Source organism: Hakea prostrata, chromosome 1, assembly GCF_041222555.1.
Source record: "Hakea prostrata isolate BN-2017 chromosome 1, UWA_Hpros_2, whole genome shotgun sequence".
NCBI lineage: Eukaryota > Viridiplantae > Streptophyta > Magnoliopsida > Proteales > Proteaceae > Hakea > Hakea prostrata.
The window spans coordinates 51,371,667-51,443,755 of record NC_142600.1 but is presented as its reverse complement, the minus strand read 5'-3'; the positions used below and the strand labels follow the sequence as shown (position 1 = coordinate 51,443,755).

At 39.5% G+C, this 72,089-nt stretch overlaps 4 protein-coding genes and 1 non-coding gene across 5 annotated transcripts; 3 read left to right on the top strand and 2 right to left on the bottom strand.

Moving 5' to 3' along the window:
• The first annotated feature begins 1,344 nt into the window (after nt 1-1,344).
• Nucleotides 1,345-1,451, top strand: LOC149029114 (small nucleolar RNA R71). The gene has a single exon (XR_016171317.1). It is a non-coding gene; the product is annotated as a small nucleolar RNA R71 (small nucleolar RNA).
• A 2,974-nt stretch (nt 1,452-4,425) lies between these two features.
• Nucleotides 4,426-5,022, top strand: LOC149029113 (uncharacterized). Its single transcript, XM_089142105.1, has one exon. The coding sequence runs from the start codon at nt 4,426-4,428 to the stop codon at nt 5,020-5,022; it is 597 nt and encodes a 198-aa protein (XP_088998231.1).
• Nucleotides 5,023-5,956: 934 nt separating this feature from the next.
• On the top strand, nt 5,957-7,944 carry LOC149029112 (uncharacterized). The gene is made up of 2 exons (XM_089142093.1): nt 5,957-6,787; nt 7,750-7,944. Exons 1-2 carry the CDS (start codon nt 5,957-5,959, stop codon nt 7,942-7,944), a joined length of 1,026 nt encoding a protein of 341 aa, XP_088998219.1.
• Nucleotides 7,945-18,012: 10,068 nt separating this feature from the next.
• LOC149029110 (Ribosomal L18p/L5e family protein) lies at nt 18,013-60,722 on the bottom strand. The gene is made up of 2 exons (XM_089140428.1): nt 60,442-60,722; nt 18,013-18,742 (listed from the first exon to the last, which is right to left on the bottom strand). Exons 1-2 carry the CDS (start codon nt 60,598-60,600, stop codon nt 18,344-18,346), a joined length of 558 nt encoding a protein of 185 aa, XP_088996554.1. The 5' UTR covers nt 60,601-60,722; the 3' UTR covers nt 18,013-18,343.
• LOC149029111 (uncharacterized) lies at nt 33,923-38,001 on the bottom strand. Its single transcript, XM_089140416.1, has 3 exons — nt 35,361-38,001; nt 35,095-35,225; nt 33,923-35,006 (listed from the first exon to the last, which is right to left on the bottom strand). Exons 1-3 carry the CDS (start codon nt 35,668-35,670, stop codon nt 34,944-34,946), a joined length of 504 nt encoding a protein of 167 aa, XP_088996542.1. The 5' UTR covers nt 35,671-38,001; the 3' UTR covers nt 33,923-34,943.
• Nucleotides 60,723-72,089: the final 11,367 nt, after the last annotated feature.

Below are 72,089 nucleotides of genomic sequence, written 5' to 3'. Positions count from 1 at the left end.
GTCCACGCTTATGAGGAGACAATTATTAAGATAGAAGAAACCCTTGCTTAGTGCCCCATTGCCCTTGATTTTTGTTAGGGCCTGTTTGGTTACATGAATCCAGAGATTTCAAATCTATGGATTCATGAATCTGAGAATTATACCCGTTTGGTTGTAAAAATCTCTAGATTCATGAAATCTAGAGATTCACCTTTTTACACTAAAAATGTGAATCTGTAGATTTATGGGTAAGGGGTGAAATCCAGAGATTTCAAAAAAGCTATACATTTGCACATTCACAAAAATCACGTCAATCAAATAGTTTTTTTAGGATGAATCCACAGATTTCATTCCACAACCAAACATCTAATTTTATAAATTATAACTCCATAGATTTGAAATTTATAGATTTGAAATCTCTAGATATTTGAAATCTCCAAACTCATGTAACCAAACAGGCCCTTAAACATTTGGGATATGTAATTAACTTTCTTAAGTTACTCTTTAAACATGGGATTGTAACTTAACTTGATTTTACTACTTTTTCGCTGCCTTTGAGAGAGTGACTTTCACTCATTTTCTCATTCTTATGATTACACTTATACACTTGGTATCATTTATTTCCGCACTCTGATTATTTGATCTTATCTTATTCATGATATCTGTTATTTATTGCTTTTACCTTGATTATCATTGTTCATGATTGTGTTATCGCGTATGTGGGAGGCATGGTCCCTCGATGCTTGATCCTTGGACTGTGGATCACATTCCCGGGTATGCCAGATAGGGTACCGGCTTGGTGGATGTGACATATTTGATTAGAGGGATTGGGCATTGAGTTTTGCCATGAAAAATTGGGGTGGTTTCGCCATTTTGGGTTGTAGGTATTGGAATATGAATCATTGCCCAATTTAGAGACTCTTGGACCAAATGTGAATGCTCCTTAACAAACTCAGGGTATTGTGTAGCCAAATAGCAATCACTGACATGATGGGATAGGCTAGAACATAAAGCACATGCTTCAATCTGATTAGGTGGAGAGGAACTTGTAGGAGGTGGAGATGGGGTTTGTTGTCCTAATGACAGGAGATAATCCAATTTCTTATATAGCAAGTCAACCTTAGCACTCATCTCAACAGTAGGATTGATCTCATAGAGACTGCTCCTTTTTGGTTGCCCGATGGATGGAATCTCAGTCCTGGCTACTGAAACATGGTGTTGAGAGTTTTCACTAAGGGTCTCAAAAAGTTCCCATGCCTCATTCTCATTCTTGTGCATGAAAGTCCCACCACAAGAAGAATCAACCATTTGCCTATGTCGGTCTCTAAGGCCATCATAAAAGCATTGAACCAAATGCCTTTAGGAATAGCATGGTGGGGGCACTTTCTAAGTAATTCTTTTAGTCTTTCCCAAGCCTCATGAAATTGTTCTCCTTCTTGTTGGTAGAAACTCGTTATCGCTCTCCTAATGCTATTGGTACAACCAATGGGGAAGAACTTTTTAAGGAACTCCTGTTGCATCTTTGCCCAAGTAGAAATTTTAACATTGTCCAAAAAATGAAGCCAATGCTTAGCTTTATCTTTAAGGGAGAATGGGAAAAGAAGTAACCTTAAAGCATCAACTGAGAGGTTTTGAATTTTAACTGTGAATGACACCTCTAAAAACTCATTTAAGTGCTTATAAGGCTGTTCATTGGCAAGTCCATAGAAAGATGGTAGCATTTGAATCACACTAGATTTGATTTCATATTGAGCCACCTCTATGTCAGGCAACTTAATACAAGAAACTGGAGTATATGTCGTAGGAATGAAATGCTTACTCAAGGGCCTCATTGGAGGCTCATAGTTTACCATGGTTTTTTTCCTTCTAAGGTTGGCCAAGGTCTCTTCTAACTCTAAGTCAAGTGGGGTCAACTCAGGGTTTAGGAATCGACGACCATGCATACACGAAAAAAAAAAAAAAAAAAAAAAAAACTACAACAAAAGAGAGAGTTTAGGACGTACCTGAAGCGCAATCCATGTGATCTTTCGAACAAAGAGTACACATGTGGGATCAGAGGGATGAGGATTTTTAAAAAGTTAACCTAAACAACCCAATCTAATGCAAATATTACAATTAAAATGTCCTAAACACAATTATATCTATGAAATAAAAGATAACAACCTAAACTAATTATCTAATTGCTACTCTTACAGTTATCTACAAAACAAAAGAAAAAGAGATTAGTTAAATAAACTAAGAAAAAATTAAAAAGACTAAAATTACTCTAAAAATTATGCCTAATTGACAAAAATCAATCCTAACAACCGTGCTTTGGTTCCCCGGCAACAGCGCCAATTTTGATCGTGTCGCTAACCAATCAAAAATAAAATCCTATACTAATCTAGCTAGCAGAAAGTACGGGATCGAACTATGGGGAACTAAAAGGCTAAGTTACTAAGATTGAATTCAACAAAACTAAATTTAAACTAAATCTATTAATTAATGCACAAACTTTAACTATGAATACATGAAGATCTTTGTGATTTCGAATCCCCAATGCTTTTCCCTAACCAATATAACTCTACACTTCAAAGCAAATTAAGGATGGTCTTCCTAGATATGCCCTATCTTCGCAAGACTGTCTTTCGCCGAAGCTTGGCATGCTTAGTTTGCTGAGCTATAGAACATCTTTGGCTAGACTCAAACACAATCAACTAGAAGATATAGAACAATCAAATTAATGAAATAAGCATGATTCATCTATATCCCAAATAAAAGGAACTAGCTACTCATTATCACAAAGTTCATAAGAAAAATAAATATGAAACATAGAGAGAGAGAGAGAGAGAGAGAGAGAGAGAGAGATGTGGTCTTCTTCTTGAGCAATGAGAGAGATGAGAGCCAAGATCCGTGTTCGCCGTCTTCTCCTCTTCTTTGTGGCTAGCTTCTCTTTTATGTCTCCTGCACAATGAATCCCCCCTCTTTACCCATCGATTTGACCTTTATTAGTTCGAATTTTGGAAAACTCAAAACTAGAAAGTTTTAGATATTTTTGATATAATTCCACATCATCTTGAATCATCACAATCTGAGATAATACGAGAGAGATATGCCCAAAATACTTAAGGTAGGTATGTTTACCCGATTTTCAGATTTATTACCAATATTGTTCCTTAGACCTCCACTTGTTTCCAATTTGGCTAAGATCTCACTTTTCATGATTTCTTCGGCAGCAAGATTGAATGCCATGATTTAAATTCACTAATATCAATATATTTGCCAACTTTACTCCATATTATCTCTAATAACCAAAATCACCTTTTTCCTAAAAAATACAAAAAAATAATCAATTAGCTCTCTTTTAATTAACTAAGTATGGGAAATTAAATCAAATAAATAATGATAAATGCATGCTTATCAGCTAGCAGGAAATTCGGATGCACTGAAGTGCCGGTCGTTTCCTTCATCCCTAAAAGGTCCTGCAATGACTTGGTTCTTTAGTCTACAACCAAATTCGATTGGAAAATTTAGAGATCTAACAAAAATCTTTCTGTCAAGATTTCAAAGTAGTATGAAGAGCAGAAAAGTAGTAGATAACTTGGCGGCAATTCATCAAAAGCAAGGTGAGTCAGTACGAAATTACATGAAAAGATTCAATCAGGAATCGATTCAGATCAAAAACCTCAATGAAGCAGTAGCTTATAACGCAATGTTTAAAGGAATGAATGATGATCATCTACTGGAGTTCTTAATTATTAACAAGCTAGCAAATATTGTAGAGTTGACATCACGATGTAACCAATACGCAAATATGAAAGATATTTTGTAGGCAAGAAAAGAAACTGATGGTGAGAGCAGCAAGAGAAAAGAAAGTATCTGGGATACTGGATCTCATCAGACGGATCGAAGAAGCAACATGAATTATCCAAAAAATGACCGCCAGATTAGAAGAGATATTCCATGGCCATTTCCAAAAAACTATACACCTTTGAACTCTAGAAGATCAGAAATCTTGATGCAAATCTAGAACCAAAGATTCGTGAAATGGCCAGCACCAATGATTGCGAAGGCAGAAGAGTGGAATCCAAACAAGTATTACATATTCCACAGAGACCATGGCCATGACACGGATGATTGCAGAGTCCTGAAGAATGAAATTGAATGATTGATCAGTTAGGGGTGACTAGATCGGTATGTTCAAAAGAGAAACGGAGGACAACAGAGGAATGCTGCTGATCAACCTCAGAGATGGAACAATAGAAGACCAGAAAGAGAGGATCAGGCAAGGAAAGATTTTCAGCTTGATTCTCCAGTTGAAAATCTTAGAGACTAGGAAAATCAAAGTGTTCAACAAAAAGACTCTCCGGTAATGACTATACTGGGAGTCTAGATCTGAATTCAATTTCAAAATCGAGAGCTCATGCCAAGTTTGTCCATTATGTTGTTCCAAAAAGAATAAAAAAGATGAAGGAAATAGTTTTCACAGAGGAGGAAATGACTGGGATCCAGGAACCACACGTTGATGCTATTGTGGTTATCATTGAGGTGGCAAACCGAGATGTTCATAGAGTCTTGATAGACACGGGATCTTCAGTAGACATCATGTCTTATGAAGCTTTCTTGCGCCTAAAGCTGGATTTTGTGAAGGTGAAGCCATGCGGGACCAGGTTATTTGGGTTTTCTGGAGAATCAACTCCCGTGGAAGGGATTGTTGAATTAATGGTGACGTTGGGATCTCATCCACAAACAATAACCACAGTGACAAAATTCCTGCTGATAAGGAATCTATCAGTGTATAATGTAATTCTGGGAAGACCAACCTTGAATTCAGTTGGTGTTGTTGTCTCAACAAGGCACTTAAAGATGAAATTTCCAACAGAGGCAGGCGTTCAAGACTGTAGATCTGACCAGAAATTTTCTAGACAATGCTATACGATGTTTTTGAAGGACTCAAAGTCTCAAGGTAAAGCTCTAGCCTTAAATGTTGAAATTATGGATAATAGAGATGAAGAGAAAATTCAAAGAGGAGAACCAGTAGAAAAATTGGAGAAAATTTGTTAAAACTCAAAAATCCTGAGAAGGGGACCATGGTTGGAGCTGATCAAATAGATCAGGATAAAACACTACTGAAAGAGTTCCTTCAGAAGAATGCAGATGTATTCACCTGGTCAGCCCAAGATATCCTAGGGCTGAGCAGGGAAGTTGCAGAACATTGCCTCTAGATTGATAATATTGTCAAACCAATGAAGCAAAGAAGACAAAATTTCTCATCAGAAAAGCAAGAAGCAATTAAAGTTAAAGTTGAAAAGCTCAGGAAATCAGAATTCATAGAGCAGATCAAATGTCCAAAGTGGCTAGCAAATGTGGTTATGGTAAAGAAGCATAACAGTAAATGGAGAATGTGCGTAGATTATACTGATCTAAACAAAGCCTACCCAAAAGATTGTTATCCATTGCCACGAATTGATCAGTTGATCGATGCCAACTCAGGTCAGCAAATGTTAAGTTTCATGGATGCATATTTTGGTTACAATCAGATTCTTATGAAAAAAGATGATCAACCTCATACAGCATTCATGACCAATTAAGAAAGCTATTGTTATAAAGTCATGCCCTTCGGTCTAAAAAATGCTGGAGCAACGTATCAAAAGGAAATGAACAAGTTATTTGTTTATCAAATCAGACGTAATATGGAAGTGTATGTGGATGATCTCTTGGTGAAAAGTCAAGTTAAGGCTGATCACCTCTCTAATTTGGAAGAATACTTTAATGTTCTGAGGAGAAATGGGATGAGACTTAATCTTGAAAAGTGCACGTTTGGGGTCTCATCAGGAAAGTTCTTAGGGTACATGGTTACCTAAAGAGGCATTGAAGCGAACCTAGAAAAAATCAAAGCTATCCTAGACATGTCGCCTCCAAGCAACATGAAAGAAATTCAAAGTCTGACAGGGAAGATAGTAGCCCTGAGTAGATTTATATCTCGGTTTGGAGATAAATGTGTGCCTTTCTTCAAAGCGCTGAAAATCTGAATGCACTGAATGAATTCAGATGGTCAGAAGATTGTCAAACTTCATTCGAAGAGCTAAAAAGAAGGTTGACCAGTCTGCCTGTGTTATCTCGACCAATTTTAGGAGAAGCTCTGCAGATATATTTATCTTCTTCAAAAGCAGCAGTAAGCACCGTATTAATTCGAGAAGAAGGTATTATTCCAAATCCAATTTATTTCGTAAGTCATACAATGCTAGACGCAGAGACTAGATCTCCTGAATTTGAAAAGCAAGCTCTGGCTTTGATAGTGGCGTCCAGGAAACTTAGACCTTACTTTCAAGCTCATTCTATTATTGTCTTAACTAATTGGCCGTTAAAGAAAATCCTTCATAAACCTGATCTTGTTGGAAGGATGGTGTCTTGGGTGGTAGAATTGACAGAACATGATATTGATTACAAGCCTAGAACCATGATAAAAGCACAGGTCCTTGCAAACTTTGTTGCTAAGAGTGTCTCACCACCCATGGATCGAGGAAATCCCAGTGAAATCCCTGGTAGATGGATTCTCCATGTTGATGGCTCAAGTCACTCTCAAGGGTCTGGAGCAGGTCTAATCCTACAAAGTCCAGTTGGCTTTGTAATTCAAAGTGCCCTTCATTTTGGGTTTCATGCTTCCAATAATGGAGCAGAATATGAAGCTCTCATTACAGGACTTCGTTTGGCAAAATTTTATTATGTACAAGATGTTGAAGTTAAGAGTGATTCTGAGCTGGTGGTCAGTCAAGTAACAGGGGTATATGAGGCGAAGGATACCAGAATGATTAGCTATCTCAAAAAGGTTCTTGAATGTAAATCATGGTTTTGCATTTTCTAATAATAAGAATTCCAAGAAGTCAAAATATGATGGCAGACTCTTTGGCAAAGTTGGCTTCAACGAAATTCGCCTCTTTACCACAAGCAGTATACATTGAAGAACTAAGCACTCCAAGCATACTCGAGTTAGAAATAATGGAGATTGATGCAGAAATGTCTTGGATGAATCCCATAATAGAATACCTTAAAGACGACATTCTGCCGATTGGTAAAGAGAAGGCTAAAACCTGAATGGAAATCGGCAAAGTTTATTTTGAAAAATGGGTTACTTTATAAAAGAACAGTTTATGGGCCACTTCTGAAATGTCTAGGTCCATCAGATGCACAATATGCACTAGCGGAGGTTCACGAAGGGATTTGTGGAAGTCATCTAGGAGGAAGAGCTTTAGCCTATAAAGTTTCGAGGCCAGGATTCTATTGGCCACGAATGCAATCTAAGGCAATAGACTATGTGAGGATATGCCATCAATGCCAGATCCACGCTCCAATCCAAAAGCAACCTACATATAAATTAACTTCAACTTTGAATCCCATCTCGTTTGCAATGTGGGTAATGGATATCCTTGGTCCATTTCTTGCTGCATCTGGAGGAAGAAAATATGTAGTGGCATCAATTGACTACTTTACAAAGTGGGTGGAAGTAGAGGCTTTGGCAACCACTACCACGAGCCAAATGGAGAAATTCTTCAGGAACAAAGTCATTTTCAAATTTGGCTTACCTAAGGTTATACTGATACACAATTTGATAATGAGAAATTCAAGGAATTCTGCGCTCATTACCACATTGAATACAAGAATTCCTCTGTTGCCTATCCTTAGTGTAATGGACAAATCGAAATAACTAATAGAACTCTGCTACAAGGAATCAAGAGAAGGTTGGATGAGGCAAACAATTTATGGGTGGATGAGTTGCCTTATGTACTCTAGGCATACCGAACCACTATCAGAACTCCAATAGGAGAGACACCCTTCAAATTGGCTTATAGTTCAGAAGCTTTAGCCCCTGTGCAAGTAATGGCTGGATCTGAAAGATCAAAAGAATTTGATCCAACGGCAAATGAAGAAGGATTGAGAGCGAATCTGGAATTCTTGGATGAGGTTTGGGAGAATGCATTATATTGAAATATAGAATACCAAAGAAGACCAGCAGCATATTACACTGCCTGCATCAGGCCTAGGTTCTTCAGGGTTGGTGATCTAGTTTTAAGAAAGAAATCAGTATCGGATCCTAGAAATTGCATAAAGCTATCTGTGAATTGGGAAGGACCATATGTGGTGATTAAAGTTGTTAGTTCGAACACATATTGGCTAAAGGATTTTCATGAGAACTGTCTAAGGCGACCATGGAATGTAATCCATCTAAAAAAATATTACCAATAGTAAATGCAAAGGTTCTTGTTGTTTTTGAAGACTCATTCTCATCAATTATTATTTCTAAAGGTTTCTCTTCGCCACGTAAAAGGTTCTTCATCAGCTAAGCCTTCCGAGGCTGATCACGCTTTTCGAAGCTGATCAAGGACTTTCTATAAGTCAGGCTTTCCGTAAGCAAAGCCTTCCGAGGCTAATCATGCTTTTCGAAGCTGATCATGGATCATGCCTTCAGAGGCTGATCAAGGACTTTCTGTAAGTCAAGCTTTCCGTAAGCTAAGCCTTCCGAGGCTAATCACGCTTTTCGAAGCTGATCATGGATCATGCCTTCAGAGGCTGATCAAGGACTTCCGTAAGCTAAGCCTTTTGAGGTTGATCATGCTTTCCGAAGCTGATCATGGATCATGCCTTCAGCAGCTAGTCAAGGACTTTTCGTAAGTCAAGCTTTCCGTAAGCTATGCCTTCCGAGGCTGATCATGCTTTCCGAAGCTAATCATGGATTTCTTACAAGTCAAGATACGTAAAGGTTTCTAATCAATCACTAAAGCTCTTGTCAGCAACTTTCTAAAAAAGCTTCGGATCAGTTATTAAAATTATGGTCAATCATTATCTCAGAAGGTTTCTTAAAAGTTCTCTGGAAAATTTTTCCTCTCTAAGCAGGAGGATTAGTATCATCTTTTCTGGTGGAATGTTCATTATCAAAACTATTGTCTTCATCCGGGATGGAAGTTTCTTCTTTTGAAGAGTCCTCATCTTCAAATTCTTCTGAAGAGCTATCGGATTCAGGGTGCTTCAGGCTCCGAAGATCAAAAAATCTCCTACTTGGGAGAAAGCGAGAAGGAATCACTTTGAAATCAAATTTGGGGTAAATCTTGAGAACTTCACCCCAAACTTCATTATGCAAACCTTTAGCACATTCTTGCAGAATCCTAGGAAGGTTGGATTATATTTTGCCTGATCAATGGCAGGAGTAACAGCATTGAAGGCAAGTTGATAATCATCTTGCATTCTCTTCTTCTTAGGTTCAAACTGTTTCTTTTCTTCTTCAAAAGCTTGTGCCATGGTTGCCTTTTCCTGGGAGATCTCATCCAAACTAATCTTGAAGTTATTCTTTTCAATTTCCAAGTCAAATCTCTCCTGTGAAAGGGAATCAACAACTTGTTGCAACTGTTTCATTCGTCAGTTCTTTGAAGTCTCACCAGTGACTCATCTCTTTCTTTTTCAACACTTTTAGACCAAGCAATGGCCCTCTCCAATTTCTGCTAAGCTTCCTGTCTTTCATATTTGGCAAGCTTGGCTCTTTCCAGAGCATCATTTTTTAACATCTTCATTTGCAGGAGATCCTCTTTGTGCTTCATCACAGAGGCTTTCAAACTTGAATTCTCTTCCTACAATTCAGCATAGAGATCAGAACACAAGGCAAAATCATCTTGTAAACCATCAATCTCAGAATACAATTCTTTTTCCCTTTACTATGTAGCTTCTAGTTTTCTCTCTGAATATCTCAAGCTACTTTTGAGTTCTTGTACCTCATCAATCAATTAAAAATATCTGTTGATTAGATCCTAGTTCTCTAGGGAAAGAATCTTTTCTCTTTCTAGAACTTCTGAAAAAAGCATTGAAGATAGCACCAAAACATCTGTAAATAGGATCAAGAGATTTAGCAAAGCAGAGATTAAAGGAGAAAGTTCAATCTTCGATTCAGTATAAAAGGGAGATTCATTTCTTACCCTCAGGCATGAGAATAAAGCCCGAAGTCACTCATTGCAGCTGTTTCTCTTTTATCTTGAGGGATTTTGCCTTTACTTCCCCACTTATGAGCGACTTGCCAGTTCCAATTGGCAGTGTGATTTTTGTTTAAACCCAAAGAGGGATTAAAGCGATCACCATAATAAGCAACGCTCTGAGTATCTTCGAGATGACCAGGATCGACTGGATGAGGGGTAGCAACTTTAGCTATCTCATGGAGATTGGGCATTAAAGCGGCATCATTAGAAGCAACTTAAAAGTCAACTACTTCAGCCGATATATTTTCTTGGCTTCTGGATTCAGCAGGGGGATCAACCTGCATATTAAAAACTGAGGGAGCAATATCTGGAAAATTATCTAGATTGACGCCTAGAGCAGGGTCTCCAATGACATCTGGAACAACATCTGGGATAACATTATCTAAGATAGGAATGGGTGGAATAACATCCAAAATAGGTGGGTGCAGCATTAGGAACATTATCAATAGGAGCAATATTCTCTTTAGGAATATTCTCCTCAGGAACATTCTTCTCAGGGGTTCTTTCAAAAGGGGGGTCAAAGTCATTTTCATCAAATAGCTGATCAGCTACCTATCCAATAATCTCACCTGTAGCACGAGTGACGATCTCTTCAGCCATTTTCTTCAATTGATCAAGAAATAGTCATAAAATTGGGTGCTTTGCTCAAGGGGTTGATCCCCAACTCAAACCTAACCCTATACAATATGTGGGGGAGTTCTTACCTCAATTCCGTACATCTTCATACACACCTTGACTCCGACTGGTGATCCACTTTAAGCAAGTTCTTCATCAGCAAAATCCAGATCCATGGACTCATGGTATGGATCATGGTCTTAAATCCGGCTATTCCATAACTTATTCTAGCTGGACATTCGGGTTATCGGACCTGTAATACGGATCCCAGTTTAGAATTACGGGGGTTGTTACAGGCACACCTTTGGTCAGTTGCCTTGGTCGATTGGGTCGACCAAGGGGATCAACCAAAGCTACTGTGTACGGACGGACAATAAGGCCATTAGAATAGAAATCCAATTAATCACCTAATAGGCTTGATCCGCAGATTCTCACGGAAAGGCTACAATGAATGGGGATTCATTCTAAAGGTAAAAAAAATAGTAGATCATGCATAGAAAACAACCTAGGAATAGATCTAACATGGATTAGAATCAAATAACAACAGTGAGAGAAAATCATGGTCTCATGCTAGATCAAAACAATGAAATCACACCTTATTGTCTAAGGAAAGAGTAGAGTGAATGGGAACATTCACTCTAAGACTATGAGGATCAGAGACTAGGTCATTACAGTAGTGCAAGACCTTCTTCACAATCAAAACAAGTAGTAGAAACAGTAGAGAAAGTAAATCAATGAAGTATTGGATTGAATACTAACCTTGTAGAAGAAGATCAATGGAGGAACTTTGCTTGGATGCTTGGAATCAACCTTGGGCTTGAAGAGGAGGCTCTAGGGTTCTTCTCACTTTCTCCAAAAGTTAAGAAGCAAAGTGTTTAGGTTTAGTCCGAAGTTACATTCAAATAGGACTTCAAAACCTTAAACTTCCAAAAATAAACAATTATGTCCAAGGCTTGCTTTGGTCGACTTCTTTGGTCAATTGGGTCAACCAAAGGGGTTTCCCCCTTGCAAGTTGTTGAATTTTGGTATCCTAAATCCAAAACCACCACTTGGGTCCTCAACTAACTTTAAGGAAAGGTCTTACCTAACTTCATAGGACCTTCCGAAGGTGTCCACATTGTACTCAAGGTCCATCTTCCAAGTCCATTATCATTTACATTACATCTTCCAAAATCTAACAAGGTTTCCAAGATGGGATCTTCATTATCAATCTCCATTGGTTCTAGGTCAGAGCCAATAGGTTCAACAGAGAGGGTCCACAGCCGTCTTCTACCTTGACTTCGAGTCTTCGAACCTACAAAATAGATTTCCGGATTAGGGTTGGTGCGGGATTTCACATCTCCAACACCGTGATCCGTCGAGAACTTTATTTTCATGTGTCTGGGTGACACAAAAGCTCCTAACTTGGCCAAAGTTGGTCTTCTGAGGATCACATTGTACACGGTAGCTCCCAAGTGATCAAGAAATTTACCCAAACCGTGGTTTCCTTTGGGTATGTCCCGACAGTCAAATCTCGGTGTACCGTTCCTTCTCTACTGCCTGAGGATCCCGCAAATCCGTATAAGTGCATCAAACTTGGCTATAAGTCCTCTTCTTTTTTTAACTTTTGGTAGGCTTCAAAAGAGTGAAGATTGACAGATGATCCTGTATCGACAAGTACCCAGTGAACCTTCCGATGACCAATCTCAACTTTTATCATGATTTCATCATCATAAAGGGTATAGATTCCTATTTCATCTTCCTCAAAAAAGGTGATTGTTTCCTGTGAACCAAGTCTTTTTCCTTTTCTTGATAGCTTCTGCCAATCCCATGAATTTAGATGTCGCCTTCAATCTCCTAGGAGACTCGGCTTTGATCCCCTAAAAATCGTAAGATTGGGGATTGGTTTGCCTTGACTATCTCTTTTCCTTTTTTGTGTTGGAAGTCTCAAGCATGCGATCCCTGCTTCTCGGTCATTCTCTCCTCTTTTCTCCAGCAGTTCTTCTCTCTCAATCACCTTCCTTATGCCTCACATAACTGGCAATATGCCCCTCAGATATTAATCTATCGATACTTGCTTTTAGATGCCTACAATCATCGGTGTAATGCCGATAATCCTTGTGGAACTTGCAGTATTTGTTCATGTTCCTCTCTGCGGGCTTAGATACCATCTTGGCAGTCATCTTAAAATATCCCAATCCTTGATTTGCATCAAAATTTTGGACCATCGGGCATTCAACATTGTGTATTCTATTTGATTAGGAGATCATTGCCTCCAATTGGGTTGTCCCTTATTTCCTCAATCATTGTTTGGTCCCTTCGAACCTTGCCCTTTCTCATGAGCCTTTTGTTCTTTACTTGCTATCATTGCTTCTCCTTGTTGTGCATCAAGGATTTATGTCACCTTTGCTTGCTTCTGGCACCTCTGGACTAGTTCAACATACAAGGTCGGCATATCCTGTAACAACACCTCCAAGAGGCGCCTATGAGAAGTTCCTGTAAAATTAGCCGTTTTTGCGACTTGTTCGTTGATATTCTCGATCTCCATCGTCGCCTTGTTGAACCTTTGCAAGTAATCCCGAATAGACCATTCTTTACTTGTTTTATAGTGAATAGAGTATCCTCCTGTCTTTTATGTTTGTATGCCACTCTAAAACCAATCGATGAACTTCTGGGCTAATTCGTCTGATCCGGCAGTCCCCCCTGATGGTAAGTTCAAGAACCACTTTTGCGTTGTTCCCATAAGAGAAGATCTGAACACCCTGTATAAGTCTTGTCGAACTTTCTGGCTACCACCATTATTTGCTGGTAATAACTTATATGCGCCACCTAATACCCACATTTGTTGAACAAAGAAAAGGTCGAGAGTTTAAAACTGTGGGGAAACTCATACCTGACGATCGCATCCACGAACAGGTTTTTCCTGATGATCTAGTAAATGTCATCTGTCTTCTTTCCCTTCGTGAGTTGTCCCAACTTCTGGTTTATATGTCACATCCACCCAGCCGGTACCCTACCTGGCATACCCGAGTGTGTGATCCACAGCCCTGAAGACCAAGTATCGAGTAATCAACCTCCCACATAGACAATAACATAATCATGAACAATAATAATCAATGTGCAAAAGATAAACCAAAGATCCAAATAAGGAAAGAATAAACCATATATATAATCAGAGTACGAAAGATAATCAGAGTGTCTAAATCAATAAGTAAAGTGAGGCGGAATCCCACTCTACAACCAGCGGAATAGTAGTTCTAAAAGAAAAGGAACATAATGAAATCTAATCCCAATAGCAGGTACAATAGGTAACTAAATTGTTCTCAATCTTATAGACAACATCTCTATAAGTATAAATCTCAAAAATGGCACAAGGGCACTTCCACTCTATGGTCGAGCTAAGCATTGTACACAGCATAACCACCCGCGAAATCTTCAGTGTAATTGTTGTAACTGCAATCACCTTCCTGGAGATATGCCTCTTCTCCTTGCACTTCTTCATACGAGAAGTCATGATACTCAAAACCTATAGAGTAGTCTAACAAAACATTGTACAAAAGGAATGAGTTTCAAAGAAACTCAGTAAGGCAGTTAATCCATATCAACATATATAGTAGGATTTCAAAGCAAAGTAAAATGCTACATGATATGAAACACATGATGTAATATGATTCTAACTCTATGTATGCTGGTCTCTATTGGCAGACATGCTTTAAGTCGTAACACCGTACTTCTTTAGGAAGGTCTCATCACACAACGCCTTTTGGTAGTGGGTCCGGCATCCCTCGGGACATTCCATGGCTGGGGGTATAGGTCACCACTCTCTCACATCACCATTGGCCTAAGTACCGGCGCATGTCAGGGTCAAAGCCTAGCCAAATGCAAGTCTCCTACTCAGTTACATCAAGTCAGATCCAGATACGTCCATTCCTCGCCCCTGGCGATCCTTTCCAGCATCCTTCACACTAGAGTCATCATAGTCCCTGACTACGGACTCATCAACCCTATAGGTCATCCACATATGGTAAACGGGAAGCTCCACGTCCTCTCATGGGTTGGTTACCGGTCTTAAGCGCCCGTGAGCCTAAGTCTAACCATATGCAACCCTACCGATAAATGGTCCCCACAATGTGATTCTTGTCCTCTCACGGATTGGTTACCGGTCTTGAGCGCCCACGAATCCCCATTGTTACCACGGGTCGTTCGGTCTTAATACCCCTCCGATTAGGGTCTGACATAACGGGACATCCTAGCCAAACACTACTAGACAACCCTAAATATGTCATCCAACAGTTTAGGAAGGTGTCCAAGGGCATCTTCGGAAACATCCCATAATATTCCCGTAGTAGTCCAAGGACAGAAATGTCAAAAGGATACCTCCCCTTTCCAAACCATACTTAAGCATACACAAGCATCAATCCATAACATCACATATATGGTAACTTCACATATGGAAAGAAATCAATAATAACATTCAACTTGTATAAAACTGGTAAGTAAATCATACATGAGTCAATTTAATATAAACAAGTAATGCTACTAATATCAAGACAGTACAACAGTAGTATAACATTGTAAGAATCTAATTAAAGAAATAAACTAACAAGATTCAAATATAGAAACTAAGATATACAATTTATGTTGTTAAGGAAGTAACCATCCTTACCTTTTATAACTCGCAAAGGAATCTTAAGATTTCAAGTAAGATCTTGACAAACTTGAGAAGAATGTCCTAAACAAGTGTATACAACATATTAGGAAAGATCCCTAAAAGGAAAGATATCAAAACATCCAAAACAGACCAAATCTGGAGTTGTTGTACTCATTGGTCGATTGGATTGGTCTACTGTCCCAGTCGACCAACAGAGACAGTGGCCTTCAAAATCAAAGTTTTGAGAATAAAGAACCAAATTGGTGGTTCAAAAGGGTACCAAACAAAGGGTAAACTACTATGATAGCATCCTAGTATATAGAGGACTTCAAAACACTAATCGAATCAAGTCTTCAAGTTACAAATTAGGAAACAAAAGTTACCATAATTAGATCAAATCATAGTTCTTGAAGAATTCAAAGTATAAATCATAGACAAGAACAATAGGATGATGGATCATTGATTTTGATAAAGAAATCATGAAAGGCATGCATATATCTTCAAGAAAATAGATCTAAGACTAAAGAACATGGATCTAAATAAGGAAACAAAACTTACCATAGATGTATCAGTCATGATTCTTGAAGAAAGCATGGTATGATAAAGGAGAAACAACTAGAGATTGATAGATCATGGATCATGTAAAGAAAACACAGTGATTGACTACTAATATGATCAATAAAATAGATCTGAGAAGATCAGAATTTAAATCAAAGATGAACGAAGACAAGATCATGATTTAGATCATGATTCCTTCAAAAGCTTGCAATGATCATGATTAAGAACATTGCTTTAGCCATTAATCCTTAGGAAGATCATGAGAGATAAGTACAGAGATGTTTGCAACAGAGAATGCAGCATCTTCTCTACTGTCTTATCCCAAAAAGGAAAGAAAACAAAGATGAAGAAGAAGAAGAGAGTGTAGACATACCTTTTTGTGTAAGAACACGAGTTTTGACGAAGATCCGTCAAGATAAACACCAAGAACGCAAGGGAGATGACTTGCAGAGGTCTTTGGTTCGTTCCAAAGAGTTTGGAGGCAGAAAATACGAAGTAGACTTGAGATTGGACTTAAATAGAGCAAGCAAGACCTAATTAGCAAAGACAGAACCCATTGATCGATTGGATTGGTCGACTGGTCCAGTCAACTAATCAGAACAGCAAATCCAAAACAGGGAATTGAAGGCTCAGATCAAATCCAAACATAAAGGGGTTTTGCACACCCACCAAGTGACTTACCTAGTAGGTAGAAATGCCTTCGAACCATGACAGAGAGCACTCCAAGTCCATCAACTAATCCGATCTTCATCAGGATTCAGTTTCCATAAATAGAACACTGTCATCAACACTCATGGATTCAAAGCCAGTCACCAAGTCTTCCACTGGGATGGCCCATAGCTGACTTCTCGCTTTACTTCGGGTTGTCGGACCCACAAACAATAGGGTTTCCGGGTCAAGGTTAGGGCTGGGTTTCACATTATATCAGCCAACTCCCGATCAATCTGGACAGCCCTAACGTTGGGTGTTCAAACATTTTTTCGTCAAAGTGATGCAATGTGTTGGAATGCGTTCAGACACCTCTTTTGAACCATGTTAGAGTCCCCATTCGACTGCTTTGTGATCAATCTTGCAGACCGACCTCACCCCGACTAGGAAGTTCCCCCGTTCTTCGCACTCCCAAGCGTTGGCCCTCTACATCTTCTCTTTCGTTACACCTTGGGTTTATATCTTGTGGCTGCCAAAAAATTTGCCCCTAGTGAACCTCTTCTCACAAGGGAAGCCCTCCTCCTGGTTCCTCCAGCTTGCCTTCTTGCTTCTTCCTGATTAAAAGGATTAGGGTTTCTTGGGGGGCCCAGGCGCCTTGCCATCGTTCTCAGGAGCACTTGCATCTCGAGGAACTAATCCTGCATTTGGTTCATTTCTTGTTGGTTCCGATTCATTTGTTTTTGGATGGCAGGATGATTTGTATCTCTCGATGTTGATCATCCAAGCGCCCACCACCGTTTACTTCTTCTTCTTCTTGCTGCTCGATCTCTTGTAACGAGTCTCCGTCCGAGGGAATCGGATCCTCACCCTGAGGTGGTGGACGAATTTGATTCTGATTATGATTTCTCTGAAATGTCAATCTTTGTTTCTACCATGACTTTTCTGAATCATTTCCCACAAACTGTGCCAAATGATGCAACTAAAAAATCGTTCAAGTGTCAGAGGCCTAGAAACAAACATCAGACGAGGGCTGACTTTGCGGTCGGGAAGCCACCTCCGATTGTTAAGTCAATAAATGCATCACCAAAGAATCCTGGCAAATTGCAGAGCTTAATTGAAAGATGGAATGGAGGGAAACAAGTCAGTTACCTCCTCTTTGTGTTATTTCTCTACTTGTATATGATTTACCTTTTACTTCCAACCGTTCGATTCACGAATCTCCTTTGTAACAGCACAATCGTAGGGTTTTGATTCCCTCAATTTGAGTTAGTTTCTATTTCCTTTCTTGGCACAATTAGCCATCCCGAATTTGGCCGGATCATGTTTCTTTCCACAACAGTTTAGTTCCTTCAATCCCAAATTTCCAAGAATTCTCTGGGTTATCCTCTAGTTTTGATTCATTCGATATGAACCATTTGTCTTTGGCTTCAACCCAACTGATTCGCCAACCCTAGTTCAATCCGGTTGGTTTACTATTATTATTTTTCCTTATCAGTTAGATCCGTAACCTAACAGCTAATGCCTAAAGCTAAACTCCTGTACTAGCTAATCCTTTGAATTTTCATCAGAAAAAAAATTTGGTAAATCTTTTCCAGTCTATAGTGAATGAAGACAATTTTCCCTTAATTCTTCTGGTCCGCAAGGTACAAAAAAAACGGCTTCATGCAAAGGTTCCTAGTTCCTGCAACATTCAGAAAAACAAGCCATGCGGTGACTGCTAATTGGCACATAACATAAACAGGTTCATCTGTTTAGAAGAATTATAGTGATTCTTCATTTATCTTTCCACTTTGTTATGAGTCTTATGACAAACATGCTACAACAGTTTTTAAGGGAAAACAGAAACTCTACAAATGGATGGTGTGGCGGCGTGAACAATTGAAATCCTGAGCTCTGACCAATGACCACAGAGAAGTTAATCTACAAAAATAATCCCATTCTCCTTGATAGTATCGAGAACAATGCCCAATTTACCTTCAATTCTTTCATTTTTCTTGGGCTCATAAGACATTGCGAAAACGTCAGCTTCCATGGATCTCTCAGCAATCAGTCTCCCGACTATTCTACAAGCATTGTGATCAACCAGGGATGGCAAAGTGTTCCTCAAATCCTTAGCATTTGTACTGGCAACAGAGATTACTTTACTAGTACCTCGGTGAACCACCTTTGCATGGATATATCTCTTAGAGAAGAAAACATTCAGTAAGAAGGGCCTCATGAACATATCTGTCCTTTGTTTCCATGATTTCCGGTTGGGTCTCTTCAGGGTTTCACCTCGAGATCTGCGGGTCCAAGCGCCCTGAATAACTCCACCCTGCAAACGGATACATGACAACAGTCAGATGAATTCTTTTCTTCCTGGACTCAACAATCACAGCAAAATTGGGGGGGGGGGGGGGGGAAGAAGGAAAGAAAAGAAAGAAACAGAGCACGAAACCAACAGTGTACCAAGATTAGCCCATGAAAGTATGGCAATGAAAAACCCACACACCAAAAAGTATGTTATTCCGAAAATTGACACATTATGCCAGAAGTGCTTAGGCAGCCCTGTGTACCAAACCATCTCAAGGAGTTTAGCACCCTTTTGCCATCATCCACTAGGTGTCTTTCTATCAAATACCTGAGCACTCAAATATACCATAGCACACTCCGAAGTTGTGGTACACCGACCTCACAATGTCACAGGATGCCACACTAAATTCAGTATTTCTTTTGCATGTATAAAACAAAAGCAATTAATCAGCATGATATGTTTCAACCTGGACATTGACCAAGACTTAACCTAATCAGATGAATTGCGACTCAGTAACTAATGGTCCAGCGCCCTCAGCCACTTGCAAGCACAATCTTGACAATAGGAATAAAGAAAGAATAGGTACTGAAAAGGCAGTATTTCACCTCCCCCAGCGCTTCTTGTCTACAAAGGAGACTACCAAGATCTCCTCCACCCAAAACCAATATACTGGCACAAAACATAGCAAGCCAAGAAAAAAAAAAAAAAAACCATACATACAGATCTCTTCAAAGGAGAGCGAAGAAGAAGAAAACCTGTTCGGCACGATTTTTGGGATGTTCCAGGTTTTCCCATTAAAATTCCCTACTACTTTCTTTTCCTTTTTAGGGAAAGCAGTCAGATTTCTTTCACAGGCCAAAGCATACCTCAAGTGGTACTCATTATAATATGTAGCATGAGGGGTAACCTGTCTTTCTAGTAAGTGTTTTTACTTCAACAGTTCACTTTACTTAGGCCGCAAGTAAGATTACATTGGAATGATTCTCAAGACATCTTTCCTTATTTGGTTTCAGATAATGTATATTCCCAATTTTGAAATATTCTGGGAGATCATCCCGCCCCTATAAATAAAGTAACTTGGCGAGAGCTGGAGCATCTTGTGCAACTCTCCCTCTTCCCAATTCTCTTCACTTCTTCCTTCTCTCTTGCTTTCTCTTCTTCGCTTTTTCTACTGTTGGCTGGTTATAGAATTCAGACTTCCAACAGTACTTGATGTCTCAAACATTTTCTCTCGTATCCATGTGGCATGGCATGTAAGTCAGTCTTCCAATATACAGAGCTGTTTCAGTACAGTATTAAGCCTCCCTTTAAAGAGCTTAGACACTATTTTTAATTCAACAAAGATCAACTTGTGCTACACGACATTGTTGATGACATTTGCAACCACAACAGTCAACACAGACACCAGACTCAAAAGTCAAGGCCATAACAAATAATTGACACAACACCCAGACGAGGAATCAAAAATTATCATACAAACGCACAGTTATACGAAAGGAAGAATATCTGATACTACTTAGATGTGGTTTGCAAGTCAATATAAAAAGATGTCAACAAGGAAATACCCCAGAACAATGCAGCAGCAGAGAAGTGAGAGAGGGAACAAAAAAAAAAAATGAATGGACATTAAAGTTCCGGTTTCAACTTTTGAGATGATTCCTCGTGTCCTTATTTATTCCATTCTCCCTTCCTAAACATCAGAAAGCATAACAAAACCATCAATGATAACAACAGTTAAAAGGTAAAGGGCTACACCCCACCTTCCTGCCTTATCCATCATGTAAACATCATGTAAAGAGAATATCAAAAATAAACATAGAAGGTGATAACTAAATGAGAGAGCAACTAGCAACTGCTATTTGATATGGTCTTGCTAGGTTTTTTCCTTGCAAGTAGAAGATGAAGACTGCAACAATGGAGTAAGACTGACAAAGTAAAGTTTAGCTTACCTCTGTTTTCTCAAATACAAAGGACCTACTATTAATCATAGCCTCGAAATTTTCAATATGTCAATAGAAGCAAATAGTCTCTGAGGTATGCATCTCTCTTCATAGAAAATGTAGGAACATCAACGATCTTTCACCCCAGAAGTGTCAATTTAGTACTACAACAACAACAACAACAATAAGCCTTGTCCCAACTAAATGGGAGTTGGCTACATGGATTCTTGCCTTCCAATTAGTTCTGTTCGAGGGCATGCTAAATACTAGGCCTAAGCTATGCATATCCTTTCTCACCACTTCTCTTAAGGTTATCTTAGGTATACCCCTAGCTCTTCTAGTTCCTTCAATCTGGATTATATCACTTCTCCGTACAGGGGCATTTATAGGTCTCCGTTGAACGTGGCCATGCCACCTCAAATGACTTTCTCGAAGCTTATCACTTATGGGAGCAACTCCCAAACCAACTCTAATATGATCATTCCTTATCTTATCCATCCTAGTTTTGCCACTCATCCATCTTAGCATCCTCATTTTTGTCACACTGAGTTTATCTATATGATACTTTTTAACAGCCCAACACTCTGCACCGTACATCAAAGCTGGTCGAACAACGGTCCTATAAAATTTTCCTTTAAGCTTTAATAGAATACGCAGATCACACAAGACCCCGGACGCACCTCTCCACTTCATCCACCCTATTTTAATTCTTTGGAAACATCATCCTCTAAATCACCTCTTTTACTTATGATTGAACCTAGGTAATTAAAACAATCACTCTAAGGAATCTCCTTATCATCAAGTATCACCAGCTCATCGTCTACTCGATCATGACTAAAGTTACAAACTAGATATTTTGTCTTCGTTCTACTTAGTTTAAAGCCTTTTGATTCCAAAGCTACTCTCCATGATTCTTATTTACTATTAATCCCCACTCGAGTCTCATCAATCAACACAATATCATCAGCAAAAAGCATACACCAAGGGACCTCATCTTGAATGTCTTTGGTTAATTCATCCATTACAAGTGCAAATAGATATGGGCTTAAAGTTGATCCTTGATGTAGCCCAACTGTAATTGGGAATTCATTACTTTGTCCCCCCACTGTTCTTACACTTGTCACTGAACCATCATACATATCCTTAACTAAATCTACATATTTACTTGCAACACTTCTTTTTTGTAGTACTTACCAAATTAACGCTCTAGGGACCTATCATAAGCTTTTTCTAGGTCAATAAATATTATATGAAGGTCATTCCTACATTCTTTATACATTTCCATAAGTTTCCTAATTAGGTAAATAGCCTCCGTTGTAGATCTTCCCGACATAAACCCAAACTGGTTCTCCGTAATTGTAGTTAAGTGTCTCAAACGGGTTTCAATTATTCTCTCCCATAATTTCTTAGTATGGCTCATTAATTTAATTCCCCTATAGTTATTACAACTTTGAATATCTCCTTTATTTTTGTAAATTGGAACCACGACACTTCTCCTCCATTCATTTGGCATTTTCCCTGTGCTCATAATCTTATTAAACAACTTAGTCAACCAAACTAGTCCATGGGTTCCTAAGCTCTTTCATACTTCTATTGGGATTTCATTAGGACCTTGTGTCTTGCCGAGTTTCATCCTGCTTAGTGCTTCTTTTACTTCGGACATCGAAATTCTACGTATATAAGTTTGAAAGTTGGTGCCTTGATGAAAGGTGTGATCTTTCGAATCATAAGTGCTTGAAGTATGCTCATTTAGTAGAGTAGATAAATAGATTTTCCATGTTTTCTTAATGTCTTCATCACATACTAATACTTTACCATCTCCATTTTTAATACATCTAACACGGTCAAGATCTCTACTCTTCCTATCCCTCATCTTAACTATTTTATAAATAAATTTTTCCCCTTCCTTTGTGCCCAACTTAAGGTATAACTCTTCATACTTCTTTTCCCTTGCTTTTCCCACAATTTTCTTAGCTTCATTTCTATCCAACCCATACCTTTGAAGATCCTCAACATCCTTAGTTTGCCATGTCTTAAAACTAGCTTTCTTATTTCTAATGGCAGCTTGAACCACACTATCCCACCACCAAGTCTCTCTATAAGAATGAAGCTTTCCTTTTGATTCACCTAGGACATCTTTAGCCACCTTCTTGATACACATAGTCAACTCATTCCACATCGCATTAGTATCCCCCTTAAAATCCCACTTTCCTTGTTTGACTACTTCATTAACGAAGGATTTCGAGCACTCTCCTTTCAAGTTCCACCATCTTATCTTGGAATAGTTAATCTTGGACCTTTTATGAGTTATTGGGGTTAAGCACATATCCAAGACCACAAGTCTATGTTGTGCAATTAAGTTTTCCCCCAGTATCACCTTGCAATCCTTGCACAACAATCTATCAGTCCTTCTAGTTAGGAAGAAATCTATTTGGCTTCTATGATGTCCACTTTTGAAGGTAATTAAATATTCATCTCTCTTTTTGAACTAAGTATTTATAATAGATAGATCAAAAGCAATAGCAAAATCTAAAATTGAAATCCCTTCCTCATTCCTCTCTCCAAAACCATATCCTCCATGTACAATCTCATAGCCTCTTTGATCTTTTCCAATGTCCATTTAGATCACCTCCTATGATAATCTTTTCTCCTTGACGAATTCCTTGCATTAATCCATCCATATTTTCCCAAAATTCTAGCTTCAGACTTTCATCCAATCCTACTTAATGTGCATATGCACAAATTATATTTACGAACTCTTTCTCCATTAAAAGCTTGATAACAATAATCCTATCACCCACTCTTTTAACATCCACCACATCATTTTTAAATCTTTATCCACTATTATATCTACTCCATTTTTATTTGTTTTATCCCCAGTATACCAAAGTTTAAAGTCATCCAACTCTTTAGCTTTTTTACCCTTCCATCTAGTCTCTGAATGCAAGCTATATTAATCATTCTTTTCCTCATAACATCTATCAATTCTAAGCTCTTACCTATTAAAGATCCTATATTCCAAGATGCCAATCTAATCCTACGTTTTTGGACTTGCTTCTTTTCCCGCACTTGTCCACTGCACAGGAACCCTTGCCTACTTATCACTGCATCCGGGCGCCAATGCGACGTATCGCTTACAGGGGACGCTCTAGCTAACCCTTGCCCACTTATCACTACACCCAGGCCATAGTGTAGCGCATCGCTTCTTTTGTCGGGGAACGCCCTAGCATAGCTTTTATCATATAAAGTCGAATCCATGAAAAGGGTTTGGCTAAATTTTTTCCGGTGCCGGCTGCCGACCTGACACACCAACCCTCCTCCTTTACCCGAGCTCGACACACCAACCCTCCTTAAATTTAGTACTCCAGATATAAAATTATGTTCAAGTATGATTAGGCACAAATGAATCTGAAATGTAACAATCCATGTCTAGGGGTTAAGTAAGACATTTTGGCATGGTTTGCCCAACTTGGCCTTTTGTCATTTTCCCAAATCAGTGCCTTGGGCTTGACTGGAACTACAAACCTCCATTTAATGTATTATTTTTTTTCTTTTCCTAGTTAAAATGCATCGATCCACATGCCCTAGGATACCCCGAATGGATGATGTAGCCTCAATTGAATGACGGCCAGCAATCAAGATACAAGGCAAAACCAACTTAAAAGTTCAAATTAGGGTTTATATGAGTATTGCTTCGGTTAGGGTTTAAGGTTTTAATTTTGGTGGACTTTTGGGCTAGATAGGCATTAATGGGACTAAGAATGCAAAGGTAAAAGTTTGGTTAAGTTTTAATAAAAGAGGGGAATATTCCTCACAGGAGGTTTCAAAGTAAATTGCCTAAGAACATTTTTGGGGATTTATGGTTCTCAGTTTAGTCTGCAACTTCGGTTGAACCTAGGTGCTAATGCCTTAAGGCTACAACTTGGATTGAGTAGGGTTCTCAGTTGATTTCCAATTGTCGAAATTCAAAAGTCTGGAAAAGTTAGGAAGTACGGTAGAAGCTTTTAGAGTTTGGCTGGATGGAATAAGAAATTGAGTGTTAGTGATGGTGAGGGGTGGATGTGGCCGTGATTTTGATGGAATTCTAATGGCTGGTTCGGGAGATATGGGGGATTTTTGGTTAAAGAAGGGATAAAATGGAGATAGGGGTTTCAAATAGAAATTAAAGGGAAAGAGGGATGGGGAATGCTAGCTGCCACTTACATGGATGGAGCAGCCTTGACTTTTAACTGGTGAAGAGCTGGATTGGTTTAGTAAAGATTGATTACCAAAGGCTAACATGAGTCCTGCTTGACTTCCACAAAGAACCTTCAAACAACACTTTGGGATTGATTTGCCAAGAACCGAGAATACCATTTTAACCAAGAACAGTAAAGAGAACAAGAGACTAGGTGGTAAAGCTGAAATTTTTCATATGGCATAATCAAGGTGTCTTATTCAACCGCATTTTTCTTTTTTTGGGTTGAAAGCCCCGGCGGGGGAGGCAGGGTGGGGTGGCTATTATAGCCATACTGATGTCTGAGCAAAGATAGGACTGGATAACAAGAAAGACAACTCAAACGTAACTTGGGTTTTATAGTTAAACCCTTGTAAGGACTCCTCATCAAATCCAATAAGGAGTAATTAACATGCATCAGCCTCAAGGACTATATAAATAACATGCATCAGCCTTAATAAGGACTAAATAAATAACATGTATCGACTTTGATAAGGTGTCACGATTACCTGTGAATTAAGCTGAGAATTGGGGATCTGAGAAATAGAGGGAGAGACGGAGAAGAAGAGGGAATAAGAGAGTAAGAATTTAATGATCTCGATGCCTTTTCATTCTGCCAGAATGCATTATATAGCACTGGTCTTATAGATCTTTACATCTGTCCATAATTCTCTATGTTATGCCATGTATAAGATATACTACAATTAAGTAGAATAATCCTGAAGGTAAGTGGGCTGCTTATGGACCCTTGTAGGTCGTAATGGGCTTAGCCCAATATCCTGAATATTCATGACATTATCCTCGCCTGGAAAACAGCAATATTCCCACGTGCTCCCATTGAATAAGGAGTTGGGAAACAGGAATATTTCCACGCTGCAAACGACGCCAAGCAAGTATGGCCAAAGGGCGGAGCTGTGGAGCGGGAAGAGCAGGGAGCATTGCTGGCGTTCCGGCATGTCCAACACAAGTTTGAGCAAGGATATATGAAAAACGGGATGGAAGCGAGATTCCGCAGGGAGTTTCAGCTCATAAGCAACACGCCCAATCCATCGGAGAACAGGGTAGGGACCATAGTACCATTGGAAAAGTTTCTGGTTAATACGGTGGGCGATGGTCTATTGCCGATAGGGCTGAAGACGTACACAAACCAAGTCCCTAGGTTGAAACTCTCTGTCAATGCGCCTACAATCTGCTTGAGTCTTGATGTGATCTTAGGCACGTTGTAAGTTTTCTTTGAGCAATCGGAGCATACTCATCCCGATCTTGGAGGATAGCATCCACCACAGCATTGGGAGAAGCATTGGGGATGTACCTGACGATCGGCGGCGGCGGACGACCATATAAAGCCTCAAAGGAGGTACTGTCCAGGGAGGGATGTGCCGTATTGTAGGAGTATTCCGCCCACACCAGGAATTTTGGCCACAACTGAGGTGCGTCACTGACAAAGCACCGGAGGTAAGATTCGAGGCAGCGGTTAAGGGCATCTGTCTGGCCATCGCTTTGGGGATGATACGTCGAACTCATCGCCAACGAAGTGCCCTGTAAGCGGAAAAATTCTTTCCAAAAATTGCTGCGAAAAATGGGGTCGCGATCGCTAACAATAGAGAATGGTAGGCCATGCAGTTTAATCACGTCAAGCATTAACACTTCGGCAACCTTATTACTAGTAAAGTGTGTCGGCAAAGGGGAAAAATGGGCATATTTGATTAAGCGATCGACCACCACCAAAATCACTGTCTTCCCTGTGGCCGGTGGGAGTCCGGTGATAAAATCCATGTAGACTTCTTCCCATACTCTCTGGAACGGGCAACGGCTGAAGTAGGCCTGCCGATGACTTTTGCATTGTTTTGACTTGTTGGCAGATCTGGCAACGGGCAACATAAGCTTTGGTATCCTTGCGCATACCCTTCCAATATAGATTGGCCGCGAGGCATTTGAAGGTGCGCAGTGAACCGGCATGACCCCCATGTGGTGTGGCATGAAATTCAGAGAGGAACTGTAAGCGCAAGCGTGAAGTGGAGAGCACAATCCTATGGAGGTAATAAAAAATTCCATCTTTGAACGTATACCCATTGTAGCGTTCTAGAGAGGTGCTCATTTGCTAACAAATGGCTTGCAATTCAGGTGAAGAACTCACTTCGGCCTTTATCTGCTCAATGAATTTTGGGACCACAATGGTGTAAGCTAGAAACTCTAGGGAAGGCGCGCGCGACAAGGCGTCGGCAGCAGCATTACTTTTGCCGGGGCGATATGATATCTCAAATGTGTACCCAAGCAACTTCGAGAGCCATGCTTGCTGTTCCAGTGTATGAATAAGCTGTGTGGTAAGTTCCTTCAGGCTCTGATGGTCTGTCTGAATATAAAATTTGTGACCAAGAAGATATTGGTGCCATTTACGGACTGCTTGTATGACAGACAGCATCTCACGAGCATAAGTAGATTCAGTTTGGGCGCATGTGGATAATTTCTTGCTGAAGGACACAATGGGATGCCCTTGCTGAGAGAGGATCATGTCGATGCCAGTGCCTGAAGCATCAATTTTAATAGTAAATGGCAAGTTGAAATTTGGAAGTGCCAAGATGGGGGCTCGCGTGAGTAATTCCTTAAGCTGCAAAAAGGCTTGATGGGCCTCTGGAGTCCATGAGTATTGTACCTTTTTGAGCAGATTGGTTAATGGGCTAGCCACTGTAGCATATCCACGAACGAATTTACGGTAGTACCCTGAAAGTCCAAGGGAAGTGTGTAATAGCCTCTATTTTGCCTTTATCCACTTCAAGCCCATGGGCTGAAATTACATGGCCCAAGTAAGATATGGTAGGTTGCCTAAATACACATTTGGTCCGTTTATCATATAATTTGTGGGTTTGCAGTGTACTTAAAACTTGTTGTAGATGATACAAATGATCTGCTCAAGTATTACTGTAGACCAATAAATCATCAAAAAAGATTGGCACAAATTTACGTAAATATGGTCAAAAAACCCCGTTCATCATTGCTTGAAATGTAGCCGGGGCGTCTGTGAGTCCAAAAGGCATTACAAGAAACTCATAGTGCCCCTCATGGGTTCAGAATGCCATTTTTGATGTATCTTCAAGCCGAACACAAACTTGGTGATATCCGAACCAGAGGTCCAATTTAGAGAAAACCTGAGCCCCATGCGATTCATCAAAAAGTTCATCTATCGTGGGGATAGGGAACCGATCCGGAACAGTTACTGCATTTAGGGCGCGATAATCTACACAAAATCACCACGTGCCATCTTTCTTCTTAACTAGGAGAACGGGGGACGAATAAAGGCTGTTACTTGGTTGGATAACCCCAATGGTTAACATCTGTAGCACTTGGGTTTCAATTTCATTTTTCTGAAAATGTGGGTACCTATATGGTCTCACAATTACTGGTGCAGCCCCTAGTTGCAAATAAATGGCATGTCATTGTCTCGAAATGGTGGCAGCCCCTTAGGTTCATCGAACACATGGGAATGGGCTGACAGCAAGGCCTGTAGATCCGGGCCCATAGGAACAGAAGTGAGGCCCATGTCTTCTTCCAATTCAAATTTAAAATACCAAGCTCTTGTATGGGCTGCTATCATACGTTTAAGCCCATTATAAGTAACTTCTTATGGAGTTGGTCATAGATCTCCCTGTAGTCTAATAGGTTGGCCCAAATGCTTGAACTCAATAGTTAAGCGTTTATAATCAAATGGAACAGGCCCCAATTGGGCCATCCATTGAACCCTGAGAATCAAATCAGCCCCAAAAATTGGTAAAACATAAGCATCTACCTCAAAAGAATAATTCTGAATTTTCAAAGGTAAGTGTCTTACCAACCCTTCACAGGTGAGTCGTCCTCCACTACCGACGATCACCGTGGTGTGTGGTACTGTCTCAGTGGCGCATCCCAATCGTTGTGCGACGCGGCTTTGAATAAAACTGTGAGCAGCACCCCCATCGACAAGGATTTGTACTGGTTGCCCTTTAATATAACCAATGAATCAAATAGTTGTCGGCATCGGGATACCATTCATGGAATGATAAGAGAGTTCCTCAACTATTCCACCCATATCATTTGCAGAGATATCTACGAGATCATCCCCAATCCCTTGGGAAGGGTCCCCTTCATCATCAAACTGCAACAATAGGAGTTGTTTCACCTTCACCTATGACCCGGAGCGAAACGCTCATCACAATTAAAACAGAGACCCTGTTCTCTTCGCTTTTGCATTTCGAACAGAGAAAGGCGTTTAATGGGTAAGGTGTTGTGTGTGGGTCGTGGTGGAGATGTAACAGTGGTGGTCTGGTGGAAATTGGAATTGGTTTCGGATAGGAACGTCTTGGTTCATTACCGCTGGGTTCTGCCAATTTGGATTCATACAATTTGGCTAAATCCATAGCTTCGTGTAAATCTGCTGGTCTAAATGCGAACACCTCTTTACGGATATCATAACGTAATCCCGAAATGAAGCAACTCACTAAAGCCGCCGGTGGTAATCCCACAACTCGGTTAGAGAGAGCTTCGAAACGACTCTGAAATTCTACCACTGTGGTAATCTGGGTAAGCTTGAACAGTGTTGCTTGATGGTCTTCGTATGCTGAAGGCCCGAATCGCTTCTCTAAGGCACGCGTAAATGCTTCCCAACTAGGCAATTGGCGATCCTTATACATCCATTGAAACCAATCGAGAGCCAAATCGTCCATATAAAACGCTGATATCTGCAATCGTTGTTCATCCTGTATGGTATGGAAGTCAAAGAATCTTTCAGCCCAGAAGATCCAATTTGATGGGTTTCGTCCATCAAAACGTGGAAATTCCAGCTTCATTGGTGCGCATAGGGGTGTCAATTTATAGCCCGAACCGTTAAAACCGAACTACACCGGCCCGTTATAGCCCGAACCAAACCTTAATGGACAGTAATTGGGCTGAGGGTTGTGGAGCCCACACCAACCCGAAACCGAACCGCAACCCGTTACAACCCGTTTTGTAATTTTACATTAAATAGTATTTGAATCATTATATTACCATTAGGTAGTTGGTATAGACACTTAAAATAATTAAGCATGAATTCAAAGATCAAATGGTCATTTAACTACTTAATATCTAGGTTCTTGATTTCTATAGAATGGGTGGGTTTCTTTTAATGGAAATTGACCAATAGCAACTTTGCTTTCCATATAATTTTCATTTTTGTTGTAGGATGCTCAATTGTTATTTCTTGTTCTTTTTCTTATACACAATAAACTGTTAGCCTAAACCGTTAGTTAGCCCGAACCCAAACCGCACCAAACCGAAACCGGCCCGAAACCGTTATTTTGCTAATGGGCCGTGTTTGGGCTAGGTGTTTTTCAGCCCGAAACTGCCCCAAACCGCACCGTTGACACCCCTAGGTGCACAGTTCTGATTTGATTTTTGGGATGCAGATTCGGTTGGGTTCGAGTTACCTAAGAAGGCAAAGATCTCTGTCAACGTAGATGCTTGCGGTGTTTGGGACATCTAACCACTGAGAGTCATAATTTGTGTGACCAGCAGTGACATCGTAGTCTTTTGCTCCATCACCGTTGCCTGTAACTGACTCATCGAATCCTTTTGCTCAACGACAGCAGCCTGCAACGTATTCAGAATCTCTCCATGTTCAGACGAAACCGTGCTCAATTGCTTCAATGACTCATCCAACATACGCCCAGTGGGTTCCCTCAGCCATCCGGCAGGTCGGACCAATGTCATGGTTACCTGTAAAATTAAGCTGAGAATTGGGGATCTGAGAAATAGAGGGAGAGACGGCGAAGAAGAGGGAATAAGAGAGTAAGAGTTTAATGATCTCGATGCCTTTTCATTCTGCCAGAATGCATTATATAGCACTGGTCTTATAGATCTTTACATCTGTCCATAATTCTCTATGTTATGTTGTGTATAAGATATACTACAATTAAGTAGAATAATCCTGAAGGTAAGTGGGCTGCTTATGGACCCTTGTAGGTCGTAATAGGCTTAGCCCAATATCCTGAATATTCATGACATAAGGACTGAAATGTCCTATCATTGCTGGGCATAATTATTAGCCTAAGCCAAAATTACTAACTAGAGGAGAAAGAAAAAAATACCACTGATGTGCTGCTGGGCAGAAAGCCTAGGGGCTTCACTTCAGTTTTTAACTGCTGAAGACCAAACCTGTGAGACCTAATCAAGGGAATGGACCTGCATCAATGGCATAATGTCCAAAACATATTCTCTATCTCCTTATGACATGCAAGTCATATCCTAATATGAGGAACTTTTATGTACAGAATTAAGTTTCCCTTCAATAGCTTAGATATTTAATTCGACAAAATCAACTTATGCTGCATGACATCATTGATAAAGTTAGGCAAAACTCAACAATCACATATACTCAAAAAACATTACATAGGAAAAGGCTAGAATCCAATCATCAATATTACCAAAACCACGATGGAAAGTACAACCTATATTGGTCAATATGATACAACACTCGATACAGGATGATACATCTCTTAAAATCACCTGACCAATACAATACTCGATACCAAAACTTTAAACCTTGATCGAGGGAGATAACTTGGATGTGATAGATCTACTACAGCACCAAGGAAGTAACTTGGATGTGATAGATCTACTACAGCACCAAGGAAGTAAACCTTCATGGAAGATCAAACCTGTAATTTAGGACATCCGTGTCTTTGGCTCCCTTATTTAGCTCAACAACGTTCACACACATTTTGAGAGAGGTCAACAATGTGGCCGATCATCTAGCATCCCTTGTCGCAAAATCTCAAGCAGTGTTATTTTCTGTTGGTTCTTCCCTCTTTTTTTGTGTTGGGCAATTTTAGTAGATAAAATAGGTTGTACTTTCCATCATCATTTTAAATTTAAATACTCCATCATGAATATTATTTTGGTTCACCTCCTCTCCCACCCAAGCCCTCCCCCACCCTTCCCCTGTTTTGCCCAAGGTCTAGGACCCCCCCCCCCTCACAGGCCCCCTCAGTCCCCTCCCCCTGCCCCACCTTTCCCCTAAACCCACGACTCCCTTACCCCCCACTTCTCCCCTGTGGCAGCTTCAAAACCCCATCCCCTGTAGTTTCCTTTTCCCCAGCCCCTTTAGTCCTCTTATCGTCTCCCTAGGATCGCACCTACCCCTAGGTCATAGTTCTATTATTCCTTCACCAATTACACCTAGTTTCCCTAGTTCAGAAAAATTCCTGCACTTCATTTTCTTCCTCTAAATTTTCTGCAAATTATTTTCCAACTGCTAAAAACCTAAACCTACTTCAATTCAGACCATATAGTACATTCCAGACCATCAAACACAGGTTCTGAAATTAAAGAACAGCAAGTGCAGCCCCTCTCCCACCCTAGCTGAAACAACCCCCACCCCCCCAGGGGGAACCCAAGTTTTCCAGTTTTTTGATAAAATTCAAAGCTCTATTAAGTATTATACTAAGGTTTCTAGAGCTACAGACATGGTAGGAGATCTCGCTCTCGAGCGAGATCTCGCCACTAAAAAAACTGAGATCTCGACCAAGATGGCGAGATCTCGGTCGAAATATGCCAAAAAATTGGCGGTAGTCTCGGTGGCCATCTCGGTGGGTTTTAGGGCTCTGGTTGGGCTAAAACTTGGTGTTTAGCCTATTTAAGGCCTTTTGAACACATTGGTGGCCTTAGATTTGTGAGAAAATAACCCTAACTATGTCTCCTAAGTCGACCCTATGTGTAAAACCGAAATTCTATGAAATGCAAGGTTAGAGTCTTAGAGAATAGAGTTAGAGTCTTAGAGAGTCAGAGACAACATGTAATGTAAAGATATCAAGTAATTCAAGACTTAAGTTAATGAGTTATTATTTATCAACTATTAATTATCAAATACGAATATACAAATACAATAACATTACACATCAAGTATTCAAGTCAACAAGTGATCAAAGTTCAAACTTCAAACTATCAAAGATTCAAAGTAATAAATTGTTACATGTCTACAAAATTTTACAACCATAAGAATTAAGAAGATTACAACTTACAACTTACAACTTACAACTTACAAGACTAAGAGTATCACTCAACATTCCGCATCAATTGATTCTGAACGGTGGCCACATATGACTCCCAAGTCAATTGATCACTGAAGTATGTTACATATCGGTTTATATGACCAGTATATGTCTGCATGTCAGAATACTGGAGGAATAGCACTCTGGGATAATCGTCAATCATGGGTGGGTGAAAGAGCCATTGTTGTTGTTGTTGTTCATATAGTTGTTGAGTATTTGGGTACGGATTTCTAAACCACTCATTTAACAACCCACCTTCACTCTCATATGTGTACTCTTCAGGTGAAGGCTCTTAAGGAATAGTATGACCTCCATAAGAAGAATACCCACTGTAATCTGACCCGGTGCTGTGATCCCCGTATTGGTACCCCGATGATAGGCTCTGCTGTTGTGAATCACTCTGATCTAGGCTTATGCTTCAATTCAAGATCATGCATGCTCGCATCATCATTCTGTTGCCCCTGCCCCTAGTTTGATATGCTCTTCCTACTCCTACTATAAGTCCAAGAGATAGGGGAACTGTGGCTCACATGTGTCGGATGACTCGGACCTGGTGGAGGTGAGTTAGGTGACTCCCTTTGTTGACGCTGACTTCCACCAGAAACACGACCAGCCTGACTGCCTCCATGACTCGAACTCGATGGCTGACTTGGGCCACTTGGCCGTCTGGTATCATCGGCATCATCTGAATCCCCACTACTAGTTGTCACCTCAGTTGTTTTAAGTCGACCAGGTGGTTCCACAAATGGTACAGCTGATCTTTCTGATGCCGCTACAGCAGCCTGACCCTCATCAGAAGATAGGTGCTCAGCCACAACATCTGGGCCCATAGCAACAGCAATGGTAGGATCAGGTTGCCCTTCTAGCCCATCCAGCACTGGGCCACCTTGATCCCTAACCCACTGATATATGACATCATCTTCCTCAGTGGCGGAGCCACGTTGGGACCGGAGGGGGCCATGCCCCCCCCCCCCCGGATTTTTTGAAATTGTAATTATCCATTGTTTTTTTCCTTATTTCTCTATCTTTAAATGTGAAATACCACTATTTGGCCCCCCTCCAAAAATTAAAAATAAAATTTAAGATAAAGATGATGGGTACAAATGTCTTTCATAATCTTTATCTAATGGTTATCATTAAATCCCTAGTTTTAAGGAATAAAATGTTAAATTCTAATTAAAAACTAACTCACGATCCATGAATTTCTCCTTGTATATTCTCTCCTATTTTCATTTCTATTTATTCGCTCATGAATCCCCTCTTTTATTCCTATTTTTTCTCTTTTTTTGTCTCACACGTCTCACAAAATATAGAAGTAATTATCAAATTTTGGAATTTTCCTAAATCTTCTTCACATTAGGTATTCACTCTCTCTTTCTCAAATTATTCTTTTCTCTCTCTTACACTCACAAATTTTCTATTAATTTACCTAATTTTTAATGTAGACTCCACATTAAAATATAATAATATATTATGAGATGGAACCTACATTGGGTCCCACATTGGCCCACATACATTCGACCCCCCCCCCAATGTTCAATCCTGGCTCCGCCCCTGATCTTCCTCATCTTCTGCGGGGGGCTCGTGGAATATATCAGTCAACTCAATCGGTTCACGACTGTCGTCATCTATATCATCTTGTATGTGCCCTACTCTCAATCTCATGTTGTAATGCACATACACTAAGTCCTCGAGCCTCTTACTCCCCAATCTGTTCCGTACCTTACTATAGATGAGCGAGAAGGTGCTCCAATTCCTCTCGCAACCAGAGGATGAGCAAGTCTGTGAGAGTACTTTAATTGCTATGTTCCTGAGATTTGGCGCACTAGTTCCATATAGAAACCACCAATCAGCTGCATAACCAAAAATAAGAATGCATTAGGCAAGTAAATCTTTATATTTATATAACTTATCAGTTATCATTAATAGAGTTATAGTCTATAGACTTATAGACTTAATGACTTATAGTCTTATAGAGTAGTGAACTATTTACCAGGATCAGTTTTTTACCTAGTTGCAACTGCAGAAGGCTTTCCAAAACTCCCAGAGGCATCCCTGAACTCCCTGATCTATACACCAATTCTTCAATTATTGTATTATGTATATGCTTAATGCACTAATGCAAGAAGTTGAAGAAACAATTGAATAAGTTCTCACCTCTCCATTAATTGTCCCTTGCATTACGGGATTTGACACAAGCTTCTCCACCACCTCTTGCACCGCAGTCATCAACTTTACATCAAGCCCCAGATCATTCTTGTAATGGTACTTTGGGTTGAGGTAGTAAGCTTGCATTGTGGAAATAAAAAATTTGGTTAGTGACTTAGTGATTTGGTTGTTTACTTGTTTATAAATTATAAGTTATAACAAATAAAGAATGTAAATTAAAGTATACAAAACTTAAAGACTTAAAAGTGACTCACCAGCCAAGTGCAAAGGATGCATCAAGTGCGTCTCCCATCTATTATCGATGATCCTCTCGTAGGATTTGAAGGTGCTAGGGGCAGCAGCTCTAACCAACTCTTTCATTTGCTGGAGGGCAGCATATATGCGGGGCATTGTGGGCTTCTTCTCCGAATCCACCATCCTTAAAACAAACACAATAGGCTCTATAATGCCCAGTGTCCTACTCAGTTGCCTCCAAAAGGAATCATCAGCAATGGTTTGTTGGGCTAGTACTGCATCAGGATGGCTAGATCCACGCCAACCAAACCACTCCTCACTTGCAAACATGTGCCGAAGACCCACCACTTTCTTCTGGAAACTTTTCAAAGCTACATAGTTGGTGGCGAATCTAGTCAATCCAGGTCTGACTAGATCATCTTCAGCATATAACCATGGTTATAAATAAAATTACTTACCCTTCTATCCCTCTCAACCACAGTATTAATTGACTTTCTTTTCCCCAAGTCCTTCAACATAAGATCAATCGAATGAGCAGCACATAGTGTCCAAAAGAGGTGGATCCTGCTGCTCTTCTTCCTCATCAACATTTCACCAGCTTTTTTGAAGTTAGCACCATTATCTGTGACAATTTGGACAATTCTTTGGCCCTACCTCGAGGACCACCTCCCTAAGAAGCTTGTAAAGGTAGTCAGCATCTTTGATCTTATCTGAGGCATCCACTAACTTAAGGAAGGATGTCTTTCCATTGCAGCTCACCATGAAATTAATGATGGACTGTCTAGTAGGACCAGTCCATCCATCAGCCATCACAGTAACACCATATGTACTCCATTTTTCCTTTAATGAACCAATGTATTCATCCACCTCCTGCTTTACCTTGGGTAAATATTTATTCATTACTTCCCAAGCTGTTGGGCCTTTAACCCCTACACCTGCCCTAGAAACTGCATTGATCATCCCCTGATAGTATGGTGTTTTGGCTACATTGGCTGCAATGTTTTTATAGAGCATGAATATGCTGATTGATAACCTAGCTTCCTCCTCCCTACTGCCTTCTCTACCTCCAGCAAACATATATGGAATGCTTCTTTAATAGATGTCTTGTTGCTTGAAGAGGAAAGGGTCTTAGTCAAATGCAATCATATTGTCTAGTCTTCCTCCTCCTTTCGGTCCTCTCAGTTCCTTGAAAACTATGTCTAGGTGGCATGGATGCCCCTGACCCCGAACCACCTGCTTCCCTTGTCTGTTCATATTGCCTCACACTCTCAGCATGTAAGGATTGTCTGCTAGCTTCCATTGCAGCCTTCATCTGTCTCCATTCGGCTCGTGACTCAACACTCATAACCCTCCTCCTCAAATCATCATCGCTTGACTCCTCATCAACATCAAGAGTAGGTCTAGATAGCACTGTATCATCAAATTCCCTTTGCTTTTGTGCCATCTCGTCCTTTTTTTGTTTCCCTCCCCTTAAAGTTGCTGCAATTGCTTTTTGCACTTCATAAGGAACCCTGGGACACTTGGCAACATCTTTATAACCACCAGCCAAATGTTGCTTTAATCTGGTTGAACCACCAGAATTCAAAATCTTGAGGCAATACTTGCATCGGGATTTCTTCTTGTTAGCAGTCAGTGGATCCCCATGTTGCCAAGCAATGTCTTGAGCATGGTAAAAAATTCGAGGGAAACTCAAGTTTCGACCGGGTGAAAATGGGAAACTTAGGTGGAAACTTGGGAAGTTTCGAGGAAATCGAGGACTTTTCCGTACAAGTTTCGACAGGTTTTAGAGAGTATTTTGGGATGGGATCCTTTATTTAAGCTAATTAGAGTATAAAGAATATATTTGTTGTATTTTGCTAAAAAAATCAATGTAGATATGTTATTCAATGTACATAACATCAATATAGAGTTGTCCAAAAAGTACATTATAAATTTAACTACTTAAGCACATAACATTCAATATATAATTTCTAACTTCAAAATAGTTGACAATAAAAGGAAAATACAACTTAGTGTGAAGAGGAGTGCCAAGAGTGGATTCATCCTGTGAGCTGAGTAGTACTATGCTTGTAACATACTCTCCTCCAACCAACGAACATAGACATCCCATGACATTTTATGCATATGGTTGTCAAGTTAATCGACAACTGTAACTTTATGAGTCTAGTCATCAATATGCTTAAGATAACCAACCTGAGGGAATACGCACTTTGAATAGGGAAGTCCTGATGGAGGGGTACTTGTCATGGGTATTTGGGGAAACATGAAATAAACAAAAAAATTGAAAATTTGGAAAAACTACAAAATTTACAGGAAAAAGTCTCAAGTTTCCACAAAATTTCCTAGGTTTCCACGAAATTTCCTAAGTTCCACGAAATTTCCCAAGTTTTTCACGAAATTTCCAAAGTTTCCCACAGAATTTGGGAATTTTTTTTTTCTCATGAACCAGCTGGTCTAACTGGGTTGAACCAAGTTTCGACAGGTTTCGAGGTTTTAACAAGTTTTGACAAAATTTCGACAATTTCGATTGAAACTGAGGACTATTTTTCGGTCCTCATGAGTTTCGTTTTGCATTTTCCAAAATGAGAAATTTCGGTGGAAATTTCACAAGTTTCGATGAAATTTTGTTCTATGCTTTGTTCTAAGATAACATATATACAATGCTCAATAAGACATGTTTGTATTTTTAAAATAAACTACATAACATAAGCATCATTTAAATATATATATATATATATATATTTAAAAATAATTTTTTAACAAAATATTATTTTTCATAATTATTTTATTTAATTATTTAAAAATAATAATAATAAATAAATACAGCAAGCATGATAATCAAAATATTAATACATGAGATTGTAGCCCTCTAAATGTAGTTTAACATAAATAATAATCACATTCATATCATAAGTATTTATTTATAATCTTTAATTTTAATTTTTTAGATAATATATTTTTTAAATACGAAAATTCAAAAAAAAAATTTAATAACAGAAAATTACATTTTTTTTCCATGAAAGTGTAGATCAAAGCTTGATCATCAACATATATTTATATCACACTCATACAATCATTGTAGAACCTTGTATTTGAAAAAAGTCAAATTTGGGGGAAAATCTTACATTTCTTGAAGATCCCTTGAAATAGGCTTGAATCACTACAAATATGCTTGAATTTGTTGTTGTAGATGAGTTGATGATGTTGCTATGTTGAATCCCGGCCAAATTCCGGCCAAAAATCGAGTTTTCCGGCCAAAATTATGCTTCCAGCGAGATAGAGTTGCGAGACAGGCTCGAGAGATGCGAGATATGCCTCTCTCGAGCGAGACTTAAAGCCCCTAAAGCATGCATTTTTGTCCCGTTAGCGAGATCTCGGCCAAAGATCTCGTCTCGCCTCTCACAAAAGGCGAAATATCTCGCGAGATCACCAGGGCAGCCCTTAGTTTTAGGAAAATTCCACTACTACCCCAAACCATAAAACTGGTCTACATCACCTTGTTATAGGGGAGCAAGAGGAATCGAAGGATTGCTTATGCAAAATCCAATGGCCACCATGCATGAACTCAATCCCTGTTCCAAGAGTTAGTATGTTGATTAATAAAGAATGCTACATTAGACAAAGCATGGGAGGGAGAGGGAATGGTGATTGAAGCATAGGCATGTCAAAATTCCATCTATCAAGCCAAGGGTGGACAGTGGACTGATTCACCATCTCCCACCTGCATGAAAATTCCTTGTTTCATGAAGTCTCTAGCTGCACTGATGGATTTCCAGCCACAAGATGAAGATGTGATGCTTTCCCTCGGAGGAAATCAGATCTATTGAAATATTTAGCTTTCATAAGCCTTTCCCTAAAGTGATTGATTGAGATTGAAGAGCTCCCAAGCCTTCCAAGTCAGAAGAACAAGGTTTGTTACTTTCATATTTTTCAAGTTGAGTCTCCAAATCTCTAAGGCTGCAGATGGTTTTCCAATTATTTGTGTGGACTAAAGATTTTCCCCTTTGGACCAAAAGAAACTTCTATATGCAGCATCTAAATCCTTTTACTTTGAAGAGTGAAGCTTAAAACAAGACATGAAGTGGGGCAGCATGGCTGAAAAGATAGTTTGAATAAGGATTGCTTTATCTGCTGAACTGAGATGCTTTGCCTTCCATCCTTGTGATCTTGTATTGACTCCCTGTATTAAGGATTCAGTGTTTCTCTTTTGTGTTGCCACTGATTAATGGAATGCCAAGATATATAACCATCTCTAATGTTGGTAACATAGAGTTGAGTTAAGAGCTATCCCTTCAATGGTCCCTTGTTACTAGGACTATAATGTGCTCTGATTTTTTGCAAGAATAGTTGTTGTCCTAAAAAAGTGCAAATCTCCATAGAACCTCTTGAAAGATAACAGTTCTTTATGAGTGGCTTGGCCAAAAAGAATAAGGTCATTTGCAAATGCCAGGTATTTCCCCTACCCTAGATAATTTGATTCCTTTAAGATGCTTCAAAGCTTCCACACATAGTACAAAGATGTAGAAGATAGAGGATTCCCTTGCCTTAGGCCTCTTCCAAGTTTAAACCTGTTTAAGGGTCTCATTTAAGAGGATAGAATAGAGTGATTGACTGATTGTAATACAAAACATGATCCACTTGACCCATCTTTGAGGGAAACCACAGCTTTTAAGAGCCAACTCAATGAAATACCATTCCAATCTATCATATGCCTTATACCACTACTTAACAGGCATCAAACCTGTCTTTGCTTTTCTGTGTTGATTCACCTTATGCATCACTCATTCAAAATGTTATCCTGAATGTGCAACCCCTAGATGAACCCGCTTTGATTAAAAGAGATGAGTTTAGGCATGAGGGATCTCAGTCTACTTACCAAGATTTTGGAGATGATCTTGTAGCCTACATTGCACAACCTAATGGGTCTACAGTCACCCACAATATTTGGAATGTCTATTTTAGGGATAAGAGCAAGGAAAGTATGATTGATTGATCCAATGAATGTATCCGAGTTAAAGAAGGCATGCACAAAGCTTAATGTTCTTATTAAAAATTTCATATGAATTGTGGTCAGGAACAAATTTCAATCGAAGCTGAAGTTTGTACCCAGGGAAAATGCAAGATTTCCAGGTCAATTTCGGTCGAAACCAATGACATTTTTCTAAATTTCGACCCTAGGTTTTGGGACTTCTATGACCCCATTTCATTTGATTTCTTGCCTCCTACCTCTATTTAAAGCATAATAAACACAATAGAACTAGCATTTTGCCCAAAAAAAACCACTGAAAATTTATCATTCAAGTATACTAACAAATGAATGGTTCCAACAAGTACAAACACTATCTGACCAATAGTGGAGGCTTCTGTAGCAAGTTTTTCAAACCCAAGAATGTTTGCAGTAGGAGTGCACAATATTAGGTCTGTTGCCATGGTCATGGTGCAGTGCAGTGGTGAATTCTGAATTCCATATCCTCAAACTGAGGAATAAAACGATGCTCAGAATCTGCTTCTTGTTCTCCATGACATTGTAGAGGATATCTCCTTCATCATCTAGATACCTTGGAATATAAAGTTTGTAAGACAGCGTTTGGTAATGTTTCTGGCATTCTTTTGGTCTTTGAGAACAGAAGAACAGGCTAAAGGCGTTTGATAAAACGGTTCGTTCTTCTGTTCTTTACAAATGAACCGATAAGAAAAATTGTCTGAACAACGCCTTTTGCAAAACATGTGAGACATGGTTTTACCAAAGAACAGAAACAGAACTCATGAAATTGGTGTTGATGAAATCTTTACGTTCAGCTCTTCCTCAAGTGAAGAACCACAACATCATCAGAAAGTCTCACGACACCCAGCCCAGCAACCATTTTGTCTTCTCTCCTCTATCATGAGCTTCCGGCAGCGGCGAGTACTTTCTTTTCAGCTCCATGAAACCCTAGTTTGCGTCTTCTCCTCCTTCATTTCTATAGTTGTCCTTCAGCTCTTTCTCTATTTCCCTTTCCAAATCTCCTCAACCTTGAAGAATTTTCCCCATTCCAGTTCTATTATTGCTAAGAGAAACACAACGTTTTCGATCAAACAGTGAGTTTGGCCCTAATTGTTTTATGCTTTTCTATACGTGCATCTTTCCCACAAGATTGGGCCGTCGGTGCTGATAGAGAAGTTCTTACATAACGTTGATCTCAATTATTTAATCAGTTGAGTTGGTGGGTGATGGATGCAAATCGTTCACGGTGAAAAAAGACATGTTCTATCTATTTAAGGGGGTTCTGGACAACTTGGGGAGCTTGAGACAACAGTATGGTCAGGCAAAGTCAGTCAATAAGGTGATGTTGGGGATTGAAGCTTACAAGAAGTGCTTCGTGATTGGGCCCCTTACCCTCCCAACCATGTCGTTGGACACCTTGAAGGCAACTTCGCCTTCATTCTATTCGACAACTCTACCTCCACCTTGTTTGTCGCTTTTGTAAGTGGATCACCCTCTTTAAATGCACAATTTCCCCTTTTTTGGGTAGCATTGAAGATTTCCCTCTATTTTTTGTTTTCTGAACAAACAGGATCTATTCAGGAAAGTTCCTCTATACTGGGGAATCACCGGTGATGGGTACGTTGCCTTTGCAAATGATGCCAAGTTGCGGCAAATCCCTTACATCTTTCCCTCAGGTAATTGAAATTAATTCCACTCATCCTTCTTTCATCACTGCTTCCCTTAATGGGAATCTTAGTCCTTATCATCTTTAATGTGTTGTCATATTACAGGATGCTTTTTCTCCACCGCAAAATGTTTTCGTTTAATAACTTGTTTATCTGTGTTTAATCGACAGGCCTTTGGTTACTGTGATATATCATCTTGTAAGTGGATTTTTCCCATTTATATGAAATGTAGGTAGTTTGGTTACTCAAATTATGGTTTTTTTGTTTGGTTTATGGATAGATGTGAGTCTCATATGGACGACCAGAAAAGGCTGATATTGGTTCTCTATTCCACAACAACCCCCTTGATGTAAACCCGAACCTAGGGCTAAGGACAATTTGGGAATTTCCCTAGAGTTTATGGTTGCCCAGGAATTCCAGCTAAAGGGATGGGTGTTTCAGGGGTCTTAGGATCCTCTAGAGCTTTAGATAACCCTCCTGTAACTGGAATCAGTTCTGAACTTCACTGTGAATAGACTTCCGATCTGGAATTTGAACCAAAAGTCAAAATTAGGGTTTAAGGTAGGTTCGTCCAGGGAGGGTTTGCATCAGTCTTTGCTGGTTCTGTAAATTCGGAACTGGGTTTCAAGGATTTAGAAGGTCTAAGAAGGTCTGGTTTGTCGAAATTAGGGTTTTCAGAAGTTTTGAAATTCTGCAGAATTCTTCCAAGGTAGAGGACGAAGTGCAGACATTTGCTGGCTTAAGCGATGGGGCTGCAGCGGTTTCTAGGTCTAAGCAAGCGAGGGAGGCGACTGGGATCAGTTGATATTGAGGGAAGAGACTGTACTTACTAGGGGAGGCTTGAATTAGGTTGCTGCTGGAGCTTGAAGAAGAACTTTCAAAACTGCAATAACATTGGCATAATCCAGCCGCAGGCCCCCCCACCATGGGAAACCCACGACTTCTCTCAAGTCTTTCTTCAACTCAAAATTTTATTAATTCAAAACTGAAAATTACATTGGACTAATGGGCTATTTATAGCCTTCAAAAAGAGACTTTCACTTAGGTTGGGATTCCCTAATAGATGAGGACCCCAACTCTTGACCAAAACACTCAAAATGGCATCTAATTACTTAAAGATCTCAATCTACTAAACACATGCTTAGTTAAACGTTAAGTTACGTTAAAAAGCACATGCTAATTAAGATAGTTAGGACTCAAACAAACAACTCCCAATCAAAATAAAACTCTTAAATAACTCATAAACTAGGATTCTAACTAACAAAAGAGAAGTAGAAAAGTAATCCACAAAAAGAGCTGGACCTGTTTCCAACTAAATAGGACTCGAACCATTGGTGGGTAATGACCAAAATACCCATGTTGGTCCCCCCCCAGGCTTGCCTCAAACTGCTAGTGAGCTGGGCCCTGCTCTGGCCCCTCTTGGGCTGTCCTTGGCTGGTTACATCCCCCCCTTCGAGCTCATCTTCGCTGAACTTATTGAGCGGTAAATTTTCTCCAACAAAATTTGCTTTTAATGGTTAATAATTCTTAAGATTTTGTATCTATCCTTACGCTGATCATTACATTGTCAATAGAATTCTTTGGGCTTTTGGTGTGTATGCTGAATTTGTGTTAGAGCTGCCGCAGCTTCATTTGACGCAGAAATCAGAGGTTGGGTTGCCAATTGATTTGTGTTTACTAATTTCTAGTTTTAATGTTCTATTTTCCTTGACCCTTTCTATTAGTTATTTCAGAAGATTGAACCATCTAAAGCCATTATGTTTTGCTTTGGGTGCTGAAAGATTATTGGCTTGTGGTTACTGGATGATCTGGGTGAGTTGGACAGAGAAGTAAAGACTTAAATCTAGATGCTTAAATTTTGTGTCATACTGATTCCTACAATATCAGTAGATATATGTCTAGATTGTTATATTACCAAGCTTGCTGGCCTTACTTTTTTGTAAAACTTCGATAATAACAAATCCAAGTCAGGTTTCTACAACTTTTTTCTTGGATATGAGGTTCTCCTCATCATGGTAAAAAAATTCAAGGGAACCTCAAGTTTCAACCGGGTGAAAATGGGAAACTTAAGTGGAAACTTAGTTGAGGAAACCGAGGACTTTTCCGTACAAGTTTCGACATCAAGTTTCGACAGGTTTTAGAGAGTATTTTAGGGTGGGATCCTGTATTTAAGCTAATTAGAGTATAAAGAATACATTTGTTGTATTTTGCTAAAAAAATTAATGTAGATATGTCATTCAATGTACATAACATCAATGTAGAGTTGTCCAAAAAGTACATTATAAACTTAACTACTTAAGCACATAACATTCAATATATAATTTCTAACTTCAAAATAGTTGATAATAAAAGGAAAATACAACTTAGTGTTAAGAGGAGTGCCAAGAGTGGATTCATCCTCTGAGTTGAATACTACTATGCCAGTAACATCCTCTCCTCCAACCAACGAACATAGACATCCCATGACATTTTATGCCTATGGTTGTCAAGTTAATCGACAACTGTAACTTTATGAGTCTGGTCATCAATATGCTTAAGATAACCAACCTGAGGGAATACGCACTTTGGATATGGAAGTCCTGATGGAGGGGGTATTTGTCGTGGGTATTTGGGGAAACATGAAATAAACAAAAAAAATTGAAAATTTGGGAAAACTACAAAATTTATAGGATAAAGCATGGTAAAAAATTCGAGGGAAACTCAAGTTTCGACCGGGTGAAAATGGGAAACTTAGGTGGAAACTTGGGAAATTTCGAGGAAACCGAGGACTTTTCCGTACAAGTTTCAACATCAAGTTTTGACAGGTTTTAGAGAGTATTTTGGGGTGAGATCCTGTATTTAAGCTAATTAGACTATAAAGAATACATTTGTTGTATTTTGCTAAAAAATCAATGTAGATATGTCATTCAATGTACATAACATCAATGTAGAGTTGTCCAAAAAGTACATTATAAACTTAACTACTTAAGCACATAACATTCAATATATAATTTCTAACTTCAAAATAGTTGACAATAAAAGGAAAATGCAACTTAGTGTTAAGAGGAGTGCCAAGAGTGGATTCATCCTGTGAGCTGAGTAGTACTATGCCTGTAACATCCTCTCCTCCAACCAACGAACATAGATATCCCATGACATTTAATGCCTATGGTTGTCAAGTTAATCGACAACTGTAACTTTATGAGTCTGGTCATCAATATGCTTAAGATAACCAACCTGAGGGAATACGCACTTTGGATAGGGAAGTCCTAATGGAGGGGCTTTTGTCGTGGGTATTTGGGGAAACATGAAATAAACAAAAAAGATTAAAAATTTGGGAAAACTACAAAATTTATAGGAAAATTTCCCAAGTTTCCACAAAATTTCCCAGGTTTCCACGAAATTTCCCAAGTTTCCACGAAATTTCCTAGGTTTCCACGAAATTTCCCAAGTTTCCCACGAAATTTGGGAATTTTTTTCCTCATGAACCAGCTGGTCCAATTGAGTTGAACCAAGTTTCGATAGGTTTCGAGGTTTTGACAAGTTTCGACAGTTTCGATCGAAACTGAGGATTTTTTTTCGGTCCCCATGAATTTCGTTTCGCATTTTCCAAAATGGGAAATTTCGGTGAAAATTTCGCAAGTTTCAATGGAATTTGTTCGCCCCATTTTTTGTTTTTTTTTTCCTTTTTTTTGTTCTATGCTCCTCATAATATTTTTTTTTTTTTTTTTTCCTCTTTTTTTTTTTTTTTTTTTTTTATAAAAATAAGAAGAAGCAGCCTTGTCCCAACTAAATGGGGTCTACATGGATTCTTGCCTTCCAATCAGTCCTGTTTGAGGCCATGCTAAATACAAGGCCTAAGCTATGCATATCATTTCTCATCACTTCTGTTAAGGTTATCTTAGGTCTACCCTAGCTCTTCTACTTCCTTCAATTTGGATTATATCAATTCTCCGTACAGGGGCATTTATAGGATTCCGTTAAACGTGGTTGTGCCACCTCAAACGACTTTTTCAAAGCTATCACCTATGGGAGCAACTCGCAAACCAATTCTAATATAATCATTCCTTATCTTATCCTTCCTAGTTTTGCCACTCATCCATCTTAACATCCTCATTTCTACTACACTAAGTTTATCTATATAATTCTTTTTAATAGCCCAACACTCGCACCTGTCCATCATAGCTGGTCGAACGACGGTCTTATAGAATTTTCCTTTAAGCTTTAATGGAATGCGTTGATTACACAAGACCCCGACGCACCTCTCCACTTCATCCACCCTATTTTAATTCTTTGGGAATCATCATCCTTTATATCACCTTATTTTTTTATGATTGAACCTAGGTACCTAAGACAATCACTCAGAGGAATCTCCTTATCATCAAGTTTCACCACTTCATCATCTGCCCTATCATGATTAAAGTTACAAACTAGATATTATGTCTTCCTTCTACTTAGTTTAAGGCCTCTTGATTCCAAAGCTGCTCTTCATGATTCTAACTTAGTATTAATCCCAACTTGAGTCTCATCTATCAACACAATATCATCAGCAAAAAGCATACACCAAGGGACCTCATCTTAAATGTCATTGATTAATTCATCCATTACAAGTGCAAACAAAAATGGACTGAAAGTTGATCCTTGATGTAGCCCAACTGTAATTAGGAATTCATTACTTTGTCCCCCTACTATTATTACACTTGTCACTGAACCATCATACATATCCTTAACTATGCCTACATATTTACTTGCAACATTTCATTTTTTGTTAAGAAGCCTAATAATTCGCTTATTGTAGCAGTCTCTAATTGTAATACCACTAACCCTGTGGACAAATATTATGTTCTTTACTTTCTTTTTACTATGGTTGCTCCATAGTCAAGGAACATCCTCTCTGTATAAATAGGGGTGAGGTTGCATACATCATGATCCACCCAAGACTCAATAGTGGGGGTAAGTCTCATACACTGGGCACAGCCTTGTCATTTGATATTGGGTATCTGAGCTTGGATGTTTCAACTTATATCCTTCGCTTATCGCAGAAACTCCATCATTTCCCATGAACAAAGGTAGCATTTAAAATATGTAGTATTTTAACGATTAAGATTGCTCAAATGGCATCTTTCTATTTGACTACCATATTCCAATGAAGCTAATCAATTCTAATTTGTAAATTTGTCATCTCTTGCTTTAGATAATTTGTCTAATTCATCTTCCCCACATGTAGGTCATCGAGCCCAGAGGAGCATATTTGTAACAACCTGCGTATTTCTAATTTGGAATCCATATTGCAGATCCGATAACCCGAAGATCAAGTCGGATTAAGTTGTGGAGTATCCGGATTGAAGTCCATGATCCATATCCTTAATCCATGGATCTGGATTCTCTTGTTGAAGATCCAGCCTTGCTGGGAAAGTGGAGTTCTAGTCAGAATCAAGAGGTGTTTGAAGGCGTCCGGATTGAAGATAAGACCTTCCCAATATGTGGTTTAGGGTTAGGTTGGAGTTAGGGATCAACCCCTTAAGCAAAGCACCCATGTACTGAAAAGTATTAGGAGGCGGTTACTTAAGGCGATTAATGCAATCACCCGCCCCAAGCGACCGACATGGTCTGCTTACGGGAATTTGCCCTAATTTGCCCCCTGTCCTCTATAAATAGCAAACCCCGTCCTTTTAACTCATAATTATATTCAGGATTGCTGCTATAGACAGTTAGGAGGCAGAAGACACATGCTAGAAGGCGAGAGAAGCGTGGATTGCGATCTGGATCCATTCCCCCATCTGTTTTGCGAATCTGGTTGAGGTAAATGAATCCCCTTCACTCCATTCTCTTCCCTCAGCTTTTAGAATGGATTAGATCCATCTCCTTTATGTTGGGGTGACCTAATTGTGATTGGTTCTATTCCCTAATCAATGATTTTCAGGAGATCCTATCCGAAAAAAAATCCCTGCATTCAAATAAATGATGGATCTAATCAAAGGAGATGAATTGGGTAATGAATCTTTATAATTTTAGGTTACTGATTTGCACCTTTGTTATAGACTTATTAAGAATGAAATTCGGGCTTGAATCATCCCAAAATCGCATTGGAATTGGATGATTAAAAGTTAGAATTTCGGACTTCGAAAACTGTCTGTAACAAGGGCGGTCGCTTGACCCAACCGACCGGCCTAAGCAACCGGCTGGGTCACAGTGGCTATGTGAGTTTGGTTTTTGCTTTGATTTGACTCATGTCCTTAATATATTCTTGTAACCCTATGTTTAGGTGTTCTCTGAGTTTGCTAGAAGTCTTGTAATTGTGGTTTGATTGCATTTTAGTAAGCTTTTACATAATTACAGGTAAGGACGCACTTTCTTGTTTATATGCAATGACATGCTATATGATGAATCAGTTGTTTCTTACATTATTCATTAATAATGTAACTTGTTGTAGTTGCGTAAGTCATTATTATATTGTTGAATACATGTTGTATGTGTTGTTTCAATATACTTTATCACTTTATGATATTGAACAATTGATTATGTTATGATAGTGAATGATGTGATGTAGTTGTGATGGAAGGGTATCCAATTGGGTATCCAATGCTTGGGATATCAGAGGGTTGTAGTATAGGACACATGCTCACTGATGACTCCAGCACTATTATGACTGCTGGATGACATACCTAGGGAGTCTAGATTGCATGGTACCTTCCATGCTATTACCCTTTCGATAGGGGAATTGAAGCCGAATGACCCGTGACAATGGTGATGTGACTCTGTTTCATCCTACAACAGTAACCAGTCCGTGCAAAGACTCAGTGGTCCACTGTTGATCATGCAATGGTAGGGTTGCATATGTTAGGGTTGGACTCATGGACATCCAAGGAGCAGCCAGGGAGTCGTGAGGGATCATGAAGAGCCTTCCGCCCCAATAATATGTGGATGAACATAGGGTTAGAGAGTGGAGTCCAACAGCGGTAGCCAGTCCTTGAGGGTTCGCATTCCTAGGTTGCGAAGGATGTGGAATTGAGTAAGTTGGTGCCATAGGGGAAGTATCTGGACTTCATATAGTATGTTACCATTATGACTTGCATTGGATTAGAAACCCCGACATGCGCCAGTACTCATGCCAATGGTCGTGGTAAGAGAGTGTTGACTTAAACCCCAGCCATGGACGACTGATGAGGACTTAACCCTTTTATCCAGAATCCCAATAGAGGTAACCAGTACGTGAGGGATCATAGTGACTAGACCTACCTAGAGGAGGGTTGGTATTATATCTTAAAGCATGTCTGTCAACTATCTAGAGACTTGCATAGTTAGATCTTAGTAGCATTCATATTATTGCATATCATTCATTTCATATATGCATTGCTAATTGTGTCGGCATATGTATGAGAAATGTGTTATCCTTACTGAATTCGTCAGAACTCATTCCTTTTCTTTGTATGTTATATTAAACTATACAGATGGTAGCACGTCATCAGAAACTGGAGAAGTTCTATCTAGGTCCAACTTCTTATTTGAAGAGGATGTGACACCGTCAGTGGGAGACGAAAATGTGGTCCACGAAGCCTCCTGCGGATGCTTGGAGTGCGCTTATAGCACCCATTGATAGCCGGACAAGACAGATCTTCAGGCATTTTGAAAAGTCCCTGGAGAAGAACTGGAGTTGTGCTAACGTTTCTATACTTAAATTTTCAATCTTAGAAGGATTTTGTGCTTCATTTTTTCCCCGTATTATTTCTGATCTTAAAGCAGGATTGTAATGTTACAAAAATTCGGCACTGATGAAGCTTCACCCCCCCGAAAAGTGTTTTGCTGCCGGTCCCAAGCCCGGGTAAAGGAGGAGGGTTGGTGCGTCAGGTCGGCAGCCGGCACCGGAAAAAATCTAGCCAAACCTTTTTTCATGGATTCGACCTTATATTATAAAAGCTATGCTAGGGCGTTCCCCGACAAAAGAAGCGACGCGCTACACTATGGCCCGGGTGTAGTGATAAGTGGGCAAGGGTTAGCTAGGGCGTCCCCTGTAAGCGACGCGTCGCATCGGCGCCCGGATGCGGTGATAAGTAGGCAAGGGTTCCCGCGCCGTGGACGAGTGCGGGTAAAGAAGCTAGTCCATAAGCATCGGATTAGATTGGCATCTTGGAACATAGGATCTCTAACTGGTAAGAGCTTAGAATTGATAGATGTTATGAGGAGAAGAAGGATTAATGTAGCTTGCATTCAAGAGACTAGATGGAGGGGTAAAAAAGCCAAAGAGTTGGATGACTTTAAACTTTGGTATACTGGGGATAAAACAAATAAAAATGGAGTGGGTATAATAGTGGATAAAGATTTAAAAAATGATGTGGTGGATGTTAAAAGAGTGGGTGATAGGATTATTGCTATCAAGCTTGTAATGGAGAAAGAGTTCGTAAATATAATTTGTGCATATGCACCTCAAGTAGGACTAGATGAAAGTCTAAAGCTAGAATTTTGGGAAAATATGGGTGGATTACTGCAAGGAATTCGTCAAGGAGAAAAGATTATCATAGGAGGTGATTTAAATGGACATATTGGAAAAGATCAAAGAGGATATGAGAGTGTTCATGGAGGATATGGTTTTGGAGAAAGGAATGACGAGGGGATTTCAATTTTGGATTTTGCTACTGCTTTTGATCTATCTATTATAAATACTTACTTCAAAAAGAGAGATGAGCATTTAATTACTTTCAAAAGTGGACAGCATAGAAGCCAAATAGATTTCTTCCTAACTAGAAGGACTGATAGATTGTTGTGCAAGGATTGCAAGGTGATACCGGGGGAAAGCTTAAGCGCACAACATAGACTTGTGGTCTTGGATATGTGCTTAGTCCCAAGAACACATAAAAGGTCTAAGGTAAACTATCCCGAGAATAAAATGGTGGAATTTGAAAGGAGAGTACTCTAAATCCTTCGTTAATGAAGTAGTCAAACAAGGAAAATGGGATTTTAAAGGGGATACCAATGCAATGTGGAATGAGATGGCTATGTGTATTCAGAAGGTGGCTAAAGATGTTCTAGGTGAATCAAAAGGAAAGATCCATTCTTATAGAGAGACGTGGTGGTGGGATAGTGAGGTTCAAGCTGCCATTAGGAATAAAAAGGCTAGTTTTAAGACATGGCAAAGAACTAAGGATGTTGAGGATCTTCAAAGGTATAGGTTAGATAGAAATGAAGCTAAGAAAATTGCGGGAAAAGCAAGGGAAAGAAAGTATGAAGAGTTATACAATAAGTTGGGCACAAAGGAAGGGGAAAAATCTATTTATAAGATAGCTAAGATGAGGGATAGGAAGAGTAGAGATCTTGACCATGTTAGATGTATTAAAAATGGAGATGGTAAAGTATTAGTTTGTGAGGAGGATATTAAGAAAAGATGGGAAACCTATTTCTCTAGTTTACTAAATGAGCATTCTTCAAGCACTTATGTTTCGGACGATTACACTTTTCACGAAGGCACTGGTGTCCGAACTTATATACGTAGAATTTCGATGTCCGAAGTAAAAGAAGCTTTAAGGAGGATGAAACTTGGCAAGACACAAGGTCCTGATGAAATCCCAATTGAAGTATGGAAGAGCTTAGGAACCCATGGACTAGTTTGGTTGACTAAGTTGTTTAATAAGATTATGAGCACGGGGAAAATGCCGGATGATTGGAGGAGAAGTGTTGTGGTTCCAATTTACAAAAATAAAGGAGATATTCAAAGTTGTAATAACTATAGAGGCATTAAATTGATGAGCCATACGATGAAATTATGGGAGAGAATAATTGAAACCCGGTTGAGACACTTAACTACGATTCACGGAGAACCAATTTGGGTTTATGCCGGGAAGATCTACAACGGAGGCTATTTACTTAATTAGGAGACTTATGGAAAGGTATAGAAAATGTAGGAAAGACCTTCATATGGTATTTATTGACCTAGAAAAAGCTTATGATAGAGTCCCTAGAGCGTTAATTTGGCAAGTACTAAAGAAAAGAAGTGTTGCAAGTAAATATGTAGATATAGTTAAGGATATGTATGATGGTTCGGTGACTAGTGTTAGAACAGTGGGGGGACAAAGTAAGGAATTCCCGATAACGGTTGGGCTACATCAAGGGTCAACTTTAAGCCCATATCTATTTGCCTTGGTAATGGATGAATTAACCAAAGACATTCAAGATGAGGTCCCTGGTGTATGCTTTTTGCGGATGATATTGTGTTGATTGATGAGACCCAAGTGGGGATTAATACCAAATTAGAATCATGGAGAGTAGCTTTGGAATCAAAAGGCTTTAAACTTAGTAGATCGAAGACGGAATATCTAGTTTGTAACTTTAGTCATGATCGGGCGAGATGATGAAGTGGTGATACTTGACGATAAAGAGATTACGTCGAGTGATTGTTTTAGGTACCTAGGTTCAATCATAAGTAAAAGAGGTGATTTAGAAGATGAGGTTTCCCAAAGAATTAAAATAGGGTGGATGAAGTGGAGAGGTGCATCCGGGGTCTTATGTGATCGGCGTATTCCATTAAAGCTTAAAGGAAAATTTTATAGGACCGTTGTCCGACCAGCTATGATGTACGGTGCAGAGTGTTGGGCTGTTAAAAAGAATCATATCGATAAACTCAGTGTAGCAGAAATGAGAATGCTAAGATGGATGAGTGGCAAAACTAGGATGGATAAGATAAGAAACGATCATATTAGAGTTGGTCTGGGAGTTGCTCCCATAAGTGATAAGCTTAGAGAAAGTCGTTTGAGGTGGCACGGCCACGTTCAACGGAGACCTATAAATGCTCCTGTTCGGAGAAGTGATATAATCCATATTGAAGGAACTAGAAGAGCTAGGGGTAGACCTAAGATAACCTTAGGAGAAGTGGTGAGAAAGGATATGTATAGCTTAGGCCTTGTATCTAGCATGGCCTTGAACAGAACTGATTGGAGGGCAAGAATCCATGTAGCCGACCCCATTTAGTTGGGAAAAGGCTTATTGTTGTTGTTGTTGTTGTTGTTGTTGTTGTTATTTCTTGGGGTTTAGGTGTGGGGTGCCACCCTCTTTAAAACCGAACCCAAAAAAACCAACACACCCCCCCCACCCAAAAAATTTTTTTTATGTATTGTGGGGGTTTGGGGTTGGTTTTGGTGTTGTTTTGAAATCCGTTGTTTCTTGTTGTCAGTTTATCATCCTAGGATTCCCTTGTCTATTGATATTTTTTAGTAGTTATTGTTGTTGGTCAAATTGATATTGTTTCATAATAATAGTTATATAGATGTTTGACTCAATGAGAATACTCGGATATAGAAGCAAAATCACCCGCTAATGATTATATTCAAAGTGAATCCTCAACTTAATAAGGTAGAGCACTTGGAACTTTCCAGGGTATGTTGGTTCAAATCCAACAGGATCAATACATTGTTCTAACATTTGTGTGTTCAGGTAGAAGTTCTAACATGTATTTCAAGGTGGATTCTCAACGAAGTCTTCAAATCATTAGATTTTGGATCTGATTGTTTTGTTTTTGCTTGTCAAGCTTCAAAAACTTTTAAGCAATAGAGAGAGGAACAAAGAGAAGCATTTCAGGTGGTGATAGACAAGCATGGAATAGCTTGTCATATGTCGCAATATTATTTGTGCTGGATTAACCACCTTCAAGTTCCCCGAACCAATTTAATTATTTAAGGGCCTGTTTGGTTACTTGATCCAGAGATTTCAAATCTCTAGATTCATGAATCTGAGAATTATACTCGTATGGTTGTAAAAATCTCCAGATTCATGAAATCTAGAGATTCACCTTTTTACACTAAAAACGTGAATCTGTAGATTTATGGGTAAGGGGTGAAATCCAGAAATTTCAAAAAAGCTATACATTTGCACATTCACAAAAGTCACGTCGATCAAATAGTTTTTTAGGATGAATCCACAAATTTCATTCCACAACCAAACATTTAATTTTATAAATTATGACTCCATAGATTTGAAATCTATAGATTTGAAATATATAGATTTGAAATCTCTAAATATTTGAAATCTTCAGACTCATGTAACCAAACAGGCCCTAATATCATCTTTACTGGCTATGGACGGCTTCATTTTCTGTTACATCCAATCAACCAATAGAAGAATGGAAGTGAAAAAATACAAATTGTGTTCCATGTTTTATGGCAACATAAAAAGGGATTTCATTTTACTAAAAATGGAACAATGATTTGATAGAACAGGCTACCAATTAAGATACTCCATGCCCTAACCTATACCTTTCTCTCCTCTTAAAGAGGGAAGAATACTATTATGTACTTATTTATTATGATCTTTTTATTTCTTATTAATTCAATTTTTTTATTTGTTTCATAAATATTTTGATTTTAGATCCATACTATGTGTCTATGGCATGATTTAAGTGATAATTTTAGTGAATGGTAAATTTTTATTATTAGGAACATATTTTGTATAATAGGTTTATCAATTAGCAACATGTTCTATAGATGCTCTTTTTTATTTTTTAGAATGAGTTTATCAAACACCAACTTGTTCTAATAGTGTTCTAGATATATTTTTAAAACGGATTTATCAAATGCCCATTCTCAAACAAAAACTGTCTCTCAGCACAGAGACGTGTAAAAACAGTTTTACAAAAGAACTGGTCCCTCAAAACAGAAAAGTTACCAAACGCATACTAAATGTGTCCATCATCAGAAAGCTGTGTATTATCTCAAGTTCTCTCTCTTTGGTGTAAGGGGCATTGGTGGTGGGAGTTGGTGGTGGGAGGGTTAGGGACATCCCCTGAAGACATAGGATCGGCAATGGGAGTACCAAGGAAAAGATCATCATAAATCTTACAGACTTCAGGCAGCAGATTGGCTCTCCTTGGAGGAACTGCACGCTTGGGAAATAAGATTCATATCACAGAGTGCAGTGGAAGAAGCAGATCTTAGAAAAGGACATTCTAAGCTCTTGTGTCCAAGTTTCAAGCGATTGGGGCAGATTCCACTTGGGCTAAATTCATGGCCAAAGACCACAGCAGATTTGTTAGCACTCATCTCCAACTTTACAGAAGAAACCAGGTCATGGGACATTCAATTTTGAGGACCCTTCCTGCTTTAGAGAAGATTGCATACAATGTCCCTCTCGTGGAACATCCAGTGCAAGTCCACTATTTGGATCCAAATAACACCATCTGGGGATGGCGCTTTGTCAGAAGCAATGTCCAAAATCTCGTTTCATCTTAGTGTCTCGACAAGGTCAACACAACCAAGATTGGCCAAACATGGTACAATAATGTACCATATTTCAGTCTAGTGTTTTGGTGGGTTTTAGGTGGATTTCTCTATCTGATTTATTGTGTACAACCTAACTTGAGGCCAATAAACACAATGGCAACATCATTTTTTACTAAAACCTAAGAGAAACTAGTCTTCTTGATTCACACATGCCCAGTTGCATGCAGACAAAACTAGATCATGTATTTTCACAAATCTAAACATGGATATACAAGAAAACATTAAAACTTTCATTAAAATGCAAGAACAAATACAGAGTAGTCAAATCTCAATTATAGTATACAACCCCTTGCAATTTTCAAAATTGCACCCAAATTTCCGAAATTTAATCAAAATTTAACCAAAATGCTGAAACTTCGTCGAGATATCATCGAGATTCAATCAGTTGACTGAACCTCATTTCAGACCAATGCTTCATTTCGCCAAGGTCAAGATTTTGCGAGAAATCTCACGAGATTTTGAACCTTGGTCAGCAGGAACAAATTGGTTCAAAGGTTGAAGGAAGACCAAGTGATTCTTATACACCCATGGCTGTGCGAAAAGAACCACATTCATGTTCCTTGCATTGGAAAATTTAACCATAAATCTATCCATGCACCTTCAACCAGATGAATTCTACTACATGCACAGAGCAAGGCTGCCAAGCTTTGCTAGACATGTTCTGCAAACCATAGAGGTTGTCTGTCACCCCCATCAGGTTCCCAGCTAAGCACAAAGAATCTAAGACCTTTTCTCATATCTGCAAGTTTCTTTGGGGTGATACTTACAGTTTCTATGTAGGCACACAGGTAAGTCTAGTTTAGAAGCAAAGTCAGAGGTGAGATTGTCGGTAGTACTAGTGCCATGGGAAAATTGGGGAAGGGAAGATGCACAAGGCGGAAAATCAGAAGGGTTCATGACGTAACCAGCCACAAAGTACAGAACCGCTGAGACTAAAACTCTCGTATTCATGAAGTTAAGACATTGGAAGAGAGAGCTAAGGGATGAGAAACACCCCACCCCCCCCCCCCCAAAACCCAAAATATATGGAGAGTTGAGAGAAAACCCCAGAGAGGAGAAACACCTAGAGGGATCCATCATAAAAACAACCTCTAATGACCACGGGAAAGAGAGGTTAGACCTTAACCTAAGCATAAAACCCCATCTTACAAGGCAAGGAAAACCAAATGTTGCCAAGCAGAACAATATGAGAGCCTGAAACCCTCTGCATGACATGTATACGGAACATTAAATCCAACCAAGATTATATAGATTGATTAAAAACACCGAAATAGTAACATAACAAAGTCATAAAACATACCTTCTTTACGATCCATTAGAAACGGAACACAACGGAATCTTTTATTTTGTCTCCTACAAACAACGAACTATCTTTTGCTACTAAGAGCTTCTCCTTTAAGCTCATCCCTAAACACTAAAATCAATCCTTATGTGCAGAGAATAATGAGTGATTAATTAGGACTAGAGGAGGGACCTAACATATCCTTATATAGGCAAATCCATTAGATCCTCCATCAAGATCTAACAGTCCCTATTAGCCCACAATAGCCAGTCCATATTAGAGTTCTAGTAACCGTATGTCTTCTATATTTGACCAATAAGGAAACCAAATCAGAATAAGATACAATAAATAATGCCCACCTTTGAGGAATATTTTATTAATATTCTAACAGTATATAGACCCTAATGCATTGCCTATCCGGCAAAAAATCTCAAGCTCCATGTAACCAGCAAGAAGTTCAAAAGTGGACAAACCCCAAGAAGCATGACCAATAGAATGGTAGGATGATGCATAAATTGTAAACAAAGCAACCAATTGTTTTGAAGTGAATTGTTTGAAGTGAATTGAAAAGAAATGATGATCGAGGTAAGCATGCTCACCTTGCATTAAATGTCTAGACACAGAAGAGCTTTGCACACAAAGGTTTTTGAGAAGGATATAAAAATCTAGCATTAAAGAATTGGGAATGTTGGAGGCTTGGAGCATGAGTTCCAATGTAAAGCAATAACTAGAAGACCCAAACCCAAGAAATATGATCCGCCTTGGATGAGAGAGATGAAGATGAAACATCGCAAAGAACAAAGTAGATTTGCGTCAATAGTTAACATAAATGTAGTCTCAGATAACAAATAGATCACACATTAGATCAAAGAAGATGAGCGAAAGGCAAGATGAAGGTGTGACCAACGTCTTCATTGAGTGGCTACAGACATATTTCCATGCAAAAGCTCAGTTATAGGAATGGATGAATATCTGAACCTACTTGGATGAGGTTATGCAAGTAAACTTGACTAGATGTACATAGGAAAAATTCACTAGAACAATGAAGCAGCTAAAAAGTGGGAAACAAAGAACTACTAATGCATAATTGTACAAAAGTTTGGGTTTCAAAGTTTGAGATGGGTTTTCATGCTCCTAGCTCTCCCATTCTCCATTCTGAAAAATCGAAAAGCAGAATGATATAAAAAATTATAATAAAAATAGAACAACATGAAGGATGGAATAATTTGAAACTCTGGACCCTTATTTCCAATCTCCTACATCAATGGGCAAAGATGATGTGAACCAGAATTCAGCCACTTCCCAAAACCCTGATTTGGGCCTCAACGCCCAACGAAGATGGCGTACCCAGGGCTGGCGAAACCCTTGTAGGACAATTTGCTCATTTTCCAGCCTTAATTTAATGAGTATTTCATTTTCAGAATTTCTGTTTTAATTTTCAGAGTCCAGTCATGTCTTGAATTCTTAGATTGAGTTAGTAGTTGAGTTCTTGTGTCATAGAGTCTTCCTTTTAAGTAGGACTCTTTATGGATAATTAGGTCTTTTATTTTAAGTTCTTTGGTCATGTGTGGCTGTTATTCATTTGTAAAGGGTCTCCTAACTTGTAAAGGAAACTAATGGGGGACATGATAAAAAAAAAGATAGGGGGAATAAGGAGAAGTCTGAGAAGAATAGGATAAGAACACTCATAAGAAGAAGAAGAGAAGAGGAGACAAAGAGGGAGAAGAGGAGGGCTGCAAATGCACAAAGCTAAAGCTTCAATTCATATTTCTATTGCATGCTCAATAAGCTGATTACAAGTGTTTAAATAATAAAACAGACATTCTTCAATACAAAAACAGCTATCATAGGACTCTTGGTAATTTAAAACTAGCAAAAAAACTGATCATACTAGGACTCTTCAGAATATGAAACTAACTAAAAAACTGATCTTATATATCCTACCTGAATTAAAAATACATAATTATCCCAATAAATAAATAAATAAATCCTAAACTATCTCTAAAATTCCCACGAAAACCGTTCCCATTTTATCTCCTTGCAAGCTGAACTTGGGGCTAAATTATCTCCTCGCACGCTAGATTTGGGGCCGCCAAATATGAAAATTATCTTCTAGGTTATTGTTCACGTTACTGTAGCTTGAGCAGTAACTTCTGGTTGTGCTGCATTAGAAACCCTAGTTGAGTCAAGTTAGGTCTCTTTGAAGTTGGTTTACTTTGGAGTCTTATAAGGGCTATATATTCTCATGTCTACTATAGAAGAAATCAGTGTTCGATGAATAAAAGTACTGAGAGTATTGCAACCAAGGAGGTATTGGCAGGGTTCTTTTGAGGGGGACCTTGCGGTTGTCTAAGTTTCCATTCTTCAAGCTTCTAAGTTCAGTTCTGCAATTCTAGCAACCATCTTCAGCCTTCAACCAACAATTCCAGCAAGCAGCCACAGCTTCCAAGAAGTAAGTACAGCCCCTCCCCAACCTGCATTCCAAGTTCCAACCAAGGAAGCCTCCCCTTCCATCTGCCAGTCTTCCCAGCCCCCCAGCCCCATGGCAGCCTTTCCTAATCTTCCTGTCCCTCTTCTTTCCTTTTCTTTAGCCTGCAAAAGCCAAGAAATAGCTGCAGAATTTTCTGCAACCCCACCATTCCTTGGATCTTGTGGCAACCCCTCTCTCCCCTTTTTGTTTCTTTTAAAAATTCTGTTTTCTTACTTTCTTGATTCTTGCAGCAGAATTACAAGAAATAAAAAATAAAAAGAAAGAAAGAAAGAATAAATAAGGAAGAAATATCAACATCCTTGAAGTTCCAAGAACCAAACTGCATACTTCCTCTTCCCTTCCCTTAACCATAGACTTTCCAAACCTTTCCCACCCTTTTCCTTAATTGATAAAACCCTAATCCCTCACACCTAGGGATTTTTCTCTTCTTTAATTATCCATTACTTCCTCCAAAACATCCCAAAACCATGCACATACCAATTTTGTTAACCCTAGGATATTCCCTCCCTTTTCCTATCAAACCCTAGAGCATCCCATTCCTTTTCCTACAAACCCTAATTTAACAAATACCCCCATAAGTTAACCAGTAATTTTTAACTATCCCATACCATACCCAAACCTCCCGTAGGAGACCCATAAGCTCCCAAGATCTCAAAAACATCTCCTTGTCAACCCACAGACCATATCCTAATCCTTGGACAGCTCATTATTTGTTAGTTCTTATTAAAGAGAGTCCTGGAAGATCTAACCCAGACCCTGGGTTACATCAATGGTATTAGAGCGAGAAGAACTAGCAAGAACTGGACATAGAAGGTGCCCAGAAGTGAAAGCTAGATGAGCCAGCAGTGGCCAAAGCCATGGAAGAATTAATAGAAGGATCCCCTAGTGAAAGATACTTTGTATGATCCTTCCATGAACATCCTCTCCAAAATGTTGGTAACTGAGAATGATGAAGAAGATTAGAGTAGTAGTAGTTTGTCCATACTCGATTGAGGGCAGGTAAATCTACAATCAGAGCTATTGCTGATAATGGGTGTAGCTCTGATGTAGTGTCTGAGCTCTCCATCTAGAAGGCTATGCTTGCAGTAGAAGCACACCCCAACCCATATCAAGTGAGACTTTTAAATAATCAAGTCATCGCAGTAAATTTCAGATGCCTTGTACCCATTAATTTACCTTATTATTCTGATGAAATATGGTGTAATGTAGTTCCCATGGAAGTGACTGGGTTCTTTATTCTCATACTACCAACTAAGGCTACACAAATTGGGGATCAAATTCTCCTGGGGGAGAAAACTTGACAACCAGAAATACAATTTCCCAGCTTGATATATAAACTACACCATCATGTTTAGGGTTTCAAAGAAAATATTATAAGAGCAAAATAAAAGGACAGAGGAAGGCGTACTAGGGATCTGAGGATGAGAAATACTCACTTCCTTGGGCACCACTGACGATGGATTTCTGACAGAGTAATCACAAATTTTCACACGGGGAAATGTGGAAACCCACGAAAGTGAATTGGATTTTTCTCCACGAGCTTGACAAAACTCAGAAGTGAGAAGGAATGATGGAGCCGAAGATATGCACGCCATGTTCTCCGACTTATGTCTCGTCTGTGCCTTTTTCCCTTCTGGAAATCGGGCGACGATTGCGTTCCGCTTATTTTCGAAAACTCCAACGAAGACAAAAGATGACGTCACCAGAGTGGGAAAGATGATTTTGTGTAGAAGTTATTTTGTATTACCTCTTCATCTTATATATAATACAATCAGGTAAAGAATAAAATAAATATAATATGCTATACACAAGGTTCGACATGTCGACCCGTGTCGCCGTGTCGGACCCTGGCGACACGGCTACTCAGGCGTCATGTCGCCAAAAGTCGCCCGACTTTTGGTTGGGGTTCGATTTCATCAAACTCCTGTTTCAAAGGGTATTTCAGGTAATTTTGACCTGAAATTTGACGTGTAGCCTAATTTGAGGGCAATAAACATATTGGGAGTGTTATTTTGACCTAAAACATCACATAAACTAATGTTCTTAATCGACCCATGTCCTACTGTACGCGGACGAAAGCCTCAAAACTAAAAATCTAAAAACTCATAAAAACCAAATCATATAAAGTCTACAATTCATTGTACAAATACTGAAATTCATAGAGTCATCCAACCATATAAAATCTAGAACTCTCAGTACCAAGTACTGTGTCTAAGTGGATCGAACTCATGTGACTCAGACTGTCTCCAATGATGCCCCCTCCAACAAATTCACATACTCATCCCATCTCATACGATATTGAAAGTTGTCTAGATAATCATTAACTGCAGTTCTATAGCGGTCATCTTCTGCCGCCATGAAAACTCCAATTTGAGGGAAGTGAGAATAGGGCCAAGGAACATTCTGCATGCCATCAGATGCCCTTGTTCGTACGAATGATTCTAATTGTGAAGAAGGGAGAGGGACACCATAACTCCCATGATATGAAGAACTAGAGGGAATACTAATTCCCATATCATACTGTCCATGTGAAGGAGGGAGAGGGACACCATAATTACCCATAGGCCAATAACCTGCTGTGGAGCCTACAGACTCATCCAAGCTCATGGACCCCATTGACTCAATCGCCGCATCCCAAGGATTAACATAATCATAACCACCTCCTGTGCTGTTGCTGGCCGTCATGGCCAGCCCCCCTCTGATGGTGGTTCGGCCTCGTATCAGGATATTGACGACCACGCTCATAATCACCACCATGATCATAATCCTGTGTGGCATGATCGAAATGACTCTCCCCAGTGTATCTGAGTGGGGGCTACTGTGTCTCTGGTAGTGGAACATGTAGACGCTCTCCAATGCCTCCTCCACCACCACCACCACCACCATCATCATCATCATCTCGACCAGTTTGACTAGGCGGGAGTGTGTCATCTGGATCGTCATCCTGCCGCTCCTCCGTGCCTGGTGCCATGATCCTATCCTCATCAGCAGTGGCAGCTGCCTCTGCATGTGCCTGACCCTCTTGAGTGGCCATAAACTCATCCACATTAACCCCTGCAGCTTGAGCTAGTTCTGGGTCAGGCCTCCCTCTAGGTTGGTCCAATATCGGCTCACCCCTGTCCAACATCCACTGAGTGAGGGGATCTTGCTCATCTTCGGCCACATCAAATATATCATCGAGATTGATGTATTGCCTATCATTCTGAGCCTGCTCCCTGGCATATTGCAGCTTCAACCTCATATTATAGTGAATAAATACAAGGTCATTTAGACGTTGGCTTCCCAACCGGTTCCTCCTCTTGAAGTGGATCATGCTGAATGTACTCCAATTCCTCTCACATCCAGAGGCCGAGCAAGTCTGAGACAAAATCCTGATTGCCAATCTTCGAAGGTTTGATGCATTGTTGCCATAGAGATATCACCATTCAGCTGCATTATCACAAAAACATTAAGTTAGAAACTCAAAAGTCAAAACATTTATGCATCTAAGGATCTAACTATATAAGTATCTAACATGGATCATTGGTTTCTCCTGCCCGTACAGCAACAGCTCCACTAAAAGACCCAAATGCATCCCTAAACAATTTGATCTACAATAATACAATCATTAGTATTGATTGGTTATCTAAATTATTTAAACAATAAATACAACCCACTAATCATTTGAAATTCCCAATGTCTCACCTCATTGTGGCAAAATGATTGGAGCATCTCATCTGGCTCCAACTTCGTTATCACCTATAACAGGGCATCCAACAGGTTTGTGTCCAACCCAAAATGTTGACTATATTGATACTTAGGGTTTAGAAAATAGGCTGCATAATTAAAAAAGCTTAAAATTAGTACCAACTACCAATACCTACAATGCTACAAGCTCACAAGTCTACAACTATAAATCAACAACCCAGAATATTTACTTACCGACCCTATGCAGAGGATGCATCAGATGAGCTGTCCATTGTGCATCAACAATATCTAAGAAAGCCCGATGTCCTCTAGGGTTTGCTGCCCTTATAGCATCCTTCATACGCTCAAGGGATGCATACAAGTGGGGCATAGTGGGTCCCCTCAAGGTAGAGTCCACCATACGCATGACCTTTACAATAAGATCTATGGTCTGCAACACCACAGTAACACATCTCCAGAAATCATCAGATGATATTGTGTATTGTGCCTCGTGCCCATTGGCCGTGCTGAATTATCACAAACTCATTAAGTCAATAGACAATAGATATCATACATGATAATCATAAACTCATAATATAAATATAATACTTTATAAGATGAAATAGTAGATAGTTATCTTACTTGGATCCAGCCCAATCAAACTACTCCTGCGATGCAAACATGGATCTGAGGCCCGACTTCTTATCTTGCATGCTGCTCAAGGCAACGAAATTCGTCACAATTCGTGTTGGATCAGGTCACACCAACTCACCTCCACATGATATCCTCATCATTGCCAAAGCAACGTTATAATTGTAGATGAAGTTGGTTACCTGTCTTGCCCTCTCAACGGTGTTGTGGACAATGCTGATTTTTCCAATGTCCTTCAGCATTAGGTCAATTGAATGTGCAGCACAAGGCGTCCACAAAACATTATAATCAGGTGAAGCCATCAACACTTCACTGGCCTTCTTAAAGTTGGAGCAGTTGTCAGTGACAATTTGCACAACATTTTTCCTACCAACCTCCTCAATCACATCCTGCAGGAGACCCATGATATATTTGTGGTCTTTCATATGACCAGTAGCATCCACTGATTTCAAGAAGACAGTTCTCCAGTCACAGTATACCATGAAGTTGATGATGTACTTTCTCATCGGGCCGGTCCATCCATTAGACATGATGGTGCATCCATAAGTATCCCAAAAGGGTTTCATACTATCAATATACTCCTGCAACTCTTGCTTCTCCTCTTGAAGGAGGGTGGTCATCAACTCTGTAGGGTTGGGACCATCATATCCAGGGCCTGCCGCTGCAATAGTATCAATCATATTCCTATAGTATGGACCCTGTGTTGTGTTTGTTAGGATGTGATTGTAATAAATCCACTTTGACATTGCTTTCTTTACCTTCTTTGCCATACCTTTCCATGCACCAGATCTCTTGGGCTGCTTGGCCCCTTTTCTCCTGAATGTATCAGGATCTTGCTCCATGATCGGGTCTTGACGGCATGGATAATCAGATGGTTGTCGTGGCACTGAACGGTCTGAACCTGATGTATGAGGGGGCCGCTGACTCTGTGATCTGCCAAACATGCAAAATACACCACCCCTCCCCCCAGAATCAGAAGGTCTAGCCCCTATAGGCCTAGAGGGATCAGCTCCTGTAGCTCTAGCTCTGGCCATATCCTGTTCTTGATGGTGCAATCGTCTGCTCTCTGCCACGGCCCGCCGCATATCCCTCTCCTCCTGATCTCTGTCCACATCAACAGGATCAACATCCCTATCATCATCTGAATCATCCACGTATGATGACGGTCCCCGCATTGCATCATCTAGTGCTCTGTTGACTTTCCTCCGATCATCTTTCTTCTTCCCCTTCTATTTTTGTAAATCCCTGAGTGCCTTGATTACATCTAGATGGGCCTCTGTGCATGTAGTCACATCCTTTGAACTCCCAGTGATGTGACCCTTGAACCTATTGATGCCATCTGAGTATATTTTTTTGTGACAAAAATTACACATTGTTTTATTTTTGTCTCCATCAATAACTGTACAATATTGCCATGCTGGGTCAGTCCTCCCTCCTACTGTTGATCTCTCAAGCTGTCTCTGTCCCTGTCTCCGTCCACCCTGGGAAGACCCAGTTCCCCTCTGACTCCCACCAGCAGACATGATGACTGTTGCATTCAAATAACATTAATAACATCATTATAATTGTATATACACAAATAAACAATCATATATGAAATTATGAATATTGCATGTATGATATAATTATAAAAATAGGCTGCCCATATTAAAACCGGCGATGAAGCCACATGGGCAACACAACCAACAGTTGAAAAATACTTACATAATTATTCCATAATTTCAAAACATTTTCCCCCATTTTTTCCAATTTTCATAATTATTGATATTTTTATTAATATTTTAATATTTTTTGAAAAATAAAATAATTAATTTTTGGGTCAAAAAATATTTCGACTCCGTGAATCCGTAGATCGGCTCACGGAGTTCCACATATGTTTTTTCTATCATCATACAACCACTGTATTACTTAAAAAGTAATCATACAAGATAATCAAAATATAATTTTTTACTCACAAAAATAAAAAAAATAAAATACTTTGCAAAAAAAAATTCCGACTCCATGAAATCGTAGATTGGCTCATGGTATTCAACATATATTAATTTCAATATCATCCAACATCATATAGCATGCATTTTGTCAAAAATTACTTGGAGAATAATGGTTACCTGTTTGACGAAAAAGCTCCCAGATCTGTGCAAAACGGCTCCTGATCGACAGAAACAACGTGATATTCGGCAATAAGGAAGCAAGATGTACTCGTAGATGTCGAAGATTGGACCAAAATATGGTGAAAAGTGCGAAAAATGAGAAAGAGAAGCTCTGGAGAAGTGAGAGAAGAGAGAGAAAATGCAAAAAAATCGAATGGGAAATTCGGGCGAAATTCGCCCGAATCTCCCTTTTTATCACCAGAAGTCGGCGATATATCGCCGACTTCTCGAGAGATATTGCAAACGGTTGAAATTTCGACCGTTGGCGATATATCGCCGAGAAGTTGACGATATATCGCCGACTTATGGTTTTGTCGGTGTCGCTGGGGGGTGTCGTGTCGCCCCCTAGCGACAGGTCGAAATATCGCCTCGTGTCGGCACCATCAATTTGAGTAATTATCACGAATGACATGACAATCAATTTCAGTATGTTTGGTGCGCTCGTGAAACACAGGATTGGCGGCAATGTGGATGGCCGCTTGATTGTCAAAAAAAGAGGGATTAGGCTGCTTCAAATGAACACCAAAATCTTGAAGGAGCGAAGTTAACCAAATTAGCTCGCAAGTGGCCATTGCCATGGCTCGATATTCCGCCTCGGCAGAGGATCGAGAAACTGTATGCTGTTTCTTAGTCTTCCAAAAGATAGGGCTAAAACCAAGAAAAACATAGTAACTGGTGGTGGAGCGGTGAGTCATCGGACAACTAGCCCAATTGGAGTCGCAAAAAGCACGAAGGGATAAGGTACTATTAGCTGGAAGTAAAATACCTTGGCCAGGTGAGTTGTGAAGGTATCGGAGAAGGCAAGTTGCAGCGTCCATATGTGGTGTGTGAGGTTGGTGCATAAACTAGCTAAGAATGTTGACAGTGTGCACAATACCTGGACGAGTGATGGTGAGATAAATCAACCGTCCAATCAAACGACGATAAAATGCAGGTTCAGGAAGGATATTGTAAAACCCAGCCCTAACCTTGACCCGGAAACCTTGTTATTTGTAGGTCCAATGACCCGAAGTAAAGTAAGAAGTCAGCTTTGGGCCATCCCAGTAGAGGACTTGGTGTCTGGCTTTGAATCCATGAAAGTTGATGATGAGGTTCTATTTATGGAAACTGAATCCTGATGAAGATCTGATTAGTTGATGGACTTGGAGTGCTCTCTATCTTGGTTTGAAGGCATTTCTACCTATTAGGTAAGTCACTTGACTTGTGTGCAAAACCCCTTTAGGATTGGATTTGATCTGGACCTTCAATTCCCTGTTTTGGTCTTGCTGTCAGCATTGGTCGACTGATTGGTCGATTGGACCACTCGACCAATCCACTCGACCAATGAGTCTTTGTCTTTGGCAATTAGGTTGTTCTTGCTCTATTTAAGTCCAATCTCGAGTCCACTTCGTATTTGCTGCCTCCAAACCCTCCGGAACGAACCAAAGACCTCTGCAAGTCATCTCTCTTGCATCCTTGGTGTTTTCTTGACGGATCTTCGTCGAAACTCTTCTTTTTGCATCAAAAGGTATGTCTACTCTCTCTTCTTCTCCTCCATCTTTGTTTTTCTTTCCTTTTTGAGTTGAGACAGTAGAAGAGATGCTGCATTCTCTGTTGCAAACATCTCTCGAACATGTTCTCATGATCATCCTAAGGATTTGAGGCTAGAACAATGATCTTAACCATGATCATTGCAAGCTTTTGAAGGAATCATGATCAAACCATGATCTAATCTTTGATTAAACTTCTAATCTAAATTCTGATCTCTTTGGATCTTCTATGTTGATCATGTTAGTAGTTAATTCTTGTGTTTTCTTTCCATGATCCATAATCTATAGATTTCTAGTTGTTCTCTTCTACCATACTATGTGTTCTTCATGATGCATGGTAGTTACATATATGGTAGGTTTTATTTCCTTATTTAGATTTATGCTTCTAAGCCTTATTCCATGAAGATCTATGTATGTTTTCATGATACCATTACCTGAAGCAAAGATCTATCCTCCTATTGTTCTTGTCTTTGTTTTCTATTTCAAATTCATCAAGATCCATGGTTGATTTAATTATGGTAACTTTTTGTTTCCTAATTTGGATCTTGATATCTTGATTTGATTAGTGTTTTGAGGTCCCCTATATGTTAGAATACTACTGATGTAGTCTACCCCTTGATTAGTACCCTTTTGAACCACCAAATTCGGATTTCATATCTTAAAACTCTGTTTTTTTAGGCTCTATGTCTGCATTGGTCGATTGGACCACTCGACCAATCCACTCGACCAATGAGTACCAACTCCAGAATTGGTCTATGTTGGATGTTTTGGTATCTTTTCTGTTAGGGATCTTTCCTAATATGTTGTATATACTTGTTTAGGACCTTCTTCTCAAGTTTGCCGAGATCTTACTTGATTTCTTAGGATTCCTTTGCGAGTTATAAAAGGTAAGGATGGTTATTTCCTTAATTACATAGATAGCATGAATCTAGTTTCTATATTTGAATATCATAGATATGATTCCTAAATTAGATTCTTACAATGATATACTACTGTTGCATAACTTTGATTACAGTAGCATTACTTTTTCATATTAAATTGATTCATGTATGATTTACTTACCAATGTTATACAAGTGATTGTAATTATTGATTTCGTTCCATATATGAAGTTACCATGTATGTGATGATATGAATTGATGCATGTGTATGCTTAAGTATGGTTTGGAAAGGAGAGGTGTCCTTTCGACACTTCTGTCCTTGGACTACTACGGGAATATTATGGGATGTTTCCGGAGATGCCCTCTGGACACCTTCCTAAACTGTTGGATGACATATCTAGGATTTGTCTAGTAGTGTTTGGCTAGGATGTCCTGTTATGTCAGACCCTAATCGGAGGGGTATTGAGACCGAACGACCCGTGGTAGCAATGGGGATTCATGGGCGCTCAAGACCGGTAACCAACCCATGAGAGGACAGGAATCACATTGTGGGGGCCATTTATTGGTAGGGTTGCATATGGTTAGACTTGGGCTCACGGGCGCTTAAGACCGGTAACCAACCCGTGAGAGGACGTGAGAGCTTCCCGTTTACCATATGTGGATAACCAATAGGGTTGATGAGTCCGTAGTCCGAGTTGGTCGGTGCCATAGGATACGCCGACTCTAGTGTGAAGGATACCGGAAAGGATCGTCGGGGACGAGGAATGGAAGTATCTCGGATCGACTTGATGTAACTAAGTAGAAGACTTGCATTTGGCTAGGTTTTACCCCGACATGCGCCAGTACTTATACCAAATGGTTGTGAGAGAGTGTGTTGACTTAACCCCCGCCATGGTTTGTCCCGAGGGATGAAGGACCCATTACCAATCGGCTGCTCAAGACCGGTGAAATGATCCGTGAGAGAATCCAAGATATCTTAAATGGTTGAGGATGTGAGTGGACTTTCCTAAAGAAGTACGGTGCTATGACTTAAAGCATGTCTGCCAATAGAGACCAGCATACATAGAGTTAGATTCATTCATTCATTGTTTGTCTCATATCATATTGCATTTATGTTTGTTCTGGAATCCTGCCATTTATGTTATTATGGATTTTTAATCGCTTTATCGAGTTTCTTTGAAACTCATTCCTTTATTGTACAATGTTGTTAGACTATCCTGCAGTCTTGAGTACTATGACGGTCCCTATGAAGAAGCGCAAGGCGAAGAGGCATATCTCCGGGAAGGTGATTGCGGTTACCACAATTACTCTGAAGATCCCACGAGTGGTTATGCTCCGTACGATGCTTAGTCCGACCATTGAGTGGAAGCGTCCTTGTGCCATTTATGAGATTTACACTTACAAGGATGTTGTCTATAAAGTGGAGAACAATTTAGTTACCCAATGTACTTGCTACTGGGATTAGATTTTGTCTAGTTTATTCTTTAGAGCTACTTTTCCGCTGGATGTAAAGTGGGATTTTTTCTTCACTTTACTTATCTGTTTGATACTCTGATTATATCTATTATTCTGATTCATTTATGATTCATTCTTTCTTTATTGGATCTATGATTTATCTTCCGCACTTTTATTATGATTGTTCATGATTATGTTATTGTTTATGTGGGAGGTTGATCACTCGATACCTGATCTTCGGGCTGTGGATCACACTCTCGGGTATGCCAAATAGGGTACCGGCTGGGAGGGCGTGACAGATATCACCGTCAGAGTCCGTAAGCTTGAGATTTTGTTCCATTGGAAATGAAGTTGGGTGAGCACCTGTGAGGCCGACATCTGATAATATATCCAAAGTGTATTTTCGTTGATTGAGGAAAATATCTTTTTGTGACCGAGCCAGTTCAAGACCAAGAAAATATTTCATGGGCCCAAGATCTTTGATACGAAATTGTTGGTGAAGGAAACTCTTTAAGGTGGAAATCACCAAAGCGTCAGAACTAGCAATAAGGATGTCATCCACATATACTAATACGAAGATGGTTGAATTCCCGTGGCCCTTAGAAAAAAGGGAATAATCTGCAGTCGATTGAATGAAGCCCACACTCATTAAGGCAGTAGAAAATTTGGCGAACCAATTATGAGAAGCCTGCTTTAAACCATAGAGAGATTTGTGGAGGCGGCAAACAACATTCTCCGCCTTATGATGATAACCAGGAGGTAGAGTCATATATACTTCTTCGTCAAGATCGCCATGTAAGAAGGCGTTATTAACGTCAAGTTGATGAAGTAACCAATTTTTAATTGAGGCAAGAGCAAGCAAGACGCGTACAGTAACGAGTTTGGCCACAAGAGCAAAAGTCTCATGAAAATCAACACCTTCAGTTTGGGTGTACCCCTTGGCCACCAAACGTGCTTTGTACTGTTCAATAGAACCATCAAAGTGTCATTTAATTTTGTAGATCCATTTACAACCAATGGCTTTCTTTTGAGGCGGCAAAGGAACAAGTGACCAAGTGTTATTGGTTTCAAGAGCCTCAATCTTTGATTGTATGGCATCTTTCCAGTCAGGTGACAACATTGCTTTGGCAAAGCTAGTGGGTTCTTCAGAAGAGGAAAGAGACCTGATAAACTTAAGATGAGAAGGTGAGACATTTTTATAAGATATAGAAGAATCAAGAGGAAAGAGTTTACCAGCATCCGAAGAAGATGATGTGGCATGAGTAGCCGAGCATATGTAGTCCTTCAACTGAGAGGGGGGATTATGCAACCGGGCGGAGCGACGGGGCAACAACACAACTGGAGGTGGGGAAGGGTTGTGTGGTGGGGTTGGCGGGTCTAGTGGTGGAGATGGGAAAACTAGGTTGGTTGGGATGGAGGAGGATTCAAAATCAGGAACTGGAACAGGGAGGGTAGGGTTAATAGATGAAGGGGAAGTCTTTAGGTGGTAAGGAAAAATATGTTCAATAAAAACAACGTCTTTACTTGTGTAAACCTTGTGAGAAGTGAGATAAAAATTTTATAACCTTTTTGAGCAAAAGGGTACACAATGAAAATTCCTGGAGAAGCACGGGGGTCAAATTTGTGCTTGATGGTGGAATGGTTGTGTCTATAACACAAACAACCAAAAGTACGAAGATGAACATATGTGAGGGTTTTATTAAAAAGAAGTTCAAAAGGAGTTTTCTCTTTTAAAAGTTTGGTAGGCAAAATATTAATAATGGGTGTGGCCGGTAAGAATGCAATCACCCCAAAAATCTTGTGGAAGATTGGCCTGAAATAAAAGGGCCCGACCAACATTGAGTAGGTGCCGGTGTTTGCATTCAACAACACCATTTTGTTGTGGGGTGTCAACACAACTATGTTCATGGATAACTCCATGGTTGGAAAAAAAATGAGGTGGTGGAGTGATTAAAAAATTCACGAGCATTATCAGTGCGAATTTTTTTTATTTGAAAATTGAATTGAGTTTTAACCATTGCAAAAAAATCATGCAAATAAGACCAAGCGTCAGATTTGAAGTTCATTAGATAAACCAAGTATAGCGAGAATAGTCATCCACAATAGTCAAAAAATATTTAGCACCACATATAGAAGGAGTATAATAAGGACCCCAAATATCGCAATGTATTAAATCAAAAGAAGATGAAGTGGATATGGAGCTAGATGGGAAAGGTAGCCGGGTTTGTTTTGCCAAAGGGCAAATAGTGCAAACACATTTATTAGAAACTGAAATGCAAGAATTAAACGTGATAAATAATTAATAGTGTTGCGAGATGGGTGGCCTAAGCGCCAATGCCACACATCAAAGGAGTGGGAATGAGTGGATGAGGCTGCAATAATGGAGGGAAGCAACTCTAAATAATATAAGCCATTATGCTCTTTACCCAATCCAATCATCTTCTTTGTTGGTAAGTCCTGAAAGACACAATGATGAGGAAAAAATGTTACTGAACCATTGAGAGCTTTAGTGATTTGACTAACAGATAATAAATTAAAACGGAATGAAGGAACATATAAGACATTATTAAGAGAGATGGAAAGGGTGGGGGTGCAAGTCCCTAAATGGGACACAGGGGTTCTTTCACCATTGGGTAATGTAATCGGAGATGTATAAGGAACCACCATATCATTGTTAAAGAATTGTAACTTAGAAGCCATATGAAAATTTGCCCCAGAATCAATAACCCATGGGGAAGGGGAATTACCTGTAA

Coding starts and splice junctions, on each gene's coding strand:
- LOC149029113 (XM_089142105.1), top strand. CDS start 4,426: ATGAAGGAAATAGTTTTCACAGAGGAGGAAATGACTGGGATCCAGGAA.
- LOC149029112 (XM_089142093.1), top strand. CDS start 5,957: ATGTGTGCCTTTCTTCAAAGCGCTGAAAATCTGAATGCACTGAATGAA. Junction 6,788..7,749: donor TGATTAGCTATCTCAAAAAG/GTTCTTGAATGT, acceptor TATGTACTCTAG/GCATACCGAACCACTATCAG.
- LOC149029111 (XM_089140416.1), bottom strand. CDS start 35,670: ATGTTTGCAAGTGAGGAGTGGTTTGGTTGGCGTGGATCTAGCCATCCT. Junction 35,226..35,360: donor GCATCCTTTGCACTTGGCTG/GTGAGTCACTTT, acceptor CCACAATGCAAG/CTTACTACCTCAACCCAAAG. Junction 35,007..35,094: donor AAGGGACAATTAATGGAGAG/GTGAGAACTTAT, acceptor ATTGGTGTATAG/ATCAGGGAGTTCAGGGATGC.
- LOC149029110 (XM_089140428.1), bottom strand. CDS start 60,600: ATGGCGTGCATATCTTCGGCTCCATCATTCCTTCTCACTTCTGAGTTT. Junction 18,743..60,441: donor CGTCAGTGGTGCCCAAGGAA/GTGAGTATTTCT, acceptor ATCCGTTTGCAG/GGTGGAGTTATTCAGGGCGC.